This window comes from Arvicanthis niloticus, chromosome 30, assembly GCF_011762505.2.
Source record: "Arvicanthis niloticus isolate mArvNil1 chromosome 30, mArvNil1.pat.X, whole genome shotgun sequence".
Classification (NCBI taxonomy): Eukaryota; Metazoa; Chordata; class Mammalia; order Rodentia; family Muridae; genus Arvicanthis; species Arvicanthis niloticus.
In genome coordinates, this window is record NC_133438.1 from 9,167,032 (window position 1) to 9,239,120 (window position 72,089).

Sequence of the window (72,089 nt, forward strand, 5' to 3'; positions counted from 1 at the left end):
TTTGAGAGAAAAGTTTTATTTTAACAGGAAGGGTGATATGTAGGAGGAGCTAAAGTGAGAGGAGTAAGGAGAAGAGGAATAAGGAGAGGAGGAGAGGAGGAGCTAGGTGATGAGAAAGAGGGGGGCAGACATGGAGGCAGATATTCACATGTCTCTGTCAGTCAAAGATAGTTGATATATCTAGGTTGGGTATTAGGTTACACTTCTGATTGTATGGGCATCTTGTTATTGAGCATTACCAAATTTATAAAGCCATTGGTTAACATTAAAAAATTGTATAAAAGCAAAAAGGAGAAGGGGTTATGGGATAGGGGTTTTCTAGGGAGGGGAAATGGGGAAAGGGGATGGCATCTGAAATGTAAATAAAATATCCAATAAAAAAGAAAAAGAAAATATAGATCTTAGCTGGACAATGATGTCACTAGGCTTCCAGGGGCTGTGGACCTTCAGGAGGGTCCCTGGCCACTTGCACTGCATACACCAAAACTTCCAGGATGCCTTCCATCTGTGTCTTCAGGGGAACAAACAAGGTACCAGGCATAGGAGGAGTAGATTTTGGCAGGCTGGGGTTATGGGGTGTAATGTGTCCTGAGTCCATTGATCTCCCAGTGGCTGTGGGACTTTGGGAGGGTCTCTTACCAGTTGCCCTGCAATCAGCAAAGCTCCTGGGATACCTTTAGGCTGTGTTGTCCTCAAGGGAGCAGACTTGCCAAGCAGAAAGTGCTGGCCAAAGAACTCTACATCACTTTCATATAATTCAAAGTACTCTTATGCATGCAGACTTACAAGGAGGGAAAAAAATATGACTCAGTCCTAAGACCACTGAAAATGTTTTCTTATGGTTTTAAGCAACCCCTGTGAGAGGTTCATTCCACCCTCAAAGCTGTTGCTACCCACATCTTAGTAAACATTGCTCTAATATTCATTTTATGTTACAAGTTTGCAGAAAATATTAATGACTTTCGTACACTTTTTTGTGGGAGACATTTTCTGAGGAGACACAACATATATATTCATCTACCCTTCCCAAATGGAAATTGAAAACAATCAAGTCCAACTTGTTGAACCAATGATCTTTATTGGAGTTCCGTACAAGACTCAGGGGAAGGAGTCAGTAAGTGAGAGCCTGAGGGACTCAAAGACAATTGCTATTCTGAAATCTAAAACCATCCTATGATAAAGAATATGAATACTGGACATTGAGAGAAAACTCCGTATTTTTAGGAATATCTACAGGATAAAGAACATCCTATATTTGAGGCTCAGTTTGTCAAATCTACTTTAATAAGTATAATTTGTCTAAGTATCTTAATTTGAGTTAAGCATACAAGTGTTGTCAGTTTTACTCTAGTTTGAGGCATGTATTTCCCAGCTGCTCTTTGAAATAGATCATTTCAGTCTCTAGGAAACTTTTTACAATTCCATGTTCTTCTAGCTTCTCCATCGTGTCTTCATTATGACATAGTTGAAAGTGAACAAGTAAAATCTTTTAATGAAATATTTCCTTCATTGTCACATTTTCAGTTTCTCTCAGCACAAACCCTGGGTAGATTCTAAGATTTGAGCATTAATTAAACACTTTCACAAGTTTCTCATATATATAACAATTCTCTAGTGTGTAGCCTCAAGTGTTGCAAACAATACAGCTTGGATATAGCACATGCCACAGTTTTTTGAGTGGACACTTTTTTTTTTTACTGAGTATAAATTTCCAGATATAAATAGATATATATAAATAAATATCTATTTTCTTAAATATGAGATTTGGGTAAAGACCTTTCCTCATACATTACATTTATGAGGTTTTGATCCTGTATGCATTCTTCGCTTTACTCTAGGCGATGAACCAACAGTAAAATATTTGTACATTTACTATATTTAAGGATACTTTACTATATATAGTCTCTGATGAACTCTAAGATGATCTTCCTTAGGAATGGATTTTCTCATTCATTTGTTAAGTTTCTCTACTGTACGCATTCTCTGATGAGTGCTAAGACTGTTTCTGGCTAAAGAATTTGTCACATTCACAATATTTTTAAGGTTTTTCTTCTGGATGAATTCTCTGATGGATTCTAAGACTGCATTTGCAGATAAAGCATTTGTCAGATTCACTATATTTGTGGGGATTCTCTCCTGTATGAATGCTTGAATGAATAAGAAGCCCAAATTTTTGGGTAAAGCATATGTCCCACTCAAATTTGTAATGTTTTTTCTATCGAATGAATTATCTGATGTTTTCTCAGATCACGTTTGTGGGAAAAGCAATTATCACATTCACTACATTTGTAAGGCTTCTCTCCTGTATGAATTCTCTGATGAACATTAAGACTGCTTTTTCGGGTAAAGTATTTGCCACATTCACTACAATGGTAAGGTTTCTCTCCTGTATGAATTCTCTGATGAATAATAAGACTTCCTTTTTGGGTAAAGTATTTGCCACATTTAGTACATTTGTATGGTTTCTCTCCTGTATGAGTTATCTGATGACACCTGAGTCTGGTTTTCAGGGCAAAAGATTTGTCGCATTCACTACATTTGTAAGGTTTATTAACTAAATGTATTCTCTGATGAGTTCTAAGACAATATTTATTGGTAAAGCATTTGTCACATTCACTGCATTTATAAGGTTTCTCTCCTATGTGAATGCGCTGATGAACATTAAGATGGCTTTTGCGAGTGTAGTAACTGTCACATTCATTACATTTGTAGGGTTTTTCTCCTGCATGGATTCTCTGATGAATAATAAGACCACATTTTTGAGTAAAGCATTTGTCACATTCACTACATTTGTAAGGTTTCTCTCCTGTATGAATTCGCTGATGAATTCTAAGATGGCCTTTCAGGTTAAAAGATTTGTCACATTCACTACACTTGTAAGGTTTCTCTCCTGTATGAACTGTCTGATGCATTCTAAGACGATATTTCTTTGTAAAGCACTTATCGCATTCACTACATCTGTAAAGTTTTTCTCCTGTATGAATTCTCTGATGAATAATAAGATCACCTTTGAGGGTAAAGCATTTATCACATTCACTACATTTGTAAGGTTTCTCTCCTGTATGAATTATCTGATGAATGACAAGACTGCATTTTTGGGTAAAGCCTTTGTCACATTCACTACATTTGTAAGGTTTCTCTCCTGCATGAATTCTCTGATGAATACTAAGACTGCCTTTTTGAGTAAAGCATTTATCACATTCACTACATTGGTAAGGTTTCTCTCCTGTGTGAATTCTCTGATGAATAATAAGGCTGCCTTTGTGGGTAAAGCATTTGTCACATTCACTACATTTATAAGGATTCTCTCCTGTATGAATTATCTGATGACTTCTAAGGCTGCTTTTGTAGGTAAAACATTTGTCACATTCACTACATTTGTAAGGTTTCTCTCCTGTATGAATTCTCTGATGTCTTCTAAGATCACCAACTTGAATGAAGCATTTCTCACATTCACTACATTTGTAAGGTTTCTCTCCTGCATGAATTCTCTGATGAATACTAAGCCTGCCTTTCTGGGTAAAGCATTTGTCGCATTCACTACATTTGTAAAGTTTCTCTCCTGTGTGAATTGTCTGATGTTTCCTAAACCAGCATTTCTTGGCAAAACATTTGGCACATTCACTACATTTGTAAGGTTTCTTTCCACTTTCGGTTTGTTTCAACATGAGTGTTTGTTGAGAGTCAAAAACCTCATTAAGGTCTGCACCATTGTATTCTTTCTTTCTTACGTTGATTCCTTGATTTAGACTAATGGTAGAGCACAAATTTAAACAATATACAGGGTTTTTATATTTGCAAGGTTCTCTATTGTTTCCAGTTTCATGTATGCTTATATTTGATGATTCAAAAGATGTATCCATGAGGTTAATTTTATAAGGTGTACTTTGGGTGGATTCATGAATGATTTCGCCAAGCTCTTGATATTTATAAGAATTCACTTGGATATTTTCATGTTCATGGACAATATGCTGTAGGTCTTCATCCAAGATTTTCTGGTATTTATGACACATACAATGATTCTCTGAAAAAAGAAATACAATTAAAGATGACAGGGATTAGTGGATGAGCAAGACAATATCCCACATCCCCTAAAATTTTCTAACGTAAATTAGTGATTCTCAAGAATGGAACTCTCAAAAGTGGTCTTTCTTGTTTCACAGTCATTACATGGATGTTTAAAACAATCTCAAAATTTATGTATATCAAATGACAGGAAACAATAGCCTTCTACTGCTTATTTGACACTGTGCTTGGCAGAAAGTAAAAATAGGTGATATAGAAGTAAAGGACTTTGAGAAAGGATCTCCCCGAATGATCATGTCCAAAACAGTTTCTCTATTTTCTTGTTTATGTTTGTGACAGAGTAACAAAGTGGAGCTTGGGTCAGCTAGGAACTCATTATGTAATCCACACTGGCATGGAACTCATGATATAAAGGCCATGATGTACCAGCACTAAACATAGAAACCACAGGACAAAAACTAAATAAATAAGTAAAAAAATTCTGACAAGCAACAGCTCTTCCTCTATTTAGAAGCTTCTCCATTTTTAAAATTCATAAACAATTTAAGACTTTATTGCAACAGTATAACCAGAATATTCCAATAATTATAGGTGTGGCAATATATTTTCTTGCTCTGAATATTCAATTGTTTTTGCACTTTGAAGTTTTGATTAAAAGTAGACACAATGTTTTGAGAGATTACACAGAATACAATACTGGATCCTCTTTCAAAGAATGGAAAGGAATGTAAAAGAAACACAATGAAGAACTGTTGGTAACCTGAATTTTCCTTATTATGGGAGTCTCTAGACATGTCAGAACATTTACATAATCACACAGTAGATAAATTCCAAGAATGAATCAGGAATTTTACGAGAAGGTTATTCTTACCCACAAAAAACAGATTGTTGTAATTCTCCAACATCACATCCATGTACAATGCCCTCTGAGCACAATCAAGACTTTCCCATTCCTCCTGGGAGAAATCCACAGCCACATCCTTGAATGTCAACTGACCCTGTAATAGAAAATTACCTGTTTATCATGTGCTGCTGGACAAAAAAGTTTTCCTAGATGAAACAGACCTAATGAATAAGAGTCACGTTGTGATAAATATGAGTCATGGGAAATATTCAAGTACAAACATCATCTTCTAGAAGTGCTATAGAAATGTGTCAGAAGTTAAGCATTGCTGCTCTTATGAGAAAATGCAGACAATGACATACTATATTGAGTACATTCCTAAGGTCTCTCTCCTTCATGAATTTTTGGTCTTAGTTTTCTAAGACCATAGCAAGAGATGAAGATGCCACCATCACTTCATTTGGAAATTTGTGTGCAAGTTGGATTCTATAATGCTAAATTGTTTCCCAGCACCCACATCACCTATACACCAGACATTTATTTCAAATCCTTTAAAATCTAATGCTCTCTTCTGAACTCAACAGGCTGAAGAAATATATAGCACATATGCATACATTCAGGCTAATGTACTAACATAAAGAAACCTGAAATTTAATGTTAGTGAAGGATGTTACCTACTATAGTCATAATCTTTATTGTACTTTCCTTTTCTCTGAAACAGGATTACATAATGAAATTATAGACAGCAAACTTTTAGGGAATATAACATTCGCATGTAAGGCCTACATGTAGGAATGTACCATTATAAGTTTTTATCAACCAGAATCCCAGTGTCACATCTCAGAAGGTCAAGTTACAGTGAGTAAAACTGTGCTTCTAAATTCTACAGCTGTCAGCCTTGCTCAACTATAGACATTATATCAATCCTGTCTATAACTGGGTTTCACCTGACTCTAGTCTAAAATACTTAGTTGACATCCTGAGGCCTAGGTAGAATGCTGTGCCCTTTTAGAACCAAGAGTTAGAATGTGAATGCTGAATTGTTAGATAGATGGTTTAAATAATAAAAGGAATTTCTTTTTTTTTCTTTTCTTTTTTTTTTTTTTTGGTTTTTCGAGACAGGGTTTGTCTGTGTAGTCCTGGCTGTCCTGGAACTCACTCTGTAGACCAGGCTGGCATCGAACTCAGAAATCCACCTGCCTCTGCCTCCCAAGTGCTGGGATTAAAGGTGTGGCCACCACCACCCGGCTATAAGAGGAATTTCTAAGAAATGTAGACAGGATACTGACCTGACAAGCATTTAGGAGAGAAGCATTCATTCTTCTTGTTACTTTTCTCTAAAAATTAAAAGCTGAAATAAATACAACTTTGTTATGAACAATGCTAAACCATATAGAAAGACACAAAAATAAAAACTGTACCAGAAAACTTGTCAACATTACCACAGAAAGGAGATCATGGACTGATATATTTAATATGGCAAAAAAAAAAAATCACTATAATCTGAGGCCCTTTTCTAACGTCAGCAGGCACCGGGTACAAACACAGAGCACACATGCACGTGCTGTAAAACTTCAGTTATTACTGGAAACTTTTCAAGGACTAGCGTCAGAGGCAAATGGCTAGTGGGGACTGAGATGGATGTGGAGCATTAGTTGAGGTTCACTAGTCATCAAACTAGATCACAAGATCTGACGCTTTGAAGGACATTGCATTTCATTCTACCTTGCAGATACAGTACGTGTATTTTCCAGGCATGTCATGTTTTCTTCATGTACAGACACAGATTCAGTCTGCCAAATATGCTTTTTTCAAACTGATAACTTTTTTATCAAACTGATAACTGAAACTTTTTTTCAAACCTGTCATCATCAGGTTGAGTCACAGCCACTTCTATTATCATCTAAGAAGGCTTTATATTGTTCCTGAGGTGAAATGTATCTTTCCAATTACTCTTTCTTTCAACGTGGAATTCTATTCTAAGCTGCATGCACACCTTTGTGTGAGAAGTGACCACTGAAATCCACGTGAACCGATTTATACGAAGAATATTACAATTCAAGACACATGTCTTTAAATGGAATGACCATATGCTAAATGTTCCAAGCCAGTGCTTCTAGGCCTTTCTAATGCTGAAATCTTTTAATACAGTACAAGGAACTCATGAAGTGATGTACATACATACGGCAGGCCCACCTGAAGAGTGACAGCAGAGTGTCATATCAGTTCCTAAGACCATAAGAAATATATGTTTTATGGTAGACTTATGTGACCCCTGTGAAAGTGTCAACTGACCCCCTCAAGGGGTCATGACCCTCAGGGTGAGAACTGTTCTAGGCAATGGCAAGGCAGAATCATCAAGAAGCAGGTGTGACAGAAACTCTCAGATGGCTGCTACTCATAAAAAGATATGCATAGAGATAAAGTAAATCATTTCAGGATATGCTCTTGGGATGATTCACACATTATGTCAGATCCATCAAAATTCTACCACTGTTGGAAACATCTTCCTGAACATGCATATATCTGTGCTTTGGGGTTGTTTCCGGAAGTTCTCAGGTTCCCAATTATTAATAAATATTCCTCAAGTGACATTGCTCAGTTCCTGGCTGCTATGGATTTCCTTTATGATGATAATTCTTACAATTCCACATGAAAGTAAAATTGTGTGACATGGGTCTCCTGTTATATATACATATACATTCATACAAGGCATACAAATATATGTGAATATGTGTGTCTGTCTCAAAAATAAGAACTCACTCTGAAGTTAAAATAGTATTTCTATACAAAGTTGTCATGATAGTAACATATATGTAACTTTTTATATATTATATTGACCTTACGTTTATCTCATACTGAATACTTCTCCAGATATTTAACAGACACTTAGATGGTCTCTTAGATGGCCACTGCCCAAGTCGTTTAGTATGATAATAGGAAACAGCAGATAAATGGCATGGTGTGGAAAGTCATACAAAATTAATGAGAGCTGAAGAAGGAAAAATGATTTTTCTAGAAACAAGTGAAAGTCAACTTTTTATGACATAAACTAGGCCAGGCAATGAGCAAGTGTTGACACAGTGTTTCCACTAACAACATCTGAGAACTGCACAGACTCAGCAATGAATTCTCCAATTCTTTTAGAAAAACCTATAATAATCTTGCACAGAGGATACTGTAGAATATTAAAAGAAAAGGGAAGTTAGACAGTCATCACACAAAGCTGAGTTTACCTTGACTTAAAGAAAACGTGAACAAAAAGATTAAAAAAAAAAAAAAAAGCCAGGATCAAAAGTAAGTGTTTTAGATAGAAGAGATGACAGAGGTTCTGGTTAGTCAACAAACTGATGGACTGGGTATTAGGACTATCTTATACCTCACTGGTACAATTAGGAATAAGTATGCTCTAACTGTATTTTGAGAGAAAAGTTTTACTTTAACAGGAAGAGTGATATGTAGGAGGAGCTAAGTGGGAAGGAGTACTGAGAGGAAGAGATGGAGTAAGGAGAGAAGATGAAGGAGAGGAGAAGCTAGGTGATGAGAGAAAGAGAGAGGGGGCATGGACGCAGATGTTCACAGGTCTCCACCAGTCAAAGATAGTCTTTATATCTACGTTGGGTATTGGGTTATGCTTCTGATTGAGCATTACCAAACTTATAAATCCTTTGATTAACATTTTTAAAAAAATTGTATAAAAGCAAAAAGGAAAGGGGGGGCATGGGACAGGGGTTTTCTAGGGAGGGGAAATGGGGAAAGGGGATGGCATCTTAAATGTAAATAAAATAAAATGAAAAAAAAAAGTTTTTGTTTTTTTTTTTTTGGTTTTTTGAGACAGGGTCTCTCTGTGTAGTTCTGGCTGTCCTGGAACTCACTCTGTAGACCAGGCTGGCCTCGAACTCAAAGATTCACCTGCCTCTGCCTCCAAAGTGCTGGGATTAAAGGCGTGTGCCACCACTGCCCAGCCAAAAAGAATTTATAAAGAAAAAAAAATCATAGACCAGTTTCAAGGATTTACATTGACACAGAGATTCCTTCTAATGCATACAGAAGGGGAACAAGTTGATTTCATGCCAATGATCTAAGACTGCTCCAACACCCACAAAAACAAATAATTCAAGACACAAAATATGTAAAATCAGCGAGGGAAGACGCACAACCTTGTCAATATATCCATGAAAGGCCTGGGGCAAAATGTCACGTTGGTTCATTATAAGAGCACTGAAGAACATGAGAACAGAAGGAACATACCCCAGCATAATCAAGACAGACAACATTCTAACCCAGCATTCCATAATTTGAACCCAGCCTCCATCATTCAACTGTACTCAGGAGAAAGAAAAGGATGTGCAATGGCTTCACACTAACTCATAATAGTGTTATCACTGCTTACAAAGAGCAAGTAAGACTTAGAACATTTTAATGAATAAAATATAAAAACAAAGATACATATTTTCCCAAATTACATAATTTGTGAAACATGATTGCTCAATTCAAAAACTATAATCATTCCACAAGTAAGCTCCAATCTGATAATACTCTTAATAAGTTATATAAAAATACAATAAAACATCACTTGTCTTTATGCATTGCTAGAGAATATGGTGAGAAATCAGAAGACCACTCATTGTCTAAAAAAGTCATGGATGCACTGGTGTAGAATTCAAACTGCAAAAAGGGCTCTGTAGGCTACTGGGTAAAAAAGTCATCAGTGGCTTTCCTCAGATGCTGACCCCTAGTGCTGCAAGACAAACATGTCCAGCAAGGTATGCCCACCAGCATAATAGTCCCAAGACAACTTTGTAAGTAAAAGTAGACTTTCTGGTTTGATCTGACATCAGCCACAAAGGAAATACATAGCTGGCACTGGAAGCCAGCCAAAAGGCAATGCCTGGAAAGATCGCAGGCCCAAGATAGAATCTATCACTGAGGTACTGCTACATGTAAGGATAGTGGAACTGCCTTGAAATGTTTCTACTTACACCGTAGCCTGGTGCTGCTTGAGAGCCTAATAAATAAGACAAACATAGTTTGTAACAGAAAACTGTCATTTCAGAGACTACTGAGTATAATGAGTGAAGTTGGGGGAAGGTGATGGTAGTAAAAGCTGCAGGAAGGAAAGTGAGTTATGGAAATCCATACTGTCATATACCAGCACAGTTGGAAATATGAATACATGACAGCCTGGCTACCAATACAAAACCTGCTTCAAATCATACATGAAACATGAGTGTATGACTAGGGCGAAAATGTGAATGACAAGGAATGGGACAGATGATCAAGAGAGGGTCTTCCCCAGGAGCCCCATGTGGCACTGTGGGGACATGTTAAAAACCTATGAGACAAATGCCCACGTCCTCCTCCTCTGTTCAGAACCAGTGGGCTGCCTTTGTCCCACATGCACTGGAATGAGTGTGACAGTGAGAATGTTATTCAATGTGTTTGGTTTCGGTGTACTTTGCATACGAACAGCATGGCAGAGTCTGTTGGGTTTGACTTAGGACACAATTAAAACAGAGCCATTAATCCAACTTTTTGTACTAATGCACATGCATTTTCTTGTGTGCAGTTAGAGTAGATCCTCATAAAACTTACTGCTATCTTACTTCCTACTTGCTAACTTACTGTACCTGTCTACATCATCCATATGATAAATCTTTGCCACATTACAAAGGTCATGAGATATTCGAAACTCTGGAGTCCATGTACAAAAAAAAAAACTATTTATCATACACAGGGACCATTCTAGAGGTCTGTCAGCTATCCTGTCCCATATCCAGGCTGCATATGTAGTCCCACAATAGGGGTGACAACTCTTTGTTCCTTCCTGTACTGTGATCTTGACTAGTTTTCAATATCTCCAGATTGTTTACAGTTTCTTTGTTTAAATAAAGTCTATTATTTTAATTTGATTGGGAGGAGCATCTTTGCCTCCTTGCAGGTGTGTGCACTTCATGCACACACAGCCTACAGCAGACAGAAGAGGTCTGGAGTCTGAGTCTTAGACAGATCTAAAGGCAAAGCACAGGGAACACAACCTGGAAACTGGAAGAACAAGCACCCTTAACTGCTGAGCCACATCACCTGCTCTTAATTATTCCTTAACTACCTATGATAGACACTTAAATCAAAGAACAGTGAGACAGAACTCATGGGGCACCAAGGACACTTTCAGGGTGTCAGGGTGAGTGCCAGCTCAGGAAAGACACAGAAGTGAGGTGGCAGAGCCAAATTTAAAAGCTTGGCAGCTTCAAGTTTCTCTCCATATAGTTAGATGTTGGCTGTTGGTTTGTTGTATATTGCTTCTTTTATGTTTAGGAACGGGCCTTGAATTCCTGAGATTTCCAAGAGTCTTAACATGAAAGCGTGTTGTATTTTCTCAAATGCTTTTTCAGCATCTAATGAGATGATTATGTTTTTTTTTCCTTTGAGTTTGTTTAGCAAACAGTAAAGTTTATCTTTCAGAGGTGGAACCATCCAACCATGCTCAGACATACAAATTCATTTAAATATGTAAATTTAGTTAAATTAAAAAAAATAATTTAGTTAAATTTTAAAAAAATACTCTGAAAGGAGTAGAACTGATTTTGTTTCTGCAACTACCTTCTGCATTATCTGTACAAACATCATTAACTAAATTAGGATAGGGTCCAGGGTTGTAGTGTCTCACAGGTGCTCTATTGATATCAGGATCCCTGATGCTGCCATCCCCCTCCCCCCACATAGAGTCAAACCCTGAACACTCACCCTTCCAATCACAGATGGGAAATTCTTTTGCCTGTTTAATGCATTTGTCTCTTCATTTGCTCAATAACAACATACATTTTCCTTTTACAGGAAACAATGAAATGACAGACACTGATGAACAACATCTGACAATCAAGCACATGTTACATCTGGTATGTGAGCAGCGCTCATCATAGCTGGCCCATAGTTTGTGATTGACTCTGACATCAATCTTCTGTCTGGAATCTCCATGTTACACCTCTTTAATAATAAAACAAAATTCTCAATTAATGTGCATGGAGAATCTCATTTCTGATAGTCAGTGTCCACACTCAATGTTCTCTAGTAATTTATTTTTCAGAAAATGCAACAGAAAAAGCTGAGGGACAGAGTCAGTAGGATTCCAACTTCCTGTAGTCACCATGCAAGTCAGTGTACAGATTCTTCAACAATGAATCAAGCAAAGAATTCACATAAGTTTCAACATTCAGAGGCGGTTTTGTATGAAATAACTTCTTCCTGTACATTCCTGCATTGATAAATAAATACTCACTGATCAACATGTACTTAACAGTGAGCAAATGGAAACAGAAATTACAGACATGACATCACACAGGGTAGCGTGTTCTCTTTCAAACACAAGAACACTCAACAAGGCTTCTGATTTGTAAAGATTCAAAGCAATTTGTTTATGAACAGGGGAAACCCAACTACATGTGGAATTTTGAGAAAGCACATAGCATCCAAGACCTTCAAAATATTAAACCACAATTTCAAAATCAATTAAATTATTTTAGTTGAAGCCATTAAGAAACAACAGGAGGAGAGATACTAAACAATCCTTATCAAGGTCCTGCTGTCATTATATCAGGAAATGGGGAAACTGACCACAAAAGGAAAAGAATATAAAGGACCTACTGACACCTTCAAAGTTAAAAGATCAGAAAACAAACCTTGAGGCAATAATGCTTAAATGAAGGTAATGAAATTTAGATATTATTGATATATACACCAAAAAATGATAATAATGGAATAAGGATATCATAATACACATGCAGTCAAATAAATTGTGTGTTCTGTTAGTATTAATTATTTATTACACAGGAAGTCAGTGATGTGTGTAATAGGCTAATAATCATGAGATGATTCACAGTAGAATATTCCAAAACCATTTCCATATAAACAGAATGGGGCAAAAACAATTTCATGTCCCATTTGGTATAACTGCTTTAAAAAATGTTTACAATGTTTTTATTTTAGCTTACATGTAGTAGTGGTTTGCACCATGTATGTATGAGCTCTGTGTGTTCATGGTGGCTGGTGAGGTCCAAAGAAGGTGTCAGATCTCTTGGAACAGAATGCATAGATTGTTTCTAGACACCATGAGGATGCTGTGAACTATACCCATGGATCTTTAAGATGAGCAAGTGCTGTTCACTACTGTGACATCGCTTCAGTGCTCCCCCCATCCCATTTCCACTGTCACTTGAACTCCTCATTGATCATACCCCAATTCTTCCAAAATATATATGATTCCTTTGCTATAGTCTTTCTCTCCACGTTATAGGGTTCTTTGTCCTGCTTCACAGGGGAGCAGGTTTGGCTACTCAGTTAGACCAACATATAAGAAAACCATTCTTCAGAACTCATCTGGATTTCTAACATATTACAGTGCCAATGGATAAAAAGGATTCTACAGGTGCTTCTCCAACTGTGCTGTAATGAGAGAATACTAAAAATGTTCTGCAAGGGTCTTGGAGGCAGAAGATGACACACAGACCATGGAAGGGTGCTACTGATCTGCCTGCTTTTCCTGGCTTGTACCACTACATCACCTGAGCTGTCCCCACTGCCCACACCACTATATCTACCGTGCTCACATCACTGCTGTATCTAGAGTGGTTACCCTTTCCTTAGGGAGAAAATAAGAGAGCAGAAGAGAACATGCAGAATATAACACTGGTCCCACTTCCAGAGAACACCGAAAAAATAGGAAGGGAGCACTGTGATAGGATTATGTTAATAACCAAGATTTCCCTCATTTCTGGGAGTCTTAAGAAAGTTTATAAATCTACAAAACAGGTAAATCCAAAGGATGTATCAAGCATTCTATCATTCTATAAGAAGAGCATCCTTACCAAAAAAAAAAAAAAAAAAAAAAAAAAAAAAAAAAAAAAAAGATTGCTACAATTCTCCAACATCACATCTTTGTACAGTATCCTCTGAGCACAGTCTAAACATCCCCATTCTTCCTGTGAGCATTCCACAGCACCATTCCTGAATATTAAAAGAACCTACGATTGACAACTATCCATTTATTAAATGCCATGCGACAAAATGCTTTCTGGGGTAAAAGAAATGTAAGATACTAGAGATAGTTTTGTGGTATAGGTGAGATATGGTATTATTTCAAAGATCGAAGTATGCTACAAAGAATTCTCAGCAGTTAAGCTCTGCTGTCCTGCAATGAACAATGTATAGAATTACTACACTGTGTATATTCAGAAGGTCTCTCTTCACCATGAATTTTCTGAGCAGCAGAAAAAGGATTTGCCACCATCACTACACTTTTTTTTCCTCTACAGTTCAAATTCTGTAAGGTCTTTTAAAGTGTAGTTGGGGCTGAAGAGATGGTTCAGTGGTAAAAGTAGTGTTTGCTCTTCCAATGGTCCTTGAGGTCAATTTTCAGCAACTACGTGTCACATCATAACCATGGAAAATGTGATCTGAAGCCCTAGTCTGGCAGGTACTTATGCAGGTGAACACACAGAGAGAGGAGTCATATACATAAAATAAATAAATCTATTTTGAAAAGGTAAAAATACAAATAGAATTTAAAGAGATATTTTGAGGGTAATATAGATATTCATGAAATTGACTCAAACATAATATAATGGTTCAATATAACAGACATGTCTCTGTGCAGAGATTAAAGTGCTGACAAAGCAATGTTCACCTACTCAAAAATAGTGACTCTCAGAACTGGAACAAAAAGGGGGACACTTCTATGAAAATAAAATTAGTGTCACGTTATGCAGCATGGAGTAAAGTCATACACAAGTGAATCAGAATTGAAGAGTTCCTAGAAATAAGTGAATAAATCAACCTCCTACAATATAAGATGACAACAGACATCAAGTGAATGTACAGACTGAACCAGGAAGCTTTACCTCTAACAGTGTCTGAGGACTGGACAGATTAGCAGGGAACTCTCCTTTCCTTAGACAAAGCAAAAGACTACTGCCATAAACACTAAGAAGAGGAACATTAGAAAGTCATCATACAAAACTAGTGTTACCTGGACACACAAAGCAGGTGAGCCCAAATAAACAGATGGAGAGGAAAATCACAAACCAGTTGCCATGATTTACAGACACAGAGACTGTTCTAAATGACACAGAAAAAGAAGGAAAGCTGAGTTCACACCAAAAATGCAAGACTGTTTCAATACTTACAAACTAATCAATGTCAGACAAAAGTAAGTAGACTCAGTGAGAAAAAAACACTATGATGTCAATAAATAAATGAAAGCCCTGATCTAAATTATAGCATTTGCACAGTACAAAAGCTCTCAAGAATGTGAGGACAGAAGGAACATACCTCAGAATAATAAAGACAAAGAGATGCAAAGGTAAAGCAAACAGTACAAAACAAAGAAACTAATTAATCCACCCTAACCAGGACTAACTCAACACAGTGCATCATCAGTTAGCACACAATTGAAGGACAGAGAAAACTTTAAACGGGACAATATAGGATAATCAAAAAGCAAGTGAAACTTCTTGAGGAAAAAAAAATACAACTCAGATCAGACAATGCACACTTTCTACAAATACCTATTACACCCTGTTTGTAGCATTCATAGCCTCAAAACACTGCTATGCAGGGGGCAGAGATATCAATGGCCATATCCAGATTTGAATTCTATGTGGTACAATCCCAATCTGCCTGGTAAAGCCTACCCAGTGCTGTAATAATGGTATCATAGATTATTTTTGAGGGTAACAGAATGGTTTCTGGTGAAATCTGAGGTTAGCTGCATAGAACAAAAAGTGTGTCCTATACTGAAAACCAGGCCAAAAGTCAACAATACCATAGGCCATACAAGGGAATCTACTACCAACCTTTGGAACAAGTTCAAATGTTTCTGTTCACAACCATAGCCTGGTTCTGCTTTCAGTCTGGATCAAAGATACTTTATTTAATGGGCAACAGTCATTTCAGAGCCTCAAAACTAACCAAATACTGAGAATACCTGGCTGCTTACTGTACAGCCAATAACTAGAAATCCATATTACCACACATAATATAATTATTCTCAGTGAAATTTTTTAGAATCATTAACTAAAGAGAAACTGGAAAAATTCAATTTCAAATCCACTTTCTATTGCCACTTCAGCCTCCCCTCTTGCTGAATTCCTCTAACATACCAGGCTCCTTGGCTAGAGTCTCCTCTGTCTTCACCACCCAGAGCTGGTGGGAGTGCAATCTTGTACAGCCATTAAGGAAACCAGTGTAGCAATTTCTCAAATTGATGAAAATTAACCTACTTCAAATCCACCCATACTACTCTAACGTGTATACCCAAAGGACACTCCAACCTACACAAGGTCCCTTGTTCAACCATGTTCATTGCATCTTTATCTATAATAGCCAGAAACTGAAATCAAACTACATGACTCTCAACGGAAGAATAAATAAAGAATATCTGGTACATTCACACAGAGGAGAATTACTCTGCTATTTAAGAAAAAAAAAAAAAGTGACACAATGCTTCATGTCTCCAGAGTGACCAATGCCTCTGAGGCTGTCACTATGCACCATTACAAAGTCACCAACTTTATTAAAAAATAAAGGAGATGAATAATTGCTAAGACCCAACCAAGTTTTTTAAGGATTTGCTGTCAAGAGAGTTGGAAACAATTATGGTTAGCAGCAGGAAAAGCAAAATCTATCAACTTACAAAGCAAAGAATATTAACAGATGATCAAATGGTATATTTTCAGAAACTATATGATCAACATGAATGCATTTCCCAAAAGTTTCCAAATATATTAAACAGTCAATGACATGATTGTAGGAAACAGATAGATGGTGATACAGATAAACTTCAATATCTGCCATTTAGAAAGACAACCATGAGCTGAAAACCAGTAATGAGCAGCAGGCCTCCAGAAAACCATCCACACAACAGCAGAAGATACACAATCTTCTCAAACTAATACAGAATTCTCAAGTGTGGCCATGTCAGAACAAGTCAGCAAGGCCAGGTAGTGCAAGCCTTTTATCCCAGCACTGGAGAGGCTGGGGCAGTGGATCTCTCAGTTGAAGGGTAGCCTTATCTACAGAGTTCCAGAACTGTCAAGACTTCTTAGACAAAGTGTCTCAAAAAATAAAAATACCAACAAAGAAAAAAATTCTTCAAACCTAGTAAACATAACAGATTTAAAAATGTCTTCTCCACCCCTAACACTTGACAGACTTGAGGCCTCAGGGAGCGGGGGACATCTAGTGGGGATGGGGGATAAGTATGTCTTCTTAGAGAAGGGGGTGGAGGAAGGGATAGGAACTAGACTGTGAAAAACAATTAAAGAATACTATTACAAAAAAAAAAAACCAAAAAAAAAAAAAAAAAAAACCAAAAAACAAAAAACCAAAAAACCAGAAAAAATACCTCTATAAGAACCTGGAATGGTGACATCAGTAGCAGACACAAGAACACATAAAAGATGTGAATTGTGAGTCACTGCTAGCATGTTCTTATTGAAATATAAAGAAATAAAAAAGGATGGTTTTAAGATTGGAAATACCAAAATCATACAGATATTTTTAAATATAGAAAAATCATTCTGAAATTTATAAAATGAGAAACTACAAAAAATTTAAAATATATGAGACAGGGATCAAACCCAGGGGTGATTTCAAAATATATCAGCATTATAGCACTGCAGATCTTGCACAGTCGACAGGAAGACAGACAACATCACGTATCAGTGGGAAGGTAATACAGACAGAGTTCAATACTATTCAAAGTTACTAAACAAATCTTATCAAAATCCTGCTGGCTTTATTTTAGGAAACGAAGAAATTAACCATAAAAGATAAGACAACTTAAAGAAACTACAAAATGCTCCAAAATTGTAAGAGCAGAAAAAACTAAGAGGTATCAAATGTTCTGAGTAAACAATACACTAACATTATAACAATGCAAGTGTTTAATATTGGTAAGAAGAATGATCAGTGATGTGAATGGGAGAGGACAGCATCCCTCACACACAAACCAATTAAATTATATTTGCCTCTGTTTATTAATTTTTACACAGAGAGCTTTCCAATACCTACAATAGGAATATGCTGATGTTATTCTCACTGAAAGTATCTAGAAATATTTGGAATGAAATAGAATCTGGCAAAATAAATCTCATGTCCTCTTTCTACTGGGACTTGAGCCCCTCCCAATCCCTTCCTCAAACCCTCAATCATACCTGGATCCTTTGCTACAGTTTCCTCTCTTCACCATCCAGAGCTCTCAGATTCACAGGTGAGCAGAAGGTTCTGAGCAGTGGGCCCCTGCACATGGGACAGAGTCTTCAGAAAGCACCCAGAGCTTTTCATGGAACAAAACAAAAACAAACCAAAAACTGATGCCTCCAAAAGAATAAACAGGAAGGAGAGAGAAAATATCAGAAATAAAAATGTCTCTTTCCTCTAACCATGTATGCTCAGACACATGCATAGTCATTCTCCCTTGAACCATGAGGAGGAGCTAGAGAGATTTCAAGAAAACCACTGTCACCCACAGAAACCAGACTGCTGCACTTGTCCAAAGGAAGGTGTCTGCAAAAACCTATGTCTGCAGGGTCAAGGCATGGCCACTCCTCCTACAAGAAGTCCACAATCACATCCTTGAATAACAAACCTTAAAATAAAAAACAATTTGGCCACATGTGTAAGGGCAGAGTACTTTGCTTCAACCAAAAAGACAATTTTCTGACACAGGGGAGTGATCATAATTATTCAAAAATGCTTTCTAAAATGTTAATCTATAGTGGGTTTTCTAATTATACAAATAGGTCTGATACACTCACACTGAAATACGGGGCTTGCCTGGACCTAAGAAGTAGCATAAGAACTCACCATATGAAGACATATTTATGGATGTTTTACTTACATCCTAAACTGCATACAACTCAAATGAAAAATTCATGGTCACTAAAAAGTCTGCTTAGTAAATATTAGTGTTTACACTCATTACAGTAGCGCTCGATAAAGTATATTTTTGGGTTCGACAAACCTGCACTGGTTCCTCATATAATATTATATTCAAAGCTCTATAGGGGTACTTATTAAGCAGGGCCAAAGGCATTCTCTTGAATAAGCAAATAGTAAAACAAGGCAGTGAGAAAACAAGAAGGAATTTACTGTCCACTATCTTTGTAATCGCCACATTTGGAAATAGATAATGCAACTGCTCTTTTACGAGGCTCCCCCTCATTTTTATTCGTTATTTTATTTATTTACATTTGAAATGTTACCCATTTCCCAGTTTCCCTTCCACAAACCCCCTATCCCCCTCCCTGCTCTATGAGGGTGCTCCCCCACCTGCCCACCCACTCCTGCCTGAGTGCTCTAGCATTCCCCTACCCTGCATCACTGAGCCTCCACAGGACCAAGGGGCTCCCCTCTCAGTGATGCCCAATAAAGCAATCCTCTGCTATATATACCGTTGAAGCCATGGGTCACCACCACCAACCCCGCGCCCCCTGTACTCTTTGGATGGTGGTTTAGTCCCAGGGAGCTTTGGGGTGGGGGTGGGGAGGTGTCTGGTTTACGAGTTATTTTATGACTGAATATTCTGGTAACTGTAGGATAAATGAAAAAAAATTAAGATAAATCTCAGTTCATAGGATCTCAACTTCCCGACAATGCTAAATATCCACAACAGAACTGTGAGAGCAGCGCCCTTAGAGCAGCTGCGGAAAACACCCCCCTGCTCCGCTCCCGCCCGTTTCCCAGCCCCGCAGCTCCTCTGACCTGGGAGGTTCCAGGGTCCCCAGGCTGCGGTTCCCGCCGCTGCGCTGCCGACTGCTGACTCTCCCAGGCCGCTGGCAGGGAACCAGTCTGAGGTGATTTTTTTCCGAGATCCAACAGGAACTAAGAGGCGGAAACCGGAAGACAGCAAGATGATTGGTGGATGTTCTTGTCACTCTGGCCTACTTCCGGCAAGCTGCTCTCCTAGACCCGCCCACTAAAACATGGATGCGGTCGCGTAGTTCACCTGAGCCTTTTACCCATAAGAGCTTTCTCTTCCTTTATTACTATTGTAGACCCCTCCCTTCTTTTTTCCTGTTGTTGTCAATGTCCTGCTCCTGCCAGTAGCCCTGCCCCAGGGATTCCGTTCCGTCCCTCTCAGTCTTAGGCAGCCTGCCACACAGCTCCAGCTGTTAGGCTTTCCTGGACCTGCTCTGCACAGCCTCCCTACATGCTTGCTGACAGCCTAGACAAGAACTGGTTCTGGTAGGACGCTGCACCCCGATATCTGACAGTGAGTTCTGAGACCCTCAGATGATAGATAGGCAGCCTAACTTCTTAGATTGCAATAAAAGCCTCCTGGGCTACAAATGCACAACAAAATATAACCAACAGCCTGAATTCTGATTTCTTATGTCTCATTCACAAACACAATACTGAAAATGAGTCACAAAGTTTGTCTCCCTTTCAAAGCATGTGTTAAAACATACATGAAATACAAGAAGGACCACTGAGATGAAAATGTGCATAAAGACAAATGGGACTGAGAATGATGAGAGGGTGCTCTGTGAGCTCTCTGGGGAGCCCCGGGGACAGGAGTCACTCTGTAGAAACAGCAAACAGTACAACAGGGCAGTTGGAAAGCCTGGATAAAGTTAAACTCCGAGAGAGATTTGTCCTGGCCACAATAGCGAAGAAAATAGATAATGTAAATACTTTGCATGAATATTTTCCTGTAAATAGTCTGACAACCATAACATGAATGAAAACATCACAATAAGCCCCAGTTCATGTAAGTGAAAATATAATGATAGCAAAACAGAATTTTGATATCCAGTAAAAGTAAAATACTGTTGTGAGTTTATAGTACTTAAAATTCCATGCACGCAGGATTTATGGAGAAGATCAGATGGCAAGAAAAATGAATGTAGCAATACTTGAATTTTCAAGGGAAAGGGCAATTGTTCCTGGCGCATCACTTCATCACTCTGGTCTGTAACATACAGGCTGGAATTTGGATAAGGAATGCATTGAAGATGAATATTTCTTTTGGTAGGATGGCCAGTTTTACTGTTAGTCCTCCTCATCCATGAACATGGGAGATCTTTCCACATTCTAGTATCTTCTTCAATTTCTTTCTTCAAAGACTTGAATTTTTTATCATACAAGTGATATCTGTCCATGCACAGCTTAGAACAGACCACACCAGACCAAGTGGGGTTTATTCAGGAGATAGGGCAAAGATGGGGATGGGGGAGAATAGGAAGAAGATGGAAGAAAAGAGTGAGGTCAGGGGTTCTGCCTGTTTTATATGGGCGGTGACATAGCCTCTCCCAGGTAAAGGTGGAAGGTAGCCAGGTGGATTCTGGGAATGTATGGTGGTTGCCTTGGCAATGATGTGAAGGTCGCCTAGATGTGATGTCACTGAGTTTGGAGCCTGATACCAACATACCTCCCTTTCTTTTTATAAAGAGAAGAAATATGGGGAGGGGAAGCCAATGGCGAAAGAGAAGTCGGGGTGCTATGTCTCTTAAACTACTTCCTGCTGTGTAGGGGCATTGTCCATTTTGGGGTGTAGCTGGCTGTCACCATTGGGGTCCACTTGGTAGATGTGTGCTTCAGGTTTCTCTGTGGACAGTGGCTGGTAATCCTGTAACAGGAACTGATTAATAGTTTCTCTTGAAATAATAACAACATGAGGATGACTAAAAAGGGTGTTACAAAAGATAGTATCTACTTCCACATGGGGTTTTTAAAAATCTGAGAACCTGAGGGCTCACATTCCCTAAAAACGTCATTCTTTATGAGGAACCAGCAAAGACCATCTTCTTTAGCTGTCAGGACATCTAGCCCCTGTCGGTTCTGAAGAACCACAGCTGGAATCCCATGAAAAGAGTGTCTTGCAGTGTTGGTAGAAGAAATGGTTGATCTGTGATCCTAGCATATGTATCTGACAAGACCAATATGGGCAGCCCTCATAATCGTCTGGCCAGTTTCTATAATAATCTTCTATCTGGTCACAGAGAAAGCAAGTGTAGAGAACATAATATTTAGACAAGATAACAGATATAGGGATGATAGCAATTTGGATTGGTTCTTGGCATTTGGCTATAGAGTAGTTTCCTGACCCTGTTTGTAAAGACTGTTTGTTACCTGTGGGGGTCTCCTGAACCTCCAATCTCCAGATGTAAAGGCTGACCTGGATGGAAACAAGCAGCAGGGGGAAGATGAGAAACCCATTTCTAGTCCAGTAAAGTCGAGCTCTGCTGCCGGAGTGGAGACTTATTTTCTGGTACTGAAGACAAGGTGGGTGATCTTGACATTCTATGGAGCTTAATAGAGCATGTTCCTGTTAGGGTCGACATGTATGAAGAAGAGTCAATTTTAGGTGGAGAGATTGAAAGGCTTGAGGTGAGACAGGTGGACCCAGTGAGAGAGTCCCTCAAGTTAGCAGCTGTAGGGGTCACAAGAATTACCTTAAAAGGGCCCTGCCATTTCGGAGAGAGGGGTGAGGGCCAATGATCTGGAGGGGAGAGAAGGACTTGGTCTTCAATGTTGGCAGGCAGTGGACAGGAGACAGTGTGTGGCCACGGTAGATGGTGCTCGGCAAAGTTCCATAGGAGAGAACGGAGGTGGCAAAGTAATGGGGTGAGTAGATGGTCTGAGAGTGAAAAGCATTTAGGTGAAAGACCAGGAGTTAGAACTGGACATCCATACATGAGTTCAAAGGGTGAGATGAGGAGAGGCCACTTGGGGAGAGCTCATAGCCTGAAAAGAGCCAGAGGTAAGAGTTTTACCCAGTCAAGATGAAGTTCCTGTGATAGCTTTACATGAGTGGTTTTTTAAAGAGTGGTTAGTTCTTTCTATCTTACATGAACATTGAGGGTGGTAGGGAATGTGGAAATGCCAGGGGGTGTCTAGGGCCTTAGATAGAATTTGAGAAGCCTGGGAAATAGATTCAGGACCATTGTCTGACTGGAGGGAGGCTGGGACACCAAATTGGGGGATGATCTCTCGTAGGAGGAGATCAGAGACTGTCTGAGCCCTTTTGTTAGTTGTGGGAAAAGCCTCTACCCAGCCTGAGAAGATGCCCACCAAGGCCAGAAGGTACTTGGCATGTTTGACAGCAGACATATGGGTAAAGTCAAGTTGCCAGTCAGTTCCAGGAAGGGAACCTCTAGCCTGATGGGTAGGAAAAGGGGTGCTATGATACCTTGAGTTGGGTTCTGACATCTGACAGATTTTGCAAGACGCAGTGATAGATTTTAAGAAACTTAAGTCCTCAGGAGTAGGCTAACGATGAGTCTTAACAAAATAAGACAACACTTGGCTGTTAGGATGAAAGAGTTGGTGAAGATAGGACAGTGTTTGATGAGTGTCAGGGGGTGTAGGTGGGGATGTGGGTTGCAGTGTAAGAATGACCTGGAGAGGCTGAAATGACTCTAGGCCCCGAAGGGCTGCAGCTCTAGCTGCCTCATCAGCTCAGTTGTTTCCCTTGGAGACAATAGAGTCATCCATCTGCTGGGATCTGCAGTGGACAATCCCAATAGCCGTGGGGAGATGGGAGGCCTTTGGCATGGCCATAATTTGGTTTGCATTAGTTACTGATCCTTCTTTTGTGTTATGTAACCCGCGCTCCTTCCAGATAGCAGCGTGGGACAGGAAGATGTGGAAGCATATTTGGAATCTGTGTAGATGTTGAGGGATTGTCCGTGTGCCAGCTGGAAGGCACAGGTAAGGGCTATTAGTTGAGTCTGTTGGATGGTAGTATGAGCAGGGCCTGTGCCTCCACCACCTTGATGTCTGACACTATGGCATAGCCAGCTTTCCTGGCCCCTTCATGTAGAAAGGAGCTTCTGTCTGTATACCTGGTATAGATGGCTTGAGGCAATGTGCCCTCCTGTATGTGTGAAAGATGAGGTAGTAGTTCCTCTAAAGTTTGAGTGCAGGAGTGAGATAGGGAGTAGTTAGTATTAGGTTGAGGAAGAAAATTAGAAATATTAAAAGGTGGGCATGATTGAAAGTTGAGGGTGGAGTCTTCTATTAGAGCTACCTGAAGAGAAAGAACCCTGGAGGGAGGTAGAGTCTGTAAGCCTTTATAAGTTAGGAGCTGTGACAGGTTGTGAGAAGAGAGGACAGTTATGGGCGATCCCAAGGTTAGTTTCTTTGACTCTTGAATAAGTAGTTTAGTAGCTGCTAAGGTACAAATACAAGGTGCCCGTCCCTGGACGATTAGATCTAGTCTTTTTGACAAGTATGCTACAAGTGCAAAACATGGTTCCAGTTAGTGACCTAAGTAAGACTCCAAGGGCAAATCCCTCCTTTTCAGTTATGTACAAGGAAAAAGAACGAGTCAGGTCAGGAAGATATAAGGCTGGGGCCTTAAGGACAGCCTGTTGGAGCCTTTGAAAGGGCTTGGTAACAGGCTTGAAAAGGGGTTCATGGGTGGGACCTAATGCTGCTTCATATAAAGGGTAAGAAAGTAGGGAAAAGGAAGGAACCCAGGAACGCAAAAAGCTAGCCATTCCTAGGAATGATAAAATCTCTTCCTTTATAGAAGGAATAGTTAGAGACTGGATCAGATTTTATCTAAGGTAATAGCCTTGTGGGTTGGGGTAATTGTTAGTCTCAAATAGGTGACCTGAAGAGTGGACAGTCTGACTTTAGAAGGTGAGACCCTGTAGCCCCGACTGGAAAGGAAATTTAGAAGAGCAGAGGTGTCAGCTTGGCTAATCTCTGTAGAGGGGCTACAGAGAAGGACATCATCTATGTAAAGCACAATCTTAGATCTAGGGAGAGATAAAGAGAGCAGGTCAGAAGCCACAGCCTGGCCAAATAGGTGTGGGCTGTCCCTAAATCACTGAGGTAGAACAATCCAGGTAAGTTGGGTAGAAAAGTGGGTATCAGGATCTGTCCAGGTAAAGGCAAATATGCCCAGTTACTGGGTGTCTAGAGGGATAGAGAAAAATGCATCCTTGAGATCTAGGACTGAAAAATGAGAAGTCCATGAGGAGATAGTAGAAAGAAGTATTTAAGGGTTAGCCACAACAGGATAGAGGGGAACCACTGCAGAATTAATGCATCTGAGGTCTTGAACCAGGCGATAGATACCATTAGGTTTCTTAACTGCTAGTACTTAAAGGGGAAAGAGGTAGGGAGAAGGAGTTTTTTCCTTAAGAGGTCAGAAATGATAGACTTAAGTCCCCAAGGCTCTGGAGAGAGAGGGTATTGAGCTTGGGTGATGTACCTGGTAGGGTCCAGTAACTGGATGACAACAGGAGAATAATATTTAGCAACAGAGGGGTTCTGAACATCCCAAACTTGGGGTTCCACCTAAGAATCTGGTAAGGGAAATAAGATATTAGTGTTAGTAGGTTGACTGGCTAGAATAAGGAGCAGAGGAACTGCTGGTAAGTTTGGGTTTAGGCAAATTGGGGGAGCAAAGGAAATAGAGGCTCACGACTTAGCTAAAACATCCCTTCCTAATAAAGGGACAGGACATATAGTTACTACCAAAAAGGTATGGGTGAGAGGGTAAATGCAAGTAAGTGGGGGGGGGGGGGTCTGGTGAGGAAGGTAAGGTTGTCCTTCTACCCCAACAATAAGAAAACGTGAAGGTGAAGTGGGTCCCCAAAACTCCATCAGGACCAAGTAAGTGGCCTCAGTGTCCAAGAGGAAGGAGTTGGGTCTTCCACATACCATAATAGCTATCTAGGGCTCCCTGCTAGTGATATGCATGGTAGGGTAGAGAGAGCTCAGGCCCTGTCAGCCCTCCATAGCCAATCCTAGAAGGTCAGTTGAAGGGTTTTCTGGGAGTGACGTCCCTCTGTTCTGGGCGACATGAGGGCAATCGACAGCCCAATGTCCGTTCTGATGGCACCTAGGACATGGTCCCCTTGGCTTGCTGGGGTTGGGGCAAGCCTTTGCCCAATGACTTTGTTGACCACATTTATAGCAGGGGCTTGGTGGTCCCTGAGCCTTCAAAGCCCAGGAGTCTGGGGTAGCGGCTGAGGCTGGTCTGATAGCCTTTGCCATCATGTGGTATTTCTGTTTTCGGGCTTTCTCAGCAGTCTCATGGTACACCTTGAAGGCCAGTGCCAAGACTTCTGCCTGTGGAGTTAGGGGCCCCCTCTCCAATCGCCTAAGTTTAGCTTTTATGTCGGGGTAGCTCTGGGAAAAAAAATAGGTCATCAGAAGTTGCTTACCTTCTGGGTTTTCAGGGTCCAAATTGGTATACTGCAATAAAGCCTTTGTGAGTCATTCTAAAAACTGAGATGGTTTTCCTGTTTGTCCTGGACAGCCTTTTGGAGTTTCTCAAAGTTTACTGGCTTTAAGGCTGCCTTTCTTAGGCCTGCCAAAAGGCATGTTATAAATCTATCTCTAGCTAAGATACCACCTGCGGAATTATAATCCCATTGAAGATCCTGGTCAGGAACTGCCTCAGATCTGATTGGATATGTCTGACGAATCTGATCTGCATGCGTTTTTGTCTCTTCCCAAACTCCCCTGCACTCATCAGGAAGTAAGTTGTTAGTAAGAATCATATGAACATCATGGAAAGTCAAGCTATAAGATTGAGTGATGTACTGGAACTCTTTAATAAAGGCGGAGGAGTTGGAGGTATAGGAACCCAGTCTGCTCTCTATTTAAGAAAGTTCACTCAGTGAGAAAGGGACATGTACTCTGACCAGACCATCAGCTCCAGCCACTTCCCTTAGAGGAAGGACAGATGCTGGTTTAGGTGTCCCTGGAGGAGAAGGAATTAGAGGTTTAGAACTCGTGATAGGAGGGGTAAAGATTGGTGCCAATGCAGGGCCATTAGAGTGGCCTGCAGCTGGCACGGAAGGAAGGGAAGGGTTTGGAGAGGTCAAGCTACTAGACTCTGAGGTATCCTTGTGAGAAGAAGAAACTGAGGTAGCAGTTTGGGATTTAGGCAGCAGGGAAACAGATCTGCAATGGAAGGGAGGCAGTTCATCAGCTTCATCTAAGGGTGTAGTTTCATCTAACAGTGGTTGAGTAGGTTTCATGGCTAAAAGGACCTGGGATGGGGAACAGGCAGAACACATAGAGGTATTAGAGTGAAGGTAGATGAATGCTTGGATATAGGGAACCTCTTTCCGTTTACCAGACTGCTGGCAGTATGTATGAAGACTCTTTAACATGATTGATTCTAGCATGCCATTAGGTGGCCATTTTGAACCATTATCTAGAGGGTACTGAATCCAGACCTTATTGCAGAGATGTATCAGTTTGGAAGGCCTCAAATCAGGCGTTAATTTTAGAGATTTGAGGTTTTTCAGGAGACAACCCAGTGGGGTCTCTGGGGGTACAGTTGAAGACAATTTAGCACTCATTGGGTGATGGGGGGCTGTTACCAGAGTATTCTTATCAGTGTGCCAAGAGAAAAGTCAGTAACGGATCAGGCAGGCAGCCTAGATATCAGGTTGTCACGAGAATATCTAGGGGCCCGGCTGTGGCAAACTCCCGAAGATCGCCAGAAAGCAAATCAACCTGGTACCAGGGATTTATTGGCTGCTGCAAGAGCTGGAGGTGGTGGTGGTGGCTTTGAATTGCTTTTGAGGTGGGAAGTCACCCAACCACCTAAGTCCTAAGTTGTAGGTCAGCCAGGAGGCCAGTCATATAGACTGGGGCATTAAAACACCAACCCCTCAGCCCAAGAAAGGCTGGCCAGGCACTAGCTGGACATTTAGAGTCCCTCCCACCAATGGGAAGCTCCTTACCAATCAATATGCTGGTGTGTGTTTGTGGTCTTTTGCAGTCTAGTATCAGGAAAGGTGGAACTGTGAGGTCTGTGTGGGCCTGTCTGGCTGCTTAGCCCCCATGGCAGAGCACCATGTGGGGGGGCCACAGTGGCACAGCTTGTTTGGTGGAAGTTCCATGAGCCTCGCAGCAGTGGGTGGAGTTGGTCTTCGGTCAGTGACAGCAGGTAGCAATGGATGGAACCACTTGGTGTAGCAGTAGCAGGAAGTGGCGGCGGTGGCAGGCCTTGGGACATCAGTCCCGCATAGTCAAAGCAGCCAGCAGCTGGAGCTGCTTCATTTCCTGAAGGACTATTTAGGTGGTTTATTTGCCCCGGGTTTAACTTTGGTGTCTGGTATCTGTCTAGGAAATTGTCCATCTCATCCAGATTTTCCAGTTTTGTTGAGTAAAGGCTTTTGTAGTAGGATCTGATGATTTTTTTGAATTTTCTCACTTTTTGTTGTTATGTCTCCCTATTCAGTTCTGATTTCATTAATGTGGATACTGTCTCTGTGCCCTCTAGTTAGTCTGACTAAGAGTTTATGTGATTTGTTGATTTTCTCAAAGAACAAGCTCCTGGTTTTGTTGATTCTTGTACAGTTCATTTGGCTTCTACTTAGTTGATTTCAGCCCTGAGTTTGATTATTTCCTGCCCTGCCCTTCTCTTTGGTGCATTTGCTTCTTTTTGTTCTAGAGCTTCCAAGTGTGTTATCAAGCTGCTAGTGTATGCTCTCTCCAGTTTCTTTTTGTAGGCACTTAGTGTTATGATTTTTCCTCTTAGCACTACTTTCATTGTGTCTCACAAGTTTTAGTATGATGTTTCCTCATTTTCATTAAATTTTAAAAAGTCTTTAATTTCTTTATTTCTTCCCTGACCAAGTTATCATTGAGTAGAGCATTGTTCAGTGTGAGTTTTCCACTGATTTTATTTTTATTCAACACCACCAGCCTTTGTTTGTGGTGATCTGATAAGATTCATTGGATTATTTCAATTTTCTTTATCTGTTGAGGCCTCTTTTGTGACCAATTATATGGAGAAGGTACCACGAGGTACTGAGAAGATATATTCTTTTGTTTTTGGATGAAATGATCTATAAATATCTACTAAATCCATTTGGTTTATAACTTCTCTTAGTTTCGCTGTGTCTCTGTTTAGTTTCTGTTTCCATGATCTGTCAATCGATGACAGTGGGGTGTCACTATTATTGAAGTCTTTGACTATTATTGTGTGAGGTGCAATATATGCTTTGAGCTTTAGTAAAGTTTCTTTTATTAATGTGGGTGTTCTTGCATTTGGTGTATAGTTGTTCAGAATTGAGATTTCATCTGGTTGGCTTTTCCTTTGATGAGTATGAAGTGTCCATTCTTATCTTTCTTGATAACTTCTGTTGAAAGTTGATTTTATTTGATATTAGAATGGCTATTCCAGCTTGTTTCTTGGGACCATTTGCTTGAAAACTTGTTTTCCAGCCTTTTATTCTGAGTCAGTGTCTGTCTTTGTCACTGAGGTGCGTTTTCTCTATGCAGGAAAATGTTGGGTCCTGTTTATGTATGCAGTCAGTTAGTCTATGTCTTGTTTTTTTATTTATTTTATATTTTATTTACATTTCAGATACCATCCTCTTTCCCCATTCTCCTCCCTAGAAAGCCCTATCCCATTCCCTCTCCTCCTTTTTCCTTTTATACATTTTTTAAAAAAATGTTAATCAAAGGCTTTATAAGTTTGGTAATGCTCAATCAGAAGTGTAACCCAATACCCAACCTAGATATATAAACTATCTTTGACTGGTGGAGACATGTGAACATCTGCCTCCATACTCCCCCCCTGCTCTTTCTCTCTCTTTCTCTCTCACTCTCATCACCTAGCTTCACTCTTCCTGTTAAAATAAAACTTTTCTCTCAAAATGCAATTAGAGCATGGTTATTCCTAATTGTACCAGTGAGATACGAGATAGTCCTAATACCCAGTCCATCATTTTGTTGACTAACCAGAACCTCTGTCATCTGTCCTAAATAAAGCACTTAGTTTTGAACCTGGATTTTTTTCTTGGCTTTAGAATGAATGTCAGCTAAAAACCGTCCACTCAGATCTGTTCTCTCAAAGTAAATAGCCAGGATTGGCTATGAGACTATAGGTCTTCAACCCCATCAGAAATCCAGAATGACTGAGTTAACTGAAATCATGGGAAGCACTAAACATAGCTTCTAAAACTTAGCCAATTTATAGAGACCGCTGAACACCTGGAAAGCCCCTATACTACCGAACGTTGGAGCATCAAATCTTCAGCCTTCTGGCCCAGAATCATCTTACAGACATTAGTGATGCAGAATTATTAAGGGCTGATTACTCTGTCTAGGCAGATATAATCAGTCGACTATTCTGCAAGTGTGTCCTTTTCTGGACAGTGATTTGTCTGTAGATGGAAAGAGGCAATTCTTGCCTACTGGCTGTCACCGCCCAACTTGAGTAACTCCAAGGATGCTCAATTTTTTCTTAGAATCCATGACAGGAAGTTGTCAGGGGCAGACAGGTCTCTAATCAAAATGAACATTAATATATAAATATTTGTATCATCAATTCTATGGACTTTCGACATTTTGAAAACCAACTATCCATGTAAGGTAATCTGGACTGTTGTCTGTTAACTCCTCTCAGCTATTTCTAAATAAAATATGGAAAACACCCTAACAAACTCAAAGCCATGAATTTGCTATAGTCTTTTAACTCATATGCTAACCATCCCAAATCAGTTAAAAAAGTTAAAGAAGGACTGGGTCTAAGCCTTGTATTCCTAAATGTGTCATACAGGCACAATGCCCATGAGAGTATCAATATTCATCTCGCTTTTATATCAATAAGAAGCTCATACCAATGAAAACCTTAAATTTGAAATCAAAGTAAATTTTGTACCATTTAAGAAATTATACCTTCATCTTGATATTAATTATACAGATTTCTACCAATAGGTTATGGCTATGCAATAAGTCCTAGCTAATCCTCCCTGTTCCAACAAAACCACTACTTTTCCCTAGAAAGACAGAACATTATTAACCACATTAGTCCCCAAGCCCAGGGAATAGGAGTGCTGACTCTTCTTTAACTTTTTCAAGCTGATTAAGCGCGTTGAGATATTAGAAGAGGGGTGGAGGGAAGAGTAAATTGACAAGCCTCTGACGCTTTGTCTTCACTGCATCCAGATGGAATTCCAAGACATCGGAGGTTTGGGCAGGTCTGCTCAGTATGCTTGATGAGTAGATATACCAAGGCTGTGTATTCTTCTGCTCTGCTGTCCCTGTCCTCCCTAGGGTGCCTCCGGACTCAGTTTCCAGAGGGGAGTAGATCAGCTGGGAGACTGCTCCAGCCACCAGTATCCGGGCCAGAGACTATGTCTTGTTATTGGGGAATTGAGTAGTGATGTTAAGAGATATTAAGGAGAGGTGATGGTAGCTTCCTGTTATTTTTGTTTTTAGAGGTGGAGTTAATGTTTGTGTGGCTATCTTCTTGGCGGTTTGTTGAAAGAAGATTAATTTCTTGCTTTTTCTAGGCTATAATTTCCCTCCTTGTGGTGGTTTCTCTCTATTATCCTTTGTAGGGCTGGACTTGGGGAAAGATATTGTGTAAATTTGGTTTTGTCATGGAATATCTTGGTTTCTCGGTCTATGGTAATTGAGAGTTTTGTTGGGTATAGTAGCCTGGGCTGGCATTTGTGTTCTCTTAGGTCTGTATGACATCTGTCCAGGATCTTCTGGCTTTAGTAGTCTCTGGTGAGAAGTCTGGTGTAATTCTGATAGGTCTGCCTTTATATGTTTCTTGACTTTTTTCCTTACTGCTTTCAATATTCTTTCTTGGTTTTCTGCATTTGGTGTTTTGATTATTATGTGATGGTGGGGGGATTTCTTTTCTGATCTTGCCTATTTGAAGTTCTTTAGGCTTCTTGTATGTTCATAGGCATATCTTTCTTTAGGTTAGGGAAGTTTTCTTCTATAATTTTGTTGAAGATATTTACTGGTCTTTAAGTTGATAATCTTTGCTTTCTTTTATACCTATTATCCTTAGGTTTGGTCTTCTTATTGTGTCCTGGATTTCCTGGATGTTTTGGGTTAAGAGTTTTTTGTATTTTGCATTTTTTGACAGTTGTGTCCATGTTTTCTATGGTATCTTCTGCACCTGAGATTCTCTCTTCTATCTCTTGTATTCTGTTGGTGATGCTTGCATGCATGACTCCTTATCTCTTTTCTAGGCTTTTTAACTCCAGGGTAGTCTCCCTTTCTGATTTTGTCATTTGTCATTTTTGTCATTGTTTTCTACTTCCATTTTTATGTCCTGAATCATTTTGTTCAATTCCTTCACCTGTTTGTGTTTTCTTGCAATTCTTTAAGTAATTTATGTGCTTTCTCTTCAAGGGCTTCTATCTGTTTATATGTGTTCTGTATTTCTTTGAGGGAGTTAATTATGTCCTTCTTAAAGTCCTCTATCATCATCATGAGAAGTGATTTTAAATCTGAATCTTACTTTTCTGGTGTCATGGGGTATTTAGGACTTGCCATGGTGGAAGAACTAGGTTCTGATTATTCCAAGTAACCTTGGTTTCTGTTGCTTATGTTCTTGTGCTTGCCTTTCACCCTCTGTTTTTTTTTTTCTAGTGCTACCTTCACTCACTGTCTCTGACTTAAGTCTGTCTGTCCTGTTATCTTAGTTGTGTCAGAACTCCTCAGAGTCCAGCTGTTTCTGTAATCCTGTAATCCTGAAATCCTATTTGTGATAGCTCCTGGGAGCCAGGCTGTTCCTGGGATCCTGAAACCCTGGTGTACCCAAGCTCCTGAGATCCTGTGACCCTATTATCCTATGTTTCTGGGCATTTTAGAGCTCCTGTGAGTCCAGCCTTCTCTGGGTTTTGGGGTATTGAGTTCAAAGCTGTCACTTTAGGACTCCTCTGTACACAGGCACTCTGTACACATGCACAGACTGGAAGGGTCCTGTGCCAATGGCCTTGAGGGAGTTCCTGGGTCCCAGTGAGTCCCAAATTACTCTATGTTTGGGGTGGGGTGTTGTGGCCTACTCACCTACACTTCTGGGTGTGTTAGAACTCCTGGGAGTCCAACCTCTTTTGGATTTTGGGGGATTGGGTATAGAGCTGAAGCCTTAAGACTGCTGCAGGCCCAGGCACAGAATGGAAGTAACTTCACATTTCTCAGTAGGACATGTAAGTGGTTATTAGCAAGAGAAGTCACATGATACAATGGAACTTTTTTTTTACTTCCTTTGTGTCCCTTCAAAGAAAGGAGATTTTCTTACAATGAAGATTTTCTCAGGCAATCTAGTCCTGGGAGACAACCATTGTGCTTTCCATTATTTGAGTGTCTGAGGGGATCTATCAGTGAAATAGATCACTATCGTCTGTCTTCCCTGCTGCACAAGTAACGTCGCAGCTGTTATTTAAATTCCTGACACAAAGTTGATGCATTCCATCTTTGAACCCACTGATCCATACCCAGAACCATTAATTGTAGCTCTTTATATTTTCTTGTCATGCCTAGGTATCACTGAAAATCAAACACGAGTCTTTCATAAGAGCATCCAGTACAACATACAAATTGCTGGGGACATAACTCAAGTCTTTCCTCCATTGTTATAAAAATAGAAATGTTATTGTTGGAGTAAAGAATAGCCTTTCTTCTGGAATCAAGAAATTATTTTCAATTTGTAACTTTCAACTGCTCTCCAAAATTGTTTTCTATAAAATGGCATAATTATATCTGTGTTTAACATTTAGAATCCATTTTACTCAGAAAATGACTTTCTGAATCAACAAGCTCATCCTTCATCTCTTTCTGACTTACTCTACTGCTTGCTCTGCCACTTTTCTCTTTGTAAGAAAAGACATAGTCCACTTTTAATTACAAGCCATTATCAAGAACTTCTCTTTTTTTCATCAGGTTCCTTTTATTTTTTTTCAACTTTATTTTTTTTATTGGATATTTTATTTACACTTCAGATGCCATCTCCTTTCCCCACTCCCCCATTAGAAAACCCCTATCCCATGCCCCTCTTTTTTGCATTTATACACTTTTTAAAAAATGTTAATCAAAGGCTTTATAAGTTTGGTAATGCTCAATCAGAGGTGTAACCCAATACCCAACCTAGATATATCAACTATCTTTGACTGGTGGAGATACATGAACATCTGCCTCCCTCTCTCCCCCCCCCTTTCTCTCTCTCATTGCCTAGCTTCTCCTCTCCTTCTTCTCCTCCTCTCCTTACTCCTTCTCTTCCTCTCAGTACTTCTCCTACCTTAGATCCCCCTACATATCACCCTTCCTGTTAAAATAAAACTTTTCTCTCAAAGTATAATTAGAGCATAATTATGCCAATTTGTACCAGTGAGGTACAAGATAGTCCTAATACCCAGTCCATCATTTTATTGACTAACCAGAATATCAAGAACTTCTTAATTTTGTGTGAAAATAGTGATATATCATATCAGGAACTGCACATATCTGATCCAAAGTCTCAAGTTGACAATTAGGGTTTGTTTACATTTAAATACTGGATGTTAGTGGGACAGAGCACTGAGAAAGAGTCTGCTTTGGAACTTTGGAAAACCTATAACTTGATAGATAGACAGGGCTGGCTACAAACTTACAAAAAAATCTACCTATGTCTGCCTTTTGATTGGTGAAGATAAAGGAAAGTACCATCATGCTAGGATGAATGTATCATTAAATAACTAATTCAAAGTAAGACAAAATATCATAAAGAGCCCTGGCATAAATTGCACCAAAAACACTCCTATCTCAGCATCTTCCTTTTTTCATTATTTCATTTACTACTTGCCTGGATAAGAAGCTCCATTATGATTTGTCATGACTTCATTGTTGGTGACATTATAAAGCTACAGTTATATTCACATGATGTCCCTTTCAAATAGAACCACAAATGTTAGAAGATATTGAGTATCAAAGAAAGCAAATTTTTATGCATTTCCTATAAGAAGCATACTATGTTTAATCCTACCTGTACACAGAGCCATGTAAATTTCATTTTCCCAAATAAAATTCAGCCTATGTCATTACTTCTAATCCTTAAATCTAAAATACTTGCTGTATGCTAATTTTCTGGACATTTTCACTTTTAATTTGTTTTCATGTTTAGCATAGCATGGACAGAAAATTTGACAGCTGCCACCTAGAACAAATGGAACTGAAATTCTAGAATATGTAACTAATACAAAATAGACACCACCACTCTCAATGACAGTGTGATGACAGATGCAGAAAACTCAGTATTCTACTTGAATGAGATGGGAAAATGAGCATTAGCTGAGATCTCTGATTTTGATGAGAATGAAATGAAAACCAGGGATTGCCCCACCTAGGGATAAATGCCATCTGCAGTCACCGAACTCCCACACTATTACTGAGGCCAAGAAGTGATTACCGACAAGAATCTGGTATGGCTGTTCCCTGAGAAGTTCTACCAGCACCTGAGCAATACAGATCCATATGCTCACATTCACCCATTGGTCTGAGCCTAGAGACACCAATGGAAGAGCCAGGGGAAGGACAGAAAAAGCTGAAGGGGTTGCAACCCCATAGGAGGAACAATATCAACTAACTGGACCACTCAGAGCTCCCACTGACTAACCCACCATCCAAAGAGTACCCATGAAGGGAGCCATGGCTCCAGACACATTTGTAGCAGAGGATGGCATCATCTGACATCAGTGAGAGGGGAGGCCCTTGGTCTTGTGGAGACTTGATGCCCCAGCATATGGGGATGCTAAAGCAAGGAGGTGGAAGAGGGTGAGTAGGTGGAAAAGCACCCTTGTAGAGGCAAAGCAGAGAGTCAGAGAGAGGATGAGACTGGGGTTTGTGGAGGGGTAAGCAGGAAGGGGGATATCATTTGAAATGCAAATGAATAAAATAATTAATAAACAGAGAAAAAAAGAGAAAAGCCCATGGTAAGATCTATAAAAGGGAAGGCATCTGAGGCAGTTTCTGTTACAGACCATTCATTTATAATATACTAAGACTGATATAGGAATCCTGATTCAGAGTCTATAACTCATATAGAAAAGACAATATTCTGCATCTGTCCATGAAGTTCATATAGAGCAGTGTGCTGTCCTCAGCAGCCTTGTTTACCAATGTCATTTATTTCATTCCCTACTATTGCTTACAGCCTTGTTCTTACTGTGTAGCAAAGGTATTTGGCAAGGGATATTGGCAGCATTGCCCCTGTGTGCTGGGCCTTTATGTCGACTTGTTATCATTTTTTTTTTTAATGTCATCAGGGACCACCTCATTTCCTGGATTCAAAACTAATATTTCCATCTTTACACCATGAAAGGTTACAATCAGGACCAATGGTTCTGGAGTGTGCAATCAACCTTTCTTCCCAGGAGTTAGGCATGGACTCTCTTGTTTGTGACAGGGAATCATATGTATCTGGTTGGAGAGAATAAGCAATTGGTATGAGCTGCCTAGCATCATTAAGGTATCTGTATACCCAAAAAAGATTAATCACTGGGTGGCATAAAAAACACAATTTTCTAACATGTTAAGGGCCCTGAATCCCAGGCTTAGAACGGATAAACAGAAAATTAGATTGTAATGGACTGGGTTAAAATGCTTTTCACTCTGACAGATAGCAGCATGGAGGTCGACACCAGCATCTAATCATTGAAAAGCTGGTGGTTACTTTTTTAGAAATTATTTATTTTATGTTTATGTATTATAACATTATGTCATTTTCTCTTCTGGTTTCTCCCTCCATACATTTGTAAATACCCAAAGTTACTCTGTCCAATGCATTAGTTATTTTTCATTAAGTACTATTACATATTTGATTTTATTTTTTTTTACTTAACTTTATTGGATATTTTACTTAAATTTCAGATGTTATCCTCTTTCCCTATTCCCCCCACACACCCAGAAACCCCCTATTCCATCCCCTTCCTCCTGCTTCTAGGAGGATGTGTCCCCACCCATCCAACCACTCCCACCTCTCTTCCCTCAAATTCCCCCACACTGGGGCATTCAGCCTTCACAAGACCAAGGACTTCCTCTCCCACCTATGCCAGACAAGGCCATCCTCCCCTACATATACAGCTGGAATCATGGGTCCCTTCCTATGTGCTCCCAGGCTGGTGATGTAGACCCTCACAGCTTTGGTTGGTTGTTATTGTAGCTCTCCCCATGGGGCTGCAAGCCCCTTCAGCTCCTTCAGTCTTCTCTCTAACTCCTCCAATCGGAACCCCATGATCAGTTCAGTGGTTAGCTGTGAGCATCCCCCTTTGTACATGTCAGGCTCTGGCATTTGATTTCTAATGGGTGACAAAAACAAACGATATATAGAGAAAGTGATGAACTCAGAGAAGCCAAGGATGAGGACACAATAATCAAAATATATTATGTAAAAACTATTTTCTTACCATTTTTATTGGGTATTTTATATGTTTACATTTCAAATGTTATCCCATTTCCTGGTTTCCCCTATGGAAACCTCGTATCCCATCTCCCCACTCCCTGCTTCTATTACAGTGCTCCCCCACCCACCCACTCCCTCCCTCCTCCCTGTGCTGGCATTCTCCTATACTGGGGAATTGAGCCTTCACAGGACCAACAGTCTCTCCTCCCACTGATGTATGCGACTAGAGCCATGGGTTGCTCCATGTGTACTCTTTGGTTGGTAGTTTAGTCCCTGGGAGCTTTGTGATGTCTGGTTTGTTGATACTGTGGTTCTTCCTATGGAGTTGCAAACAAACTATTTTCAATAAAGTTTAAAAAATATTAAGAATGTTTTCATGACCTAATTACTCATTTTATACACTAATTATTTGCAAAATGCGTTTGAAGAAACAACAAAAAAGAACATCAAAGAGTTTAAGAGAAACATATATTATTATGTGTATATATATTATATGTATATTTTATATATATTAACTGACTACCAAGAAGACACAATTTTATGGAACAAAATTTATAGCAGCTGGTATAAATTTTGTTGCCAGTAATTATGGACACTATAGGTTCATCAAGTGTAAAATTTCAATAAAATACTGAATTTTTTTTCTTGTATTCCATAGTAGTATGGTTCATGATATCAGACTTATTGTACGGTGGCAATAAAGGACTCATTAATACAGACTGGGCTTTATGGTTTGGAGGTCTTATGGGAAAAACTTGGAGGAATTGTTACCAAGAAACCTACTTGGCTATGTTCTTTGTATGTTACTGAAATTATGACCCATTTTGTGAAAAAATCTATGTGTATATTCATAACTGCTTTCAATGCTTTAATAGATCTTGCCTCTGTGCTGTATCAAACTAAGTTTCAAGTGATTGAAAAAACAATAAACAACATCCAACTAATGAGAAACAAGCAAGGCAAGTTTTCCCTAATGAATGTTATCAAACATTTAATGAAAATATAACACCAATTCTTCTAATATTGTTCTTTGAACTACTAAGGGAACAGAAACTATCACATGTTCCACATAGCCCAATATTGTATCAGATTTCTGATACCAACAAGAAATAAAGAAATAAGGAATCATAGGGAATCTCTAGGATAATATTTGCTAAACATAGAAGCAAATTTTTTAATGGAAACAAGTCTTTATTAAGTAACTTTTAATATCAGAAAAATAAAACTCTTATAATTCTCTTTACAGCATATATATATATATCCTCCCTAGAACAGAATTTATAGAATAAATCTCTCTCTAAACTGTGGTCCAGCTACTCCAACAATGGCTGCCTCTGTACAGAAGGTCCAAGAATCCAGTAATTGTTCAGTTCCAAAGCTGAATGTCTCAGCTGGTCTTTAGAAGAAGTGAGCTCATGTTCCGCGCCCCTCCGTGACCCCTTCACCCGCAGAAGAGACACGTGAGGCGGTGTTCGGGTGGTTACTACAGCGAGGCTTTATTCTTGTATAAGCAGAAGCGGAAAGACCCAAAGCCCGGGAAAGGCACTGCTATATGTACCCTAGAGTGGCGTGTTCACTTCTGATTGGCTGTTCACTCATCACCCCATATTACGCCCCGGGATGGGCAGTGACTTTGGCGCGCTTTTTGCCTTTGCACCTGCGCAGTCAGTTGTTTACTAGTGGGAGGACAGGATGCCCGCGCCATCTTGTAATGGCGAATGCTGACACGCTCACTGCGGCTCCCAACAAGCTCTAATGCCAGTGAAGCAATGACTTGCTAGAGATGTGAGAGCAAGCAGGCAAAGAGCAAAAACTTCCTTCTTCCACATCCTTATACAGGCTGACAACAGAATGTGTGGCCCAGATTAAAAGTGGGTCTTCCCATCTCCAAAGATTTGGACTAAGGCTGTGTCTTCCCACCTCAAAGATCCAGATGAAGGGTGTGTCTTTCCAAGTGAAAAATTTGGATTAGATCTTTCCACTTTAAAATTAAGCAAAAATCGCTCACAGGTGTGCCCCTCCATGTTTAGGCTTTAATTACAGATGTAGTCAAAGAAAACCACCTCAAGTATCAATACCCTAATACAGTACATTTGCATTGTACTGAATGAATTCTTCCCTTTCTTATTTCAATATTTCAAAATGATCTTCCAGGATACCACTGAGGAAGCCTAAGCTCTACTTGAGCATGCAATTATTGTCTTGCTCATAAGGTATCTGTTTAAAGCTTCATAATTTCTTGATATTTGTAGAAATGGACTCAAACATTCAATCAAGTTGAATATATGTCATTATTAATCCATTTTCCTGAGTTTTAGTTCATGATTTTTCTGAAATATCTACAATATTACCATTAAATAGATGATTTAACAATATTTATTTCACATTGGGCTCAAAGGATGGAATTTCTATGGCACAGAGAGACATAAAGAAACCATGATGGCAGTCAGTATTTGTCCACAGGCAGTACTTGTACTGAGGGTCATTGCTCTTTTACTGAATCATGGATGCTAAGCATGAGTTCAGAGCCATGCACAGACACAGCCCAATTTGGACAATGTCTATGACTGACAGTTTTGTAACTGTATTTTCATTTTTCCCCTATAGACCTTTCACTCTCTATTCCAAGAAAGAGAGTAGCTTCCACTCTGGATTTCCTAAGCCTCTACATTCTGTCTATGTTGAGCCCTTTAAACAAGACCAAATATTACTGTGGCAATAAGACTGGGGAAGTGAGTACATACAATCTTCCAAACTTTAGCTGATCAAATGCTTTCTCTTCAACATTAATTTTCTGGTGAACATGACAAGAGAATATATAACAGGTCCAGAACATGTATGAGAGACTTTCCCTAAACTGTGAAGTGACATCAAAGTATGCATGCCACCTAAGTCCATCTTGTTGACCAAAGACCTTTATTGGTGCTACTTACAGAATTATAGGGAAAGAGGTGCTTACAGCAGCAGAAGGGACTCAAAAACAGTTGCCATCAGGAAACTCCAACCCAACATGGAAAACAACTTGTAAACACTGGATACCTAAAACACCCTGTACAAATGCAGGCATATCTACCAGATAAAAAGCATCCTATTTTGGTGGTTCAGGTAGTTGAAGCTTCTACTAAATAGCATGTGATCTGAGTTTCTTTATGGGAGTTAAGTAGAATGAATCCTGTCTGTTTCATGAACTTCATGAAGCCATTTGGCAGTTATATTTCCTGCCCTTATCAGCTTCTCTTCAGGACGGAAGAGTTCAGTCTCCAGGAAACTGCTACACAAACAGAACACTCTTCAGGCTTTTCCATATTTTCTACATTATGAAGTTTTTGAGGTTGAAAAAGTAAAATTTTTAACAAAGTATTTCATACATTGCCACATTTTAATAATTATTCCTCAATGTAAACTCTTGATGTTTCCTAAGATTTGAACATTACTTACAGGATTTCAGAAATTTCTCATGTTCATAATGATTTTCTAGCGTGGTGCATGCCATGGTTTTTAAGGGCAAAACTTGGATAAAGCACGTGCTACATTCATTACTAATGGAAACTTTCCTTCAGTACTATGAATGTTCTGATGTTTTCTTAGACCTGAGAGGTGGGTAAAGACTTTGACACATTTACCGCATTTGTAAGGTTCATCTCCTGTATGAATTCTATGATGTATTCTAAGTTGGACTTTCTGAATAAAACATTTGTCACATTCACTGCATTTGTAAGGTTTCTCTCCAGTATGAATTTTCTGATGTCTTCTAAGATCTGAGCCACTGGTAAAAGATTTCTTACATTCACTACATTTGTAAGGTTTTTCTCCTGTATGAACTCTCTGATGTTTCCTAAGGCCTGAGCAGCATGTAAAGGATTTCTCACATTGACTGCATTTGTAGGGTTTTTCTCCTGTGTGAATTCTCTGATGTATTGTAAGTTGGGCTTTCTGAATGAAGCATTTTTCACATTTACTACATTTGTAAGGTTTTTCCCCTGTATGAATTCTCTTGATGGGTTCTTAAGTATGTCAGTCGGCTAAAGTTTTTGCCACATTCATTACATTTGTAGTTTTTCTCTCCCATATGAATTGTCTGATGGCTTCTCAGGTGTGTGAGTTGGCTAAAACTTTTGTGACATTCAATGCATTTGTAAGGTCTCTCTCCAATATGGGTTTTGTAATGGTATTTAACAATATATGACTGATAAAAGCACTTGCCACAAGCCTTACATTTGTGTGGTTTCTCTCCAGAATGATTTCTCTGGTGTACACTGAGGCAAGAATGGATTCTTTGATTCTGATTGATGATGGGAAACATATTTAAACAGTTTTTAAACTTGCAAGGTTCTTCTCTAGAATCCCCACTTTTATGTCTGTTTATGGATGATGACTCAACAGAAGCATCCTTGTGTTTACCATATCTGCACTTACTGCAGTTTTCTGCAGTATCATGTGTGTCATAAGGTATACATTGGGAGGATTCATGAATCATTTTTCCAAACTCATTACATTTATAAGACTTCTCTTGGATATTCACAGGCTGATGCTTTGTACCTTGATAGAGGATTTTTTCATATTTTCCACTTACTCGGTGATTCTCTGGAAAGTTAGCACAAGTATAGATAATAGGGATTGATGCATGAGTAACAGATTCAATAACTGATGTTTCCTTAAGTTCTCTAAAGCATGTAACAATAGCAATTCTTAGGAATACCACTCTCAGCAGAGAACTTCTGTGTTTCAATATCATTAAATGAAAGCTCAGAAAAAAACTCCACTCTGATCTCCATTAGACCAAAAGAACCAATAAGTCTCCTCATTCTTATCTAAACTACCTACTTTTCAGAAGACGGACAAAAGGGTAAAGGAGCAAAAATGAACTTTGAGACAGTAGCTCTCTGAAATGTCATAAAAAGGATGTTTCTCTACTTATTTGTTTATATTTTTGAGATAAAGTCCGTTACGCAGCCTTTCTTGGCTAAGAACACACTACTTAAATCAGGCTTTCCAGAAACTCACCAGCTCCTCATGCTTCAGCATTCCTATCACTAGGATTAAAATCATGCTGTGCCAGGACTATAGAGACCGAACGTCAAAAAATAAACAAAACAAAAACCAACAACAACATGCTTACTGCCCACAGTTCTTTATTTTAAAACCTCTCAATTTTTAAAAATCAGGAAGAAATAGTTTAATTCAATATGAAAATCAAAATAGTCCAATTAATTAAGTGTACTGCAAGGCATTTCCATGCTCTGAATATTTAATTTTCTTTGAACTTTGAAGTTTTCCTTAAAATCTACATCAGAGAGCTGGAGAGACTGCACAGAATATAGCATTGGTTACTGTCACAGAGAACAAAGACAAATGTAAAAGAAGCACCATGAAAAAGTGTTCATTATCAGAATTTCCTTATTTCTGGTGGTCTCTAGACAGTTCAGAGAATTTACATACATACAAAGTAGGTGCATACAAAGGATAAATCAGGGATTCTACAAGAAGAACATTCTTACCTACAAAGACTAGATTGCTGTAACTTTCCAACATCACATCCAAATACAAAGTCCTCTGAGCAGGGTCCAGCCATTCCCACTCCTCCTGTGAGAAGTCCACAGACACATCCCAGAATGTCAATGGACCCTATAATGTAACATTACCCATTTACCATGTGCTGTTGGGGGAAAAATGTTTTCTTAGGTAAAATAACTAATAATTTCGTAGGTAAATAATGAATTAGACCTAATGAATTTTTGTGATATAGACCAGGACAATTATTTAATGACAAAAGTTCTCTAGAGGTGCTACAGAGATGGTTCAGGAAGTAAGAACACTAGATGTTCTTCCACAGGACTGACACTTAGTTCCCAGCACCCACATCATGCTAAGCCAGAGATTCTACCTCCAGTTCTATCAGATCTAATGCTCTCTTCTGAATTATGAAGGTATAGCATTCACAAATACATTAAAGCAAATATACTCACACACATAAAATAAAATGAAAGTTAATTTTAATAAAGGATACTTTGAGCTGGGCATGGTGGCACATGCCTTTAATCCCAGCACTTGTTAGGCAGAGGCAGGCCTGGTCTACAGAGGAAGTTTCAAGGCAGCCACACACACATACACAGACACACACACAAAAATCCCTGTCTCAAAAAAAATCAAATAAATCAGGGCTGGAGAGATGGTTCAACCATTAAGAGCACTGACTATTTTTCCAGAGGTCCTGAGTTCATTTCCAGCAACTGCATGGTGGCTCACAACCAACTGTAATGGGATCTGATGCCCTCTTCTGGCGTGTCTGAGGAGAGCAACAGTGTATTCACATACATAAAATAAATAAATCTTTTAAAAAATCAAATAAATAAATCATCGTAAGGACATTGTCTAGAACAGTCGTGCTCTGTCTTGTATTTCTATCTCTGTGAAAATTGGGTGATTGTGATGATATTCTCACAGTTAGCAAACTTGTAGGGAATATAAAATACACATTTGAGGTCTGGATGTAGAAATGTAATTCTATAAAGCCTGTACTGATATCAGTCTCCACAGAATAGTTAGAAAAATACCTGTAAATAAATAACCTGTGTAAAAATTCATTCAGATGAAGTAGAAAGATTATCTGTGATCAAAACAAATATTATTAAACTGAGCAAACATTATACTAACTCTTCACTAATTCTGAACATATTATTGCTCCAGAAATTGGCTCAATTGAAAACATGACTTTTACCTGGGCGATGATGGCACTTGCCTTTGGCAAGTACTGGCCAGCACTCAGGAGGCAGAGGCAGGCAGATCTCTCTGAGTTTGAGGCCAGCCTATTCTACAGAACTAGTTCCAGAACAGCTAAGACTATACAGAGATAACCTGCATCTTGAAAAACAAAAAACAAACAAACAAACAAAAAAAGACAAAGAAAAAGAAAAGAAAGTTTGAATCTTATAAGTTCTCCTCTTCTTCACTATTTCAGCTCAACCATCTAACATGATTTTAGGTTGCACAGATAATTACCATTCTTGATTCTTATTTTTTTAAAATAGAAAATGACAGTTTACACACTGGCTCTGTCATTAACCAGAAGTATAAACCTGAGGGCTCTAAAAGTGGCTCAGAAGTAAAGTGCACTTGCTGTTCCTGCAGAGAAACCTATTTTAATTTTCAGTACACATAAGGCAGCTCACTTACAGTGACTGATTCTAGTGCTAAAAATGTGGTGCCATCCTCAGGCCTCCACAAGAACCATGCAGGCATCTAGTGCACATAAAAACCTGAAGATGAACATTCAGAGTTAGATAAAAATATTTTTTTGAAAACAAAAAAATGGAAATCTGTCCATCTCAAGCTCACTTCAAAAACTCTACTTAAGTAATACACAGTTTCAGGGAAACAATAGGCATAGGATGGGGGAGCCTTCCTCCTCCCCCCCCCCCAAAGAGAGCAGAGTCATTAAGAGGAGCATTGGTACATGCATGAAAGCTGATGGGCTTATACACAGCCCAAAATAATGCTCTGTAGAATTTTTTTACTGGTACATTCCATGTAATGCAATATTGAGATGGGACTAGCAGTGTTTACACTATGACAGAAAAATAAAACAGACAAAGAGAAAATATTCATTTGTCTGTTGAGAATTTACCATTAGAAAATGGAATCAAGAACAGGATATAAGCAGCACCTTTCCTGAGAGAAATAGATTTCAGGTGTCAACACACCAGCAAAGAGGGAATCCACCATACTGTAATCTACATCCCCTCTTAGTAAGATCAGTTTTATGGCAAGAGCTAGTCACACACTCCTTCCATCATCTATTCCCTCTAGGGTGCTGAAATATTTACTATTAAGATTAAAGACAGTAAGTTCCTTCTAATTCTATTTTTCTATAAATTGTTCAGTGATGTTAGCCTAAAGAAGCATGTCCACTTTGTAAGCCTGGTTCTGGGAATCTGACCATCCCTAAACTGTAACCTATGTGGGGCACATGAGACCTTCCTTTGTCCCTAATATATAAGGACACAAATCCATCCTCTGTAGGAAATGAGAATCAGTGCATTTCTTTGATCACCATTTACAAAGGAATCTCTCAGAATTTGCAGTCTTAATTAAGTCCATGAAAATGTATGTCCCCAAAATAATAACTGAGGGAAGATGCAATGGAATAAGGCTGTGCTATGTATGTGACAAGACATAAAGACTTAATCCTGGTTAGCACATAAGAAAAAAAAAAGACAAAGCAAAACAAACAAATACAAAAAAAATTTAACAATTTAGATGACACTACCAGAGGCAGAAAACTAAAAGAAAGAATGGTTTCAATATAAAAACAATTTTCAAAGACATCTAGACACCACCCCGACCTGGGGCACACTTACTGGTGAAGCAGCCATTTCTCTCTGTCACTCTTCTCTGACTTTCTGTCTTGGGAACAAAGACTGGAACTCTTGATGAAATTCCACAGTGAGAGGTCAAAAATACAAAATTAAAATTAATCCAACTGTGTTACAGACCCCCAAATCAAAATGATACTAGCGGTTTTGTCAGCACTCCTACAAAGAAGAGAGTGTGGAAGGATATATTTAGAGTAGGGAAAGAAAATAACTGTGAACTTTATCACTGAACATTGACTCCTAAAATTCATGGTCAAGTAAGTGTACTTGAAGAAAGTTGTAAATTCTCATAGCCACAGTTCAACAAGATTTTGTGATGAACTCCTAAAGGTACTAGGGAAAAAAATGTCACCAGGACCATCAAGTAAAGAGTACTTATGTCATACCTAGGCCAACATATAGTGCAGGGAAAACTCAATAGCATAGCAAGAACACTGTACAGAGAAAAGATGCATGCACTCACCGGTCTTACTGAATCCACAGCCATAAGATCAAGCTAAAGAGACTAGCTTGGCAGTGGTCCAAACACATTTAATCCCAATACTAGGGAGACACAGACAGGAGGATATCTGTGAGTTTAAGGCCAGCCTGATCTACATAGAGATCGAGTCTAAGGACAGCCAGGACTACACACAGAGTAACCCTTTCTTAAAAAACCAAAAAGAAGAGGAGGAGAAGGAAGAGGAGAAGGACAAGCAGGAGGAGGAGGTAGAGTAAACTAGAGAAATTTGAAGACAAAGGAGAAAAAGGTAGAAAAGAAAGGTACCAAGCTCATTCATTCTTAATGATAGAAGTCCCCACAGAAATCAGGGGGGAATAAATAGACTTGATATAATACAAAACTATTTCCCAGCCCACACCTCTAGCTCTACCAGAGGCCACAGTAGTACAGGAGTACCACATAAGACCTGCCTGCAGATATCCAATGTTTCCTCAGAGCCCAACCAGCTTGTCAAACAGCACCCCCTGGAAATAGTCACATGGACACAAGAAAATCATACAAATCAAAACTAAACGTAATAAAAGAGTACTCCTTGGGGTGTCACAAGACCTGATCATATTTCATAATACAGAGACACAAGGACAAAGACAGCATGGACCTGCACATACAGAAACATGTAGAACATTGAACAGAGAACCGAGAAATAAACACAGCAGAGAGGTAATGTAAGACAAGTATGACAAAGAGGAAGCCAGAAAAATACTCTTTGAACGTTTTGTGCTGAGAAAATAATTGTCCATGTGGAGAAGAGTAATATTAGATCCATATCTCTCACCCTATACAAAAATCAATACAAACTACTTCAAAGACCTTCCTGGAAAACTTGAAATGTTGAAACGATGAAAAGAGAACACGATGAAATGCTTAGAAAAAAAGCAGTGTCCAAAAGTGATTTCAGGAACACTGAAAATAACCAGGAAAAAAAAAATGACAATGAGATTTCATGGAGTACAAAGCTGCAGAGGTCAGAGAAGTACACTAAGAATGGTAGCTAAGAATGAATGGTAACTAAGGATGAATGGTAGCTAAGAATGTGAAGTTGAAATAAGAGCCTAGCAATATTTTATACATATAGATGCATGTGCGTGTGCATGTGGGTAAATGCATTTCCATTTTAATTTAATCGAAAATACCTCAAAAAAAGAGAGAAAGAAAGGAAGAAAGAAACAAAGGAAGGAAGGAAGGAAAGAAGGAAGGAAGGAAGGACTCTATTTTGGGGCTTTAGTTCTAGATATAGTCAAGCTTACATCCAAAACAATGAATGACACCTTGATAACCAAAGCAGATAAAGACAAATAGACACAAAGATAAAAATAACTGACCAGTTGCCAGAATGGATATGGAAAAGAGATTCTAAAAAGTGTGGAAATTAAACTCACATTGACTTAATGCCGAGATACAGGACTATTTAAACTCTTATAAGCCAATCAATTCAAGGCACAAAATATGTAGATTCAGTGAAAAAAGAAACATAATCATGTCAGTAGATCCATGGCAAGCCTGTTTACTCATTATAAGAATTCTGAAGATCTCAGAAGATGCCTCTGGATTGGCAGGATTAACTTAGTAAAAATGGCCATCTTGCTAAAAGCAATCTACAGGTTCAATGCAATCCCCATCAAAATTCCAAATCAATTCTTCATAGAGATAGAAAGAGCAATTTGCAAATTCATTTGGAATAACAAAAAACCTAGGATAGCAAGAACCATTCTTAACAAAAAAGAACCTCTGGGGGAATCACCATCCCTGATCTCAAACTGTAGTACAGAACAGTAGTGATAAAAACTGCATGGTATTGGTACAGAGACAGGCAGGAAGATCAATGGAATAGAATCGAAGATCCAGAAATGAACCCACACACCTATGCTCACTTGATCTTTGACAAAGGAGCTAAAACCATCCAGTGGAAAAAGGACAGCATTTTAAAAAATGGTGCTGGCTCAACTGGAGGTCAGCATGTAGAAGAATGCAAATTAATCCATTCTTATCCCCTTGTACAAAGCTCAAGTCCAAGTGGATAAAGGACCTTCACATAAAACCAGATACACTGAAACTAATAGAAGAGAAGTTGGGAAAGACCCTCGAATACCTAGGCAGAGGGGAAAAGTTCCTGAACAGAACACCAATGGCTTATGTTCTAAGATCAAGAATTGACAAATGGGACCTCATAAAATTGCAAAGCTTCTGTAAGGCAAAAGACACTGTCAATAAGACAAAACAGCAACCAACAACAGATTAGGAAAAGATCATTACCAATCCTACATCCGATAGAGGGTTAATATCCAATATATACAAACAACTCAAGAAATTAGACTCCAGACAACCAAATAACCCTATTAAAAATGGGGTACAGAGCTAAACAAAGAATTCTCAACAGAGGAAATTCGAATGGCCGAGAAGCACATTGGTCTCCTCTTAATCACCACTGCTAATAATTGTCCCAGTAAAGCAAAGGTTTTACTTCAGTGGTTCTAGTTTCCTGTTAATCACAGCTGATTCTTCAGCCACAGCTAATGAGAACCACGGATTCTCAACTCCAAAGTGCAAATGGCCATGGTAGTCTTTAAACAACTCTCAAAACCTTTGCTCTGGAACTTCACAAACTAGGCCTGAAATATCCACATTGTTTTCAAAGTTCTTATATTCAAAGCTCCCACAGAAAATCTCACCATGTTTCAAACACTCAATGTCTTCTCTAGCCCAAAGTTCTGAAGTCCTTCTACAATCCTCCCCCCAAAAGAGTCAGGTTATCACAGTGAAGCCTCTCGATCTAATTAGTCTCAGTTATGGTTACTACTACTCTGACAAAACACCACGACCAAAAGCAACCTGCAGAGGAAAAGGTTTATTTAGTTTACACTGCCATATTTCTGTTCATCATTGAAGGAAGTCAGGGCAGGAACTTGAACAGGGCAGGAACCTGGAAGCAAGACCTGTTATAGAAGCCATGGAAGGATGCTGCTGATTGGCTAGTACCTCAAAGCTTCCTCACCCTGCTTTCTTATAGAATCTACAACCCCAGGCCAGGGATGCCACCAATCACAATGGGTTGGCCTTTTCCCATCAATAATTAATTGATGCCCTACAGGCTTGCCTATAGACTTATTTTTTGGAGGCATTTTCTTAATTGAGGTTCTCTCCTTTCAGAGGCTTTGGCTTATGACAAGTTAACATAAAACTATTGGAGAAAGCATGTTCTTTCAATAAACAAGAAACATAATTCTACAAGTCAAAAAAACTGTATATATTCCATGAAAAACCTCAGAGCTGATAACTGTCTTACTAAGTTATAAACTCCACAGACAACATCAATTAGTTTTGTACATTTCAACAAAAGATTCTGAAAAGCCAGCAAACCATACACAGTGTCTAATAATGTCTTGGAAGCCCTGGTGTGGCATTTAAATTACTAAAACTGATCTGGAGGCTGCTGGGTGAGATATCAATGGCTGTCCATATATGATGATTCTGTGTGCCACAATACCAAACTTCCAGGCAAAGTATGTCCAGTAGTGTAATAATGCCAAGACTAGTTAGTGAATAAAAGGATGTCTGGTTCCATCTAAGGACAAACCAATGAGAGAAATACACAGATGACACTGGAAAGTTGGTAAAAGCCAATGACTGGGACAGTCACAGTGTGTAAGAGGAAATCCACTCCTGAAATACAACTCTATGTAAAAGATACTCAAAGTTCCTTGAAATAGTTCTCTTTGCACCATAGTCTGCTATCAGCCCTGGTCAGCGAGACTTTGTTTGCAACAAGAAACTTAATTTTGGGAAACTGCACAACCTATGATGGAAAAGTAATACTAGCACATCTAAATAGAAAACATTACAGAAGTGTGGGAAATAATGTAAGGGTTAAAGGATGGGGAATGACTTATGGAAATTCATGCTGTCATAAGACATCACAGTTGGAGTTATGAACATATGACAACAGCCTGGCTATAACTCAAAACCTGTCCCACAACATATGTGAAGTACAAGAGGGACTAAAAGGAAGAAATTGGGTAACCAGGGATGTGATAGGACTATGATAGAGGACACAGTAATACTGTAAGCTCTCCAGGGAGCAACAGTTAATTAGAAAGGCCACTCTCTTGAAATGCAAGTGGCAGACAGGGATTTGGGGAAGCATGGATAAATCTAAATTCCAGGTGCTTTGAAATAGCTGCAATAGCAAGAAAAATAGATAATGCAAGTACTATACCTATTCTTCTGTAAATACTCTAATATCAATAATATTAATGGAAAAACCAGGATAAGTTACAGTTTGTGTGATCTAAAAGTTACCAGTAACAATCAAACACGCATGACAGAATTTTGAGAGCCAGGACAGAATACGGTGCTGTTGTCATTTGACAACAGTTATAATTGTATGTACAGGGGACTCATAGTCAATAATAGGATGGTGATGAAAAATGGACATAGCCATGTATGAAGTTTTAAGAGAAAAATCAGGATATTTTCACCTGGCATACCTCTTCACAACTCTTGCCTGTGACATTCAGGCTGAGTAATACTGTCAGCTCCATCAGGGAAAATATTTCTGCCCAATGACAGATGCTGTATTTCAATTAATATAGGAAGGGAATGTGGCACATGACTTAATCTGGTCCTTGTCTTCAACTGAAAAGGTTAATTTTTAATACACAGAGAATGGGCTGGAGGGCTTCCTCTGGTGTGGTGAGTAACTCATGTTTTTACATGTTTCCACCATGAAGTTTTCTGTCCAGGGCTTCTATATTAAAACCTGGAAGTAGTATTTCCTCAAACACACATACACTTCTAACAGCCATATGGCTACACATCTGGGACTTCCATTGAAAGAGCCATTAGTATAGGTTCTAAGCAGTAAACAGGATGGGCAAGAATATAACATTCCCAGACACCCGTGCATCAGTATTGGTTTTCTGATCATGAACATTATATAGTATTGAGCACTGCACTTTATGTAGTAGATAAAGTTCAAGATAGTTATACTTTGTATTCAGACTATGGGCCTCTGGATTTATAGGAGGAGACCATCCCTAGGATAGTCTCTCTGAGGCTGCCACATCTCCCAGATCTATCTTGCTATCCTCACATTTAATTGCTTCATAAATGGGGACTCACTTTCCAATTATCTTCTCATACACCAACATGAGCTTGGAAGTACAATCCATATGAATATTTACCCATAGTCTAATGTTCAGTGAGCATGGAATAATATATTTAAAGCCTGAAAGAAACTAGCTGTCAACAATAGATTACACATAGGAAAAATGACTGCTAGAATTGACAGAGAAGGGAGTGCATCTGAAGGGGTCACAAATTAGCATAGTGTTGGAGGGCACAGCTTAACATTAGAACCTCCATTTTGCTTTCAGACTCCATTTTGTGATTACCTTGTCCTCCGAATGAACTCAGCTACTGGAAAAACCCCAACTTGTTGCAGGAGCCATGTCATGCTGGTAACAATCACAGTCCCCTGGGCAAATAGCACTCTACTCCTAGCAACAACCAATCAGTTCTTAAGAGGAAAGTACTTAATGTCTAATGTAGATTGATTAAGCAAGCAACCATTGTAAATACCAAGCTGAAATTATTACTAGCTAATAGAAGTGTGCCAAGCAAATGGCAACCAATCATGGAACTGCCAAGTTGGAAAGTGTCTTACCCTGCTACCATGATAAAAGACAAGGCTGTTACCAGCCCAGAACCTTCCACACCATCCACTGTGCTGGGGAGGTTAGAGGGTCCAAGCTCACACTTGAATAAAGGCTCTTTGCTTTTGCTTACAAGTTGAACTCCTGGTGGTCTTTGGTGGTCTATGGGGACCTGATGATCTAGGTATAACAGTGTTTGATTCAAGAACCTCTTTAGATAATAAAAATATTCTAGAAGAATCAGATATGATTATCCATGACAACAAAGGAAGGATTGCATTTTACACGAGGAATTAATGAATACAAGAGAACTGGGAAGCAACCCATCATGTACAACACAGGAAAGCACTAACCCTTACAGGAAATAGAGAACAGTATCACCAGTAATCCATCATCCAGAACACCAGCAAAAACTTCTAGAATAGAAACCCTGAGCTATGCAATCTCAGTAGGAACAGAATTTCAACTACCATTCTTAAAACTTCATCATAAAATTCCTGGTAGAAGTTGAAATAGCACAAAATTTTACCTCAACAGTGTATGTGTTATCCATGCCTTTAATCCCAGCACTCAGGAGGCAGATGCAGGCAGATCTCTGAGTTCAAGGCCAATCTAGTCTACAGAGTGAGTTTCAGGACCACCAGGGCTACACAGAGAAACCATGTCGCCAAAGGAGATGGGGAAGAAAGGGTGTGGGTATGTGTCAATCTAGGTTTACAGTTCAGGAAGAAGAAAATGTTCTATAATAGGGGAAAGGTTCACATTCTCTCCACTCATACTTAAGGTAGAATTTTAAAGTAGCTAGAGGGGATGGATGGAGTGAGGCTTGGTGCTTAGGAGCAGTGCTTCTTCTTCCAGAGGACTGGGGTTCAAGAGTAACACTAAATGTTAGCTCATAAAACTGTCTGTGACTCTAGTTCTAGAGGATACAATGTCCGTCTCTGTGGGCACTGCATATATGTAGTACACAGATATGCAGACCAAACACCCATACACACAAAATAATAATTATCAAAGAACAACCTATAAAAATTTAAAAATGACAAAAAACAAAGAGATACAGCAGGAAAGACATTGAACTCACCCTTTTCAACAATAGTGTGATTGTTTATATAGTCTATCTGAAGATATCACTAGAAACTTTTATACTTGAGAAATCCTTTAGTAATATTGGAAATAAAGAAATGTCATAAGCAAATCTCCAGTTTAGGATGCACCAAGAATGAGCAGGTTGAAAAAACAAATTAGGATTATATTCCATTCTCAGAAGCATCAAAGACCTCCACAGCTCCCTGGAAATATCATTTAATGTGTTCATATTCTCAGTCATGAGGGAATTTCAAACTTGAGCATAACTGAGACTCCATCTCACCAGAATGGCTAATGAGAAGAAACCAAATTGGGGGCTGTCGAGATGATGTGGTAGGTAAGAGAATGTACTGTTTTTCTAGACTTCCTGAATTAGAATCCTAGAATGAATGCATAGACTCACAACAATCTATAATTACTCTCCCCTGAGATTCAGTGCCCTCTTGTGACCTCCACAGGCACCAGGCACACAGACATACATACTCCCAAAACAAATGTATACAAAAAATAGAATAAAGTAAAATAAAATAACAAAAACGAGAAAATAAAATGGAGGATCATAAGGCAGAACCACAGAGTTAACTGTAACTTTAATTTAATGCTAGCCTTGCCTACATACTGATTTTGACAACAATAACATTATATATATAACTCTTTATATATGTGTTACCCCCTCAAAAAATAATAAACAACAAATATAATCAAATGCCAAGGAATACACTTCAAGAAATGGCAAAGTGGGTTTTTATTCTAACTCCTGTTGGGAATGCAAACTACTGCAAACAGTACAAGTCCCTCTGGAGATGACAGAAACCACCTATATGCACCACCATATTACGCTTCAGAATACAAGACTGCTTCAACATGTTTAGATCTCTCAATGTAAGCCTGTGACTATCTAGATTATAACAGAAGGATCATGATCATGTCAATATAATCCAAAAACGCCCATGGGAAATGTTCACATTTGCTCATTATCAAAGATTTGAAGAACCTGGGAATGGGGAAAAACATACCTATGCATAGTAAACACTAGAAGCCACAAACCTAAAGTCCACATTTTACTAAGTGAGGAAAACTGGAAGTAGTCCAACCTCCTCAGGACAGGAACAAGGGTATCCAGTCTGTTCACAGTCACTCAGCACAGTGCATCCAATCTTATCCAGACCAAAAAGGAAAGAGAAAAAAAAAATCTCAATTTAAAAGGGTTAACACAGGTCAGACAGCAACTTGTTCCAAAGAAATATAATTCTTTGGGTTTTCTTTGGGGGCAGGGGGTGTAGGTATTTTAAGATAGGATATCTCCCTGTGGCTTTGACCATCCTGGAATTAACTATGTACTTGAACTCACAAAGATCCGCCTGCCTCTGCCTCCCAAGTGCTGGACATTAAAGGTGTGTGCTACCAGCGCTAAGGAAGAAGTATTAATTCTCAACTTCAAAAACTATAAATATTCCATGAGAAAGCTCAGATCTGATGATCTTTGAAATAAGCCATAAACACAGGTTGTTTTACATATCAACAAGATGAGGGTGAGACTACAGCAGACCACTAAGAAAGACCTCCATAATATCTAGGAAATATTACAGATGCCCTGATGACAGTCTTCATAGCAACAAAAGGTGCAGTGTAAGCTAGTGGGCAAGAAGAGTCATCAGTAACCTTACCCAAAGGGCTGGAGAGATGGCTCAGAGATTAAGAATACAGTTCCAGGGCTCCTGGATTCCATTTCCAGTTACCACATAGTGGTTTCCAACCATCTATACTTCTATGCTTCAATTCAATGCCCTCTTCTGGCATGCATGCAGAAAGAGCACTCATATACATAAAATAAATAAATAAATCTTAAAAACCTTACCCAGATGAGGACCATCTATGCCATATTACCAACCTGCAAGAGACTGCATGTTACTCTACTGACATAGCACAGGCCCATGAGAACTCTCGTCTTACCCAATAGCCTCTCCTTGAACCTCAAAACTGTATGTGACTTCCGGTATATTTTGCTCCTTAGAAATATTTTCTACATATGAAATTCTTCAGCAAATTCTATTTAAAAATTTAAGAAGCCAGTGTGGCTCTATGTCACGCTGGATTGCCGGGATGTGGGAAAAGTTTGGAGGCATGCGGGGGGACAGGATATAAAACTGTTTAACTGAACTCGGGGCTCAGACTTCAGACAGACATCAGCTGATCCTGTGTATGCCAACACTGCACAATAAAGCTGTCTACTGGATCAGAGATTGGCGATTACTCCCTTTAGTTTCCTAAAGCAGTGAGTGTCATGGTGTGAAGACAGTTTTCTGCTTAGGGAAATGCTTTCTGGTTGAATTTTGGGCCAGTTCCTGATAAGGAAATATGTGCAATGCCGTGGAAACCTGGCCAAGAGCCCACGGCTGGGAAGGTGACAGGCCACAGGAGGCAAGTGACTCATGACATTTTGCTACATGTATAAGTATGCAAACTGCCTTTACCTGGTTCTGTCCACAACTGAGCCTGCTTTCAGTCTGGGTCAGAGAATCTTTGTATGTAATGGTCAACAGTCATTTCAGGGACGTATTACTGGTCACATATAGAGAATGAGTGACTGCTTCATTGGACAGCCATGAAGAGAAAATTCAAAAAACCTGGCTCAAGTCCTAGGGAACATGACAAAGAGGGGACAAAGTCTGGGAAAGCAGAAGAATAGGGAGGTAATCTAAGAAACACACAATGTATAACATTTACAAATGAATAACATTTACAAAAATAGGAGAAAACTAATTTTACATTGAAGCACAAAGAATCAGAGTGTGGAGAGCATCTCCGGCTACATAAAGCAGAGCCTGAGTTATCTCAACTGTGATTCCAGATGATATTGCAAATCCAAATGACCACTAGGATATGGGAGTGGCAGAAGAGTAGATATACAGGCCTATTCTACAGAAAGAGAACAATAGCAATGACCATGTGATTGTCAACCAAGTAACATAGGTGTGTTACATAACAGGCAGCCTCATGAACCAAACATATTGGAAAACATGAACCTCTCTCTATACACAGACCTTCTTGTATGAACTGAAGCCAAAAAGGATGAATGGAAATACTAAAAATTAAAAGTATAAAGAAAGAGCCTATGGAACAGTTAAATGTATTAGTTAGCTATTTACCATATGACAGGTTAATACCCAAAATATGTAAGAAAAAAAAACCCAAAAGCAAACAAAATTAACCTCAGTTAAGAAGCAGACAATTTTAATAAGATCATACTAAAAGGCAGTTACAATTGCCAATGAGTACACACTGAAAATGCTCCACACCGTCAGTCATGAAAAAAATGCTCATCTAATGTACACCAAGATCGCACATCAGTTCAGTGCGACCTAGTCAGTGAGCACACTCAGGTTTCCACAAAACAAATCCTGAAGACAATGCAACAGAAAGAACTCAGAGATACAGTGTTAGTGAGAAGCCAGCTTACTGCAGCCACCATGCAAGTCAGTGTGCAGCTTCTTTCCACTCTCAATTAATCAAACTATTCACGAAGATTTAGCTATCACATGTGTGGTGTCATAATACTATGTTCTTGCAAAAATGAATTGGTCACTGACCACCATGCATGTGGACAGAAACAGCAGATGAAAACCACAAGAATAAATATATGACACATAAACACTGACACACCGCTAATATGGGTACACAATTGCCAAGGAGGTTTCTCTTAAAGGGATTCCTTTAAACAGGAATGGGATATTTCAGCAAGATATGCAAAGGTCTGGTATCATGGTGTGAAATTTAAGAAAGCACAGTCTTCAAATGCTTCAGAAGATGAAACCAAGATTTCAAATTCTATTAAAATTATAGCAGTGAAAATCATTGAGTATCCGTGTTAAGACAAAAAGACATGTCAATGGAAAGATAACACGGACAATGTGAACAGCTCTGCAGAGATACTAAGCAATGCTTTTCAAACCCCTGATAGTATCAGTTTAGAAAATGGGAAATTCCACTATGAAAGAATCAGAATATAAAGAAACTTTCAAAAATGTCAAAGTCAGGAGATCAGGAAACGAACCTAAGACATGATTTTCCCTAATTTTACGAGATGGAAAAATTACAGTAAGAAAAGTCATTTAATCCTGAAATGAAGAGACAAAAGAGAGACAAATCGAATGGGGCCTTCATCATTGACCTGCAGTCATATAAATTATGCTTTCTTGTAGTACTAATTCTTGCATATAAAGCCAGTGACATGTAAAATAGGACAAGCTTGAGATTATTTATAGAACATCCCAAAACCCTTTTAGAGAAACAATGTGGCAAAACCAACTTCATGTTTCATTTGCACTTTCATTGTTTGTTAAAATTTTTCTTTGGAGTTTTTATTTAGGTTTCTGAGTATCAGTGTTCTTCTGTATATATGTATATGTGCTGTGTGCTTGTATTTCGTGCCCACTGAGGTCAGAAAAGGCATCAGACCTCTGGAATCCAAGTATGGATAGGTGTCAGCCAGTATGTGGATGCTGAGAATGAACCCATATCCTCTTCAGAGCAGACATGGCTATTAACTGTTGAACCATCTAAACAGTGCCTCTCCCAATACCATTTTCCATCTCGCATGACGCTCTCACCACACCTAACTCAGTCCCTCTAAAATACCTGGTATATCTGCTTCTGTGTCCTTCCCCTCCACCTTCTAGGCCTCTCTGTTCTGCATCAAAAGTGAGCAGCTCTGGCTTATGGGTGAGACCTGCAGAAGAAAGAGATGTTTCAGAAAGCACCTGAATTTCTAACACAGGACTATGTCCCAGAGATAATGAGAAAATAAAATAGAGGGTTCTACAAATGATTACCCAGGTGTCATGCAAGGTCAGAATACTGAAAATACTTAGGGAATATTTTCAGTTAGCATACCTGGAGTCCCACCACTTCTAATCACAGGTCAATCAAAACACAAGGGCGGGAAATGAAGCTGAAAGATTGGGGTGACAGTATTACACACCAATGAGTTCTGAATCTGTCATGGAAGAAAAATGGCAGAAGCCTTAAACCACCCAAAAGGACACTCATTCTCATAAAGCTCACACACACACTTGCAGAATAGCATTCCTAGGAACCCCGAGGAGCAAAGGTGGTACAGGCAAACTATTCACACCCACAGCAGAGACTGCTGCAATTCAGCGATATCCAATCTCTGGACAAAGCCCTCGGAGCAGGATCCAGGCATCGCCCGGCTTCCTGAGAGTATTCCTCAGTCACAGCCCTGGCTGTCAATCAGCCATGAAATTAACATTTAAAAAAGGGGCGGGGGGGGGAGTGAGAATTTGAGCCATCTATGTTTCTACACCGCTTTAATCCCAGCACTCAGAAAGTAAAAGCAGACAGATAGATATCCCATGTGGAATCAGGCTGGTATATATGGTGAGTTCTTAGACAGGGCAGAATTGAAACACTTATTCTACCAAACAAAGTCAAAACCGAACAACACCATGTCAACTCGGCTATGTGTTCACGGGAAGAGTGCTTTTCTTGAAACAGGAAGAGAAAATACTGCACATATACTTGCATGATCAGAATTATTTAAGAGATGCTTTCTAAGTTTGTCCCACTCTAGTGTATTGTAGCTGTAAAAAACCGACTGGCTTGATCTCCCCTCAAAACATGCATACATCCTGTGATTTTTTCCAGAATCTAAGCTGTAAATTAAGAATTAAACATATGAAAACACATTTCTGAATGCTGCATTTACATCCCGGCGTGCATTTACATCCCGACTTGGAAAATAAGTCGGGACTTAACTGACACTCTTACAGAGACTTACAGGAAAACAAATCACCAATGTAAATAAAAATGGTTTTTAAAAGTTTGCTTAGTAAACATTAACATTTACGGACATAACTACAAAGCTTGGTAAAATACTTTCTTGATTTCATCAAATCCTCAGTGGACTAATATCAAAAAATTTCTAGGGGATGCCTAGTCCCCAGGGTAAAAGACCACTTTCTTAAGGTTGGGGAAAATAGTAAAACGGGGGAGTTCGCGTGCAAAGAGAACCATGTTTACCAACAACAGATAATTATTGTTCTGTAAATATCCTGGCAACCATAAAATGAATGAAAAAAAATCAATATAAAGCCCAGATCACATAATGTAAAATTTATCGATAAGGGTGAGACATCCACAGCAGAGTTTCAGAGCTGGCTTCCTAGCAGGCAGCGGGGAAACTAATCCCTTAAGGTCTGGTTCCCTCCGGTTTCCCAGCTCCGCAGCTCCTCTGACCCCGGAGGTTCAAGGGCCGCGGGGCAGGGGTTCCAGCCGCTGCTCTGCTGACTCTCCCCGAGTGGCACCTGTGGCTGCGGGAAGTTTTCACAACCATTTGGAGACCCCAACCTGTGTCTTTCACAATCCCGGCTCTGAAACAGGATGCTCCCTATGTTCCCGGGGGAATGGCGAGTGTCTGAATTCCTACTTCCTTCCGTTCCTCAGTGCCTCCTCCGCCCCACCCATCACATACCTGTTCAGGTCACGTGCCCCGAGACTCCCTCCCACCCACTTCCTCTGCCCCATTCAGATTCCCATCCTCCTTACTATTTCTGCCTCTGATGACAGCGGACGTCCATTGATCACTCGGCAGAGATCCTGAAGTTGGCGACATTCCTAGTTCTGCTGTAAAATCCAGTTCCTCCCTTCCCTCTCTACTAGCAATGACTTGTGGGAAATTCTGCTGCTTCGGGAAATGTTTTTTCTCCACGGGAAGGTTAGACTACTCTGTTCAGCAAGCTTAATATAGAGAATCAAAATATATGTGACTGTCTTGTGTATAGAATAGGGAATCAACACGGGCATGAAAAGCTGTTACTGACCTCAGGCTCAGCTTTGTACTGAACTCAAATGAGCAGCCTGCAGCAAGAAGGCGTGGTATCCTTGAACTGAGTCACTGTGGTCCTCAAGGGCATAAGGACAGTTAGACTCTGGTACTCAGCCCTTCTCTGTGGCAGGTTGTGGCAGTTATATGAACTTGCGATTTGCCAAGAGGCTTCTGAGATGACTGCAGCTTGAAACAAAGGAATGAAAACCAATCTAATTCCCAACTCTTTCCTCGTTTCCAAGAGGAAAATGTGTAAAAATGTGTCATGAAAAGCTTCAAAATAGAATGTTCAATAGATTGTAATACTATGCCAAACCCAGACTTTCTGTGAAACACAGTGGCTTTATTCCGTGTCAACTGGAGATAACATGAAAAGCCCTATAGCAACAAAAAGGGACTTTCTTAACCAACAGAAATCACAATAAAGAGTGGATTCAAAACTCAAGGTTCAAACTTTCAAACAGAAAAACCTCCAAAAAAAAAAAATCCTGAATACTAAAGAAAAAATGAATGCATAAGAAGTGGAACTGAATTTATTGAAGTATATCTGTGTTTTTCCTGCAGGTACTATTTTTCTCCTACTTGTGCCTGGTGCTACAGGAAGTAAGAAGACACAATAGCCCCTGAATCTTAGGACTGAGTCTTCTTCCCTGGAAATTGCCTTATCTTAATGCAAGAGGTTCTGCATTATCCAACATTGGTTTTCCCTCTTTCTTCTTATCTGAGACATCACTGAATCCAGTGTTTGCTTTCAACACTACCACCTTGTCAATGTCTTTCCCTTACATGATTATAAGACATGTCTATAGCAACATATGTTAACTACACCATATCTTCTAATGTGGTGATTCCTAAATTAAAATTACTGGATATCAAAACTTGCTAGATTATCTCAAAGACATATTTAAAATGTAAAGTTATTAACATTCCTACAGACAAGAGAACAATGAAGGATATTGTCTTAGTCAGGGTTTCTATTCCTACACAAACATCATGACCAAGAAGCAAATTGGGAAGGAAAAGGATTTATTCAGTTTACACTTCCACATTGCTGTTCATCACCAAAGGAAGTCAGGACTGGAACTCAAACAGGTCAGGAAGCAGGAGCTGATACAGAGGCCATTGGGGGATGTTTCTTACTGGCTTGCTTCTCCTACCTTGCTCAGCTTACTTTCCTACAGAACACAAGACTACCAGTCCAGGGATGACACCACTCACAATGGGCCCTCCCACCCTTGATCACGAATGGAGAAAATGCCTTACAGCTAGATCTCATGGAGGCATTTCCTCAAGGAAAGCTCCTTTCTCTGTGATAATTCCAGCTTGTGTCAAGTTGACACAGGAAACCAGCCAGTACAGATATATTTAGAGTGGCAAAAGAAAATAACTGTGAACCATAGTGTACTCAGAAATATTGGCTGTTAAAATTCATGGAGAAGGAAGTTCCCCTGAAGAAAATTATGAAATAATATAAGCTGTGCAGTCAAGCAGCACTTCAGATCATAATTAGAGGAAAATCGTACATAGACAAACCAGAGAGAAGTTACCCAAGAGAATACAGGAAACGTGTTCAGAGAACAATTGGCCTGAGGAATAGAAAAGTAAAGGAGAGGTGGGGAATATCAGATCATATCCATCACACAACACCAGCAAACCACTATTTGTAGCTAGAGGTAAGAGAAATACTAGTGGTAATTTTACCCACTAGAAGATTAAAAAAAAAAAAAACCAAAAATGTCACGAATGAAAGCCCTGTGAAATAAAAATCTCAGTAGAAATGGAAATATCATGAGACAAACATCAACAAAATCCTGTGATACACTTCTAAAGGAACTAGGAAGAAATGGAGCATGGCTCAACACAGTAAAGGGCACGCATGTCACATGTAGACCAACAGTACAGTGCAGAGAAAAAGGGAATAGTATTAGCAGGAACACTATAAGAAGAGACGATGTATGAGGTTAAATATTTCCAAATTTATTTAATCCAGAGCCATAAGAGTGAGCTAGAGAAGTTTGAATCAGACAATGGATAAAAAGGAGGTACAGGTAGGTAAGAGAGGCATTGAACTCATTTTTAGTGATGATGTGAACACACACAAAATTTCCCCACACACTATGGGAAAAATCTTAGACTTAAGCGCTTTAAGTATTATTGAAATATACAACACACACACCATTCATTTCCATGTATATCAATAACGACAATTTGAGAAGGACATTAGAAATTTAACCCTTTCTGGATGCTTCAGAGTTTACTTCTAGAAGGAATATTTTAAGGTACAGGAAAATAATGAAAAATAAGAGTACACAAGGGAAACAACTGCCGCACATTTTCACTAACAAATGACATGATAAAATGGTGATTAAAAGCAATCAACAGAATCAATGCAATTCACATCAGCAAACTACTGATATGAAATAGTTACAAGGACACAGGAAAGTCACACATATCAACATCAACGCTAAGAAAGAGAATTCCTGGGGACCTGAGCATATATCATAATACAGAAGCACAAAGGCAGCATGGCCCTGCACATGAAGAAACATGTAGAAAATGGAACAGAACAAAAAACCCAGAAATAAACACACACAGCAGAGCGGCACTGAAAGTCAAATATGTCAAAGACAAATTCAAAAACAGAGCCCTTGAGCCATCTGTGCTGGAAAAATGATTGTCCATGCGCAGAAGAGTGACATTAGATCCATATCTCTAACTCTCCACAGAAATCAACACAGACTAGATTAAGGAACGTCCTGGAAAGCTTGAAATGTTAAAAGTACCAGAGGAAAACTTGATTAATAATGCCTAATACTTCAGAAATAGGCAAACACTGTCTGAAAGAGATTTCCGGAGCACAGACATTAACAAGGAAAAAAGGACAAAGAGAATTTGTGGAGTACAAGCTGCAAAAGTCTGAGAATGAGAAAAACAAGAAGAATGAGTAGCAGCTAAGAGAATGAAATAAATATTTAACAGGTTTTCTCCACACAAGGGGTTAATATGTACAACACACGAAGAGCCGCTTAATGTAAACGTATGCAGTCCAAACTATCTAAAACTGACATAATCTAAAAACGAGACAGAGTTCACAAAATAACAAGTGGATGTGCACCACATAGTGTCCAGGGAAAACAGGAACGAGAAGAGAGAAACTGATCTCCTGGACCATGATCATGTGGGAGCTGGGAAGCAAAGCATACCCTCCTCAAGAGTAACAAGCTCTCCTAACTGCTGAGCCAGCTCTAGAGCCAGACAAAATATATGTTTTAAAGTGATCATCATTCTTACTGGTGAAATTGCAAATTCAAAACCAACTTCTCACTGTCATCAGAATGGCTAAAATTAAGAAAACCAATGGACAAGTCGGGCGTGGTGGGAATACATTCAATACCACTTCACCAGAGGCAGAGGCAGGTGAATCTGTGACTCCATTCTAGCCTGGTCTACACAATGAGTTGTAGGCTAGCTAGAACTGCACAATGAGGTCCTGTTTCATATAACAACAACAACAAAAAAAAAGAAAATGGATTGCAAGAAATACAGGTGAGGGAATGGAAAAGTAGCTTTCTTATTCATTTCCAGTGGAATGTCAACTGGGACAAAAGAGAGAATTCATTCTAGAGGTTTTAAAAACCAAAATCTTAAACTACAATGTTATCTATCACAGGGAAACTGGGTCTTTAATCATAGGTCCTAAATTCCCCCACCACAGACAGTCAGCACAAAGAGTGTATCACTATTCACGAGACTGAAGGAAGAGCCAATATGCCCATGGAAAGATTCACAGGTAAAAGAAATGGAGTGCATTCCTCTGGAATTTTATTTGCCACAAAGAAATGACAATCATGAACTTAGTATTCAAATCAACAGTCGTGAAAAAAAATCATATGGAGTGAATGGCTAGTGAGAAAGTAGTGTCTTTGATTTTTTCCCATGTACAGACTTCATATTTTCATTTTTGTCAGTGTGTTTGCAGTTATAGTCCATGGCTTTAAAGGAGGAACCATGAGACAGTGTGGCGGTTTGAATATACTTGGCCCAGGAGTGGCACTATTAGGTAGTGTGGCCTTGTTAGAGTAGATGTGGTCTAGTTGGAGGATGTGTGTCACTGTGGGGGTGGGCAATGAAACCCTCCTCCTAATCACATGGGAACCAGTCTTCTAGTGGCCCTCACATGAAGATATAGAACTCTCAGCTCATTCTGCACTATGCCTGCCCGGACCCTTCCATGTCCCTGCCTTGATGATAATGCACTGAACCTCTGAACCTGTAAGCCAGCCCCAATTAAATGTTGTCTTCATAATAAGCATTGCCTTGGTCATGGTATCTATGGAGAGTTCTCAATAGAGTAATAAATAGAGAAAATCATGGGTATTGGAGGACTGGTAGTAGTTACATCATAGCTGCCCCTCAGGAACAGGGTTTATAAAAGGCACTGGAGACCATGATGTGGCCTTGAATCAGAAGAGCACCCCGAATGAACTCAGTACTGTGTTCTTCACACCTGTAAGGCAAGAATGCAGAATTTAACGATAGCATCAAAACCTCACAGCTCGGGAAAAAGACAGTTTCCATACTGATCCAGGGCAGGGGACGATGCTGTTTTCTCAGGATAAATATAGAAAAGCACCTCCAGTATAAACACAGTCACAATCCCAGATTGGACCCTTCCTGGAGAAAGGTTTGAGAGGCCCTATAATTTTTCATCATTGCACATTGCTGTCAGCATTTCTAGGTGGTAATTGGTCACACTTCATTCTACCCAGAAGATGCAGTACATAATTTACCATGTGTGTCATGCCAATTTTCCACATTGTCTCCACATGGTTGGGCTGAGCCCTGACCATCTCACCATCCACACAGTATGAATGAAACTCTAATGCTTAAAGATTAATCAAAGGCTTTATATGTTTGGTAATGCTCAATAACAATATGCCCATACAATTAGAGGTGTTTCCCAATTAGCTAACCTAAATATAAGTTGTTACCCAGGACTGCTCTCCATACCTGCATGGCTCTTCATCCTCCTACATCTCTGCCCTCCCCCTTGACTCACTCCTCCTCTTCCTTTTCCTCTTCTTACTCCTCCCACCTTAGCTCCTCCTACAGATCTACAAACAGTCACACTCATCATTGTCTCAGAAGGCTTTCCATTGTTCACTGAGGAGAGTGTACCTGTCCAGCTTAGGCTTCTTCTCAAGGTGAACTTCTTTTTGCATGTACACATTTGTGTAAGAATAGTGATCACTTGCAACCCACCTGGAAACATATAAGGAGATAGAATAATACAACTCGGCACATGAATGTTTATATGGAATGTCAGTATGTTAAGCATTCTAGGCAATGTCAAAGCAGAGTGATCAAGGAGGAGGCATAGCAGATACCACCTGATGGCTGCCAGGGGGAGATGAGTGTTCAGGAAAGTACATAAGCTGAAAGGTTGCAGGGTGTACCCTTGGATTTAATCACTAATTGTGTCAGAAACTTCAAACTCTTATCATCTGTGAAAATATCTTCCAGGATATGCATACAGTTGTGCCATGGAATTCTTCCCTGTAGTTGTCAGGATTACAATTAGTATTAAATATAACTAAGGTGAAATTTTTCTTAGATGACAAACTTTACAGTTGCACATCAAAATAAGATTGTGTGACAAGGGACATGGGTCAGTTTCCTGGCATACATATATATTATTAATAATATATAATATATGTTACATAATATATAATCATAATTACATATAAGTACTATGCATAATCCTATATAGCTTATGTATAATTATATAATAATTATAATAAATAAATATATAATATATTAATATATGAAAATTATATATCATATAATTTATTATAATTACAATTAAATTTTTACATATAGTTATGAGAATTAATATGTGTATGATACATACCTTATATATAAATATAACATATATATTACATAGAGATTATATATAGTATAATATATAACATAGAATGTATTATAATGTGCAATAATCTCAATTATATATCATATATTATTATAATTATACATTATATAATGATATGTAAATATAATATATAATTTTATAATTATAATATGTTATACTCTATATAATTTATATATAATATGAAATTTATTATAAAATGTATAATATATAATCTCTATATTATATATTATATAATCTATATATTATATATAACTTCTATACTATATAATCTCTATAAATAATATATAATCTCTATATCATATAATCCATATATAATATACAATATATAAAATATATTGTGGGGAGCCAACAGAAGACGGCTATCATCCTTGCAGCCATCTTGAGCCATATACCCTGACAAGAGACTTGATTACATCAGTCTGCAACAGCTGAGCACACTCTGATAACATCTTGCTTTAGATACCCAGGATCTTCCCTTGGGTGTGTGAGACTTAAAGGTGTGATTTAGAGCTGAGGCATAAGGGTGTGACTTAGAGATCAGATTTAGAGACAAGGCCTAAGGGCATGACTTAAAGGCGTGACTTAGAGGCGTGGCTTAGAAGTGAGACATATAAAAGGCGAGAGGCAGACAGAAGAGACAGTACAACTTAGAGTACAACTTGGAACTAGGAATTAGGTTAGAGAGTACAACTGCAGTACAACTTGGAGTAGGAATTAGGCATTGAGGAAGAAGACACTTGGACTAGAGAACTCAGAAGAAAACAACAGATTATTATTAGGTAGTAGGCACTAGGCACTTGGAGGAAGAACTTAGAATTAGACATTAGGCACTTAGCACTTGGAACTTGGAGGTACTAGGAACTAGGGACTAGGAACTCAAGACTTGGGACTTGAAGAGAAGAAGAGAGACTAAAGAATAAACGGGATTGAAGCACACTCTGGTCTCCATTCTTCAAGTCCGTCCTCACTCTCTCTCTTGCTGAACCCCGACCCTCGGACTGGAGCAGCTTGGAGCAGTGCAGGCTCTAACAATTTAGCCCTCAAGGCTTTTGGTAGTGCGGTTCTCAACATTTTTGGCCCCCAAGTGTGAGGCAGCATGGACCGCAACAATATATAATCTATATTACACAGTCCATATATAATATATATTATATATTACATAGATGATATATAATCTCTATGTTATATACATATCTATATACTATGTATATAAAAATCTTATGTTCAAATATTCATACATACACATATATGTGTCTTATGTCTGTCCATGTGTCATAAAATAAGTCATTCTGAATATCTAGCTACTATTACTAAACAATGTTTTTATAACCATGACATCATTTTATATGTAGATATGCATATGTATCACATTGACCATATATCATCTCAAATAGTTCTCTTGGTTGGTAATGGACATTTCGATGGTTTCTTACCTAGCAAATGCTCAAGTATTTTAGAAAGACAGTGGGAGAGGAAATGAAATTTCTAACTTCATTCCATCTGATCATACCCAGTCATGGAATGGACCCAAACTAAATTCATCCCACATCATTTGGGGTAACTCCTCTACTTTGATTGAAATCTACTCTTATTGAAACAAGAGACAGTGGCAAATTTCTTCTTCTTCCTCCCTCTCCTCTTCTTCTTCAACAGGGTTTCTCTGTAGCCTTGATTGTCCTGGAACTCATTTTGCACACACCAGGTTGGTCTTGAACTCAGAGATCCACTGCCTCTGCCTCTACTTCCTCAGCACAAGGAGTAAAGTCCTGCACCACCATGGCCCAGCAAGTTTCTTAAACAATCAATTTTAAACAACAGTCTCAACAGTGTTCAGAGAACCTAGGTAAATTAAATACCAAATTCTTTCAGGATCAACTGTGCATATTAAGAATCCAAAAGATATGAGTTAAGTCAGAAGAATGGCAATTAAATGAATAAGGATATTTAAACTATCATTAAAAATTAGGACAATAAAAAGAAAACCATCTTGTAGCTCTGACATCTACAATATGAGACAATAGGTGAGAAATTCTCAACTTTGATGAAGAAAATATACATAATTCAACACTCCACCAATCTTGCCCAACAGAAACGAGAGGACATGGAAGTGGCTAATTCATTGTTTTTAACCTAACAAAAGAGGAAGGACCTAATGAGCAGCAATAGAAATGGGATCTGTGCTCTCTGAAGGGGGCTCCGTAAGTTCAGTGGAAGCCACAGCAGCAACATGGGATTTAAAAGCATTGTAGACATCAAGGTGAAATGCTGCATAAACAAAAGTTCTCAGTGACTAGCACTACATGCAGCCAAGTCTTCTCAGAGAAGAATATGCACAGCCGTCAGGGACGTAAGAAGCACAAGTGCAATCCATTGTACTAAATGTAATTTGCTTCTTAATGCCTTTCACTTATGAACAACATGGCTTCAATTCAAAGGGCCCTAAGCATGTGACCCAAGCAGCAAACAAGATGGGCAACAACATCAGAATTCTCAGACAGTCGTAGTTCAATATAACTGTTAACTCCGTAGTGCATGAATTATAATACAGTAGATAAAGTTCAAGTTACCTATGCCTGGTGATCAGACTGTTGGTCTCTGGATGTCACAGACAAGGGTTATGAAATGATGTCCCAGGTATTCCCTGGGACAATCTCTAAAAGTCTTCCTCATTTCCCACATCTCTCCTGCTATTCTCACATCTAAGTGCCGTGACTACATAGTCCCATTTCCCAATTATCTTCTACTACATTTTTAACACCAACACAAGCTTAGGAAATATAATCCTTATGAATATTTATACATATTCTGAAGTCAGAATAGCATGGAATGATATATTTAAATTTCTGAAAAAAAAAAACTGTCCCCTTCTCTTACCTCTCTTCTCTTCTCTATCTCTCTTGCCCTCTCCTTTCTTTCTCCACTCTATTCTAATGGCCCACTTCAATCTGATACATTTTCTCTCTGCTCTGGATCCCTCAAGATGTCTTTGGTTGACTTTTCCTTCAGAAGTACAATAAAAACCTCCTCAACCAGAAGAAGGAGGAGGAGGAGGAGGAAGAAAAGGAGGAGGAGGAAGAGAGAGGGGAGGGAGAGAGAAAATAACTGTCAACCATAGTGTTACACCCATACACCCAGGAAAAACAACGACTGTTAGAATTGACCGAGAAGGAAGTGGATTTGAAGGTGCTCACAAGTTAACACGGGTTTTTATTTTACTAAGGAACTTAGTTAGGCCATGCAGTGGCAGCTAACCCATTTATTTCCAAAGTTCGAGGCAGAGGCAAGCAGATCTCTGAGTTCCAGGCCAGTCTGATTTATAGAGTGAGTTCCACAACCGCTAGAAATACACAGAGAAACCCTGCCTCAAACAACAACAACAACAAAAGCCCCATTTAGGTAATAATAAAAAAGTATATATTTACACAGAATAACTATACATGAATTATCTATAAGGAGACAGGAAAGAATAGTTTTCATATGAGGGAATCAATGAATAGAAAATAGCTGGGAAGAAATCCATCATGTACAACACAGAAAAGCACTAATCCATACAGAGAACGAAGAACAGTATGACCAGTAATTCGTCATCCGCAACGCCAGTAAAAACTTCTGGAATAAAAACACACTAGGGGGTGGTGGCACATGCCTTTAATCCCAGTACTTGGAAGGCAAAAGCAGGAGATCTCTGAGTTCAATGCCAACCTGGTCTACAGAACAAATTCCAAGACAGCTAGGAATACACAGAGAAAAAACAAAAACTAAAAAACAAACAAACAAACAAAACCAAAAACCACTAACACATTAAAACTCAGTAGGAACAGAATTTCCTACACCAGTCTTCAACAAGACTTCACAATAAAAGCCCTAGTAGAAGTCACAATAGATGAAATGCATCTCAGCAGAATAGTGTGTGCGTCACTTGGGTTACAGGCCAAGACAAATAACAACAACAAAAATGTACAGTACTGTCCTAGCACTGTAACAAGAGAAAAGTTCACACAATCCCCCAATCTTATTTAATATAGGGTTTAAACCTAGCTAGAGAGACTGGAGTGAGGGTGAGTACGTAGGAGCACTGGTTGCTCTTACAAAAACTGAGAATTTAAACCAACATACCACATGACAGCTCATAAAACTGTCTGTAGCTGTAGTTCCAGGGGAATCCAATACACTTTTCTGTTATTTGTGGGCATTGCACATATGTGGTGCTCAAGCATACATGTAGATTAAATACAGTGATGGTTTGATATACTTGGCTCAGGAAGTGTCACTATTAGGAGGTGTGGCCTTTTTGGAGAAATTGTGTCATTGTGGACATGGGTTTTAAGACCCTCTTCCTACTTGCCTGGAAGCAAGAGGTGGAACTCTCAGCTCCTCCAGTCCCATGTCACTCTGGATACTGCTATGCTCCTGCCTTGATGATAATGGACTGAACCTCTGAACCTCTAAACCTGTAAGCCCGTCTCAATTAAATATCATCCTTATAAGAGTTGCCTTGGTCATGGTTTCTGTTCACAGTAGTGAAACTCTAACTAAGACAAATACCCATATATACGTAATAATAATTATTATAAAAGACCAACCTACAGAAATTTGAAAGACACAAAGAAACAAAAAGATACAGTAGGCAAAGAAGTCATTTAATTCACTTCATTTCAACAATAGTGTGACTGTTTATATAACCTATCTGAAAACACCACCAGAAACCTTTACACTTGACAAATGCCTTAATAATATTGAAGAATAAAGAATTATCATACACAAATAACAGTTTAGTACATACTCCTAATGAGCAGACTGAGAAATAAATTAGGGTAACATTTCATTCTCCATAGCTTAAAAGACCTCCAGAGCCCCTCCAAATATTATTTAATGTTCACATACTCCTTAGCCATGAGAGAATTACAAACTTAAACACAACTGACATTCCATCTCACACTAGCCAGAATGGATAACATAAAGAAAACAGATTGGTGCAGGGGAGATGGTGCAGTGGTGAAGTCCTTGAGGGCAGTTACTGCTCTTCCAGAATACCTGGGTTTGAACCCCAATATCCTGACTCACAGCTATCTGTAACTTCCCGGTCAGGGAATCTAATGCCCTCTTGTGACCTCCACAGGAACAAAGAACACATATTGCAGATACGCTTGCAGCCAAAACACCCATACACATAAAATATAGTAAAAGTAGCAAAAGGAAGAAAGCAAATGGAGACAGGCGTGATGGGAAACACTTAAATCTCACTACTCTGCAAGCAGAGGCATATGTGACTCTGTAATTTGCTGCTAGCCTTGTCTACACAGTGAGTAGACAAGGGCCAACAACAGTTATAAAAATATAGTAAACAACAAAATAATCAATGTCTACAATTGCAAATGGGAAAATGTCAATATAGGTCCCGATTGTAATTTCTGATATGAATCCTAACTAGTATAATCCCTTTGGAGATTGCAGAAACCACAAATTACCATCCAAATCTGAGGGAACCATCAGAAAATATCTAGATTCTACTAGAAGGAATATGATTGTGTCAATACATCCAAAACCAGCCATGCTTAAAACCATTAGACTACATTTCAAAAGGTAGCTGTCAAGGTCTACTCTTTTATTTGTCCACTTCCTCCTCCTGAGGCTGACTATCAAGGTTGAGCTATGGAAGTATTAAAGTCCACAGATCAAAAGACCCCTTGGATCACCTAATTAACGTGCCCAATTAAAATATCCCTCTTCATCCTAGCCCATTCTGAAAAGTTAGGTGTTTTTCTGCTTGAGTCAGAAAGCAACCACTTTAACTTTTCTTCTCCTCTTAATAAAGGATCTCTCATGAAGACAGATGTTTGGCGGTAGTTTTTGCCTAATCTGGGTTCGGATGGAAATCCCACTGTACGGTCTCTCCTAACAAGTGCTCTACCGGATTATTCTGTGAATATCCCGGCAATCAGAAACTGAATGAAAAAAAAAATTGGGCTAAACCCCAGTTCATATGATCGGATGTATACTGACCCATATAAGATCCACAGCAAAATTTTGAGATCTGGCATCCTTAGCAGCAAAAGAGAGCCTGATCACTCACTGCTCCGCTCCGCCCATTTCCCAGCCCAGCAGCTCCTCTGACCTGGGAGGTTGCAGGGCTGCCAGGATGCGGTTCAGCTACTGCGATGACTGCTGACTGCTGACTGCTGACTCTCCCCGGCTCGCAGCCAGGAAACTGCATCTGAGGAGAGTTTTCAGAGTTCCAGAGAAAACCAAGCTCCAGTCTTCCACAAGCAGTTTGGGGTCCTAAGAATGAATCCCAGAGCCCCCTCTGTAATGGCGGGTTTTCCTCCTTCTCTCCTTAGGGTCCGAAGTGCGTCCTCTGGCCCCACCTCCTTTGCATGTATGCGGCAAACACATGGTATACATTGCCAAATGTAGGCAAAACACATCTACACATGAAGTAATAAAATAGATCAATCTAAAACTCACTGTTACCTACAAACGCATTGTGGTGGCTTCTCATAACTATATGGAGTTTCTGAATACAAAGGCCAGTCTGGTCTATATGAGTTTCAGAATTGCCAGGGATAGACCCTGTCGCAAATGTATATGTATATGTATATGTATATGTATATGTATATGTATATGTATATGTATATGTATATGTATATGTATATGTATATGTA

At 39.2% G+C, this 72,089-nt stretch overlaps 2 protein-coding genes across 12 annotated transcripts; both read right to left on the bottom strand.

Annotated features, from left to right (window-relative positions):
• Window positions 1-1,058: 1,058 nt before the first annotated feature.
• Window positions 1,059-19,776, bottom strand: LOC143440932 (uncharacterized). Of its 2 annotated transcripts, none has more exons than XM_076927855.1 (5): window positions 19,631-19,776; window positions 18,082-18,203; window positions 6,160-6,221; window positions 4,898-5,024; window positions 1,059-4,024 (listed from the first exon to the last, which is right to left on the bottom strand). In XM_076927855.1, exons 3-5 carry the CDS (start codon window positions 6,187-6,189, stop codon window positions 2,196-2,198), a joined length of 1,986 nt encoding a protein of 661 aa, XP_076783970.1. In that variant the 5' UTR covers window positions 6,190-6,221; window positions 18,082-18,203; window positions 19,631-19,776; the 3' UTR covers window positions 1,059-2,195. The 2 variants fall into 2 exon arrangements, with proteins under 2 accessions (XP_076783970.1, XP_076783971.1); XM_076927856.1 differs by having other exon boundaries at window positions 18,082-18,166; window positions 19,631-19,775.
• A 21,118-nt stretch (window positions 19,777-40,894) lies between these two features.
• Window positions 40,895-59,304, bottom strand: LOC143440933 (zinc finger protein 54-like). Of its 10 annotated transcripts, none has more exons than XM_076927861.1 (6): window positions 59,021-59,102; window positions 57,545-57,647; window positions 57,290-57,380; window positions 45,395-45,462; window positions 42,536-42,620; window positions 40,895-41,621 (listed from the first exon to the last, which is right to left on the bottom strand). In XM_076927861.1, the coding sequence occupies exons 4-6, from the start codon at window positions 45,407-45,409 to the stop codon at window positions 40,996-40,998; spliced, it is 726 nt and encodes a 241-aa protein (XP_076783976.1). In that variant the 5' UTR covers window positions 45,410-45,462; window positions 57,290-57,380; window positions 57,545-57,647; window positions 59,021-59,102; the 3' UTR covers window positions 40,895-40,995. The 10 variants fall into 10 exon arrangements, with proteins under 10 accessions (XP_076783976.1, XP_076783972.1, XP_076783974.1 ...); XM_076927857.1 differs by having other exon boundaries at window positions 42,536-42,662; XM_076927859.1 differs by lacking the exons at window positions 57,545-57,647; window positions 59,021-59,102 and adding an exon at window positions 59,219-59,304 and having other exon boundaries at window positions 42,536-42,662.
• Between the last annotated feature and the right edge of the window lie 12,785 nt (window positions 59,305-72,089).

Bases quoted from the DNA above. Each gene is read 5' to 3' on its own strand.
- LOC143440932 (XM_076927855.1), bottom strand. From the start codon at position 6,189: ATGAATGCTTCTCTCCTAAATGCTTGTCAG. The intron at 5,025-6,159 runs GTCAGTATCCTG...TTTCTATTACAG, and splicing joins CTCTCCTAAATGCTTGTCAG to GGTCAGTTGACATTCAAGGA. The intron at 4,025-4,897 runs GTAAGAATAACC...TTCTTTTTTCAG, and splicing joins CAACAATCTGTTTTTTGTGG to AGAATCATTGTATGTGTCAT.
- LOC143440933 (XM_076927859.1), bottom strand. The intron at 41,622-42,535 runs GTAAGAATGTTC...CTAACTTTCCAG, and splicing joins CAGCAATCTAGTCTTTGTAG to AGAATCACCGAGTAAGTGGA.